Below are 72089 nucleotides of genomic sequence, written 5' to 3'. Positions count from 1 at the left end.
GCCATAATTATGATAATAATAATAATGCTAATAATGATGATGAAAATAATAATGGTAATAATCATAATAATAAAGATGACAATAATGATGATGGCGATGATAATAATAGTAATAATGATAATGGTAATAGTAATAAGAATAATATTGATGATAATAATGATTATAATAATGATTATAATGATAATAATTATATTAATGATAATAACAGCAATGATGATGATGATAATTATGATGATGATGATGATGATGATGATGACGATGACGATGGTGATGATGGTGATGATGAAGTTGATGATGATAGTGATGATGATGATTATGATGATGATGGTGATGATGATGATGATGATGATGATGGTGGTGATGATGATGATGATGACGACGATGATAACGATGTGATGATGATGATGATGATGATGATGATGACGATGATGATTATGACCATGATGATGATGATGACGGAGATGATAATGAATGATGATGAATGATAAGTGACAATAATTCAAAATGAAAATAATCCCATCTGGGAACAGTCTGGACACGTCATATAGCACCTTGTAATTTTGTATGCATACAGAAATCTTATTATGCAAACTCTTTCTCTTTCTCTTTTTTACTTCAGGAGTTGAGGTTACTCGATACATGGAGCATTAGTATATTCAAGATTGATGAAATCACAAACCACAGACCCCTCACAGCAATCATCTATAGATTATTTGAGGTAAGTTATTGGATTATTTACTTCCCATTCATCTCATAGCTTGAACCCCTTTCACATTCAAATAAATATCAATCGTGGTAACGATCTCAAATTGAGCTCAAATAGAATCCAATAAAATTATCACCAAAGTGTTTGTATGTATAGATAAAAAATATGTGCCAAATGGCTCTGGAAAAAAAAAAGTGTAATTGCTGAGAAATGAGCAAGCTAAGCACAGAATTCTGTGATATGTTGGGAATTTTGCCAAACAATATTAATACACTGTTCCACAAATGCCTTTTTATGTTAGTGATCATCAGAATAATGATTTCATGATTTCACAAATAATTTTTTTTTCAATATACCAGAATTTGATTTATGATAAAAGTAGCATTTAACCTTGACTTTAACCCTATCTTAACTGGGCTACTTCGGACCAGTATATACTGGGGGGGTCAATTTGAACCTCCCCCCTTCAGATCTCGGCCGCTGATTGCGCAATCACCGCAAAAAGTTGCAAGCGCGTAGAGCCGGATTTAAACTACAAGAGTGTATAATAAAATTTTCCAAAATTTTTTTTTTTATATTTTTTATTAATTAATCATGCAAATAAGCATATGAAATTTGCCATAAATTGGGTTTTTTTGTATGTATTTGCCTTTAACTCAATTTATATAGCTAGTAGAATGCTAATTTTTGGTGGGAGTATCAATTATTACATTTCTAACAAATATCTACAAAAAATAGCAAAAATATAATTAATTTCTTATGTATTTATTGTTTTTTTAAATTCTTATGTATTTCTTTGTTTTTTATTGTCTTTCCCGATGAACTTTGTCGAGGACCCTTTTGCTATCATAAATAGTATAAAATAAATCCATTTAAACCAACAAAACTAAAAATAATCATACATTTATGATTTTTGGTTGAAAAACACAATTTGCATTGACTTTTTACACGGAATCACGTTTTTGAGCAATTTCTGGTCTGACATGCACTTACAAAACGTTGCGTAATTTTAGAACCGCGTACCCGGGCGTCGCAAATTTGGTCTCAAAGATGCGCAAGACTTGAAAGTAAAAAGTCAGTGAGCGGCGCAGTCAAAAAAATTTGTGCGATGGCGTAGTGACAAAATTTGTTGAGGGGGGTCAAATTGGCCCGCCCCCCCCCCCCCCAGTTTAATTAGGGTTAAAGACTTTCTTGTGAACTGATTGATTGCTGCAACTTCTTTCTCTTACCTTTAAACTAATTATGTCTGGACTATTTTTCTATCATTATGACACATACATTTTACTTTAAATGTTATTTGAAACTGTTGTTGGGTGAATATCTCACGAGTCAATGGTTTCCAAAATATTCATTAGTCATGAAAACAATTCCTTTCTATTTTGAATAATTTAGATGTTTAGTTTGTGTCATATTGTAATTCCCTCTTCTCCGAATCTCTACAAGCAAAGCAGACATTTAAAGAAAAAATTTAGGAAATTTTGTTGCTGGTGAAGTCACTTTGGGATTTTCCCTCACTTACTCTTTTGCCAATTACATAACCCAATTAATGAGGTTAATTATCCAAGAAAGCTTGCTCTTTAGGTAAATTGGGTTTAAGTGATAAATACCATGTAGTATCTTTTTACACTTATGAGATATCTACATTTACTTGAAGATAAACCCTTTCCAATCAATTAATAGAACATATGCTCATTACAGAGTTTGTAATTAATTTACCTCATATTTTTCTAAAAGAAAACACATTCCTACATGTATGTACTCTCCTGCAGACCTTTTTTCTCCATGTATTCTAGCTTGGCAGGGATGTTTTTATTATACTGTATTTGATAATTTTCTATCAAGAGGGTAGATAAATATGTTTTCTATTTTTCTTCATCATTTTGCCTTTTGATGAATGCAGAATTCAGAACAAAGGAAAATATCAAGTCAGTTTTGGTGAGATTAGACCCGACCCAAATTGTATGCCTTTTTTCCTGTATTTTTCTTTTCAGGACCTTGCTTTATTGAACATACTTCAAATTTCAGAAAAGACAAGTTTGTGAGAATTGAGCTCATTTTAGTTGTATGGTTTGGACTTATTGGTATCTTTCCTTGTATTTTTTTCAAGATCGAGGTTAATTAAAGATATTCAAATTCCAGAAAGACAAGTTTGTGAGAATTGAGCTCATTGTAGTTGTATGCTTTGGACTTATTGGTATCTTTCCTTGTATTTTTTTTTCAGGATCGAGGTTTATTAAAGACATTTCAAATTCCAGAGAGGACATTCTTGATATACATGATGACGTTAGAAGACCACTATCACAGAGAAGTGATATACCACAATCAAATTCATGCAGCTGATGTCGTTCACTCAACACATTTTCTCTTATCAGCTCCGGCACTGGAGGTAAGACCTATAGATGATGGAAGTAGTGTATGATGAGATGCGGTGGTGGTGGTGGTGGTGATGACGATAATGATGATGATGATGATGATGAAAATGATATTGATGGTGGTGGTGGTGATGATGATGATGATGATGATGATGATGATGGTCATCATCATCATCACCATCACCATCATGATGGTGGTGGTGGTGGTGGTGGTGGTGGTGGTGGTGGTGATGGTGATGGTGGTGGTGGTGGTGGTGGTTAGGATGATGATCATCATCATCATCATGGTGGTGGTGGTGATGATGGTGGTGGTGGTGATGGTGGTGATGATGGTGGTGATGGTAGTGATGGTGGTGGTGGTTAGGATGATGATGATGGTGGTGGTGATGGTGGTGGTGGTGATGGTGATGGTGGTGATGGTGGTGGTGGTGGTGATGGTGGTGGTGGTGGTGGTGATGATGGAGGTGGTGGTGGTGATGATGATCATGGTATTGATTGTGATGGTGGTAGTTTAAAGGGTGATGTTGATGATGGTGGTGATGATTTTTTTTTCAGATGCCATAAATTCATGAATAATGATAATCTATATGGAACGACACATACCATTGATAATGAGTACAAAAAATGAGGATGTACATTTATAATTTTTAAATGCATTTTCTTCCTTCTCTTTTCAATTCTAGAATGTGTTTACAGATCTAGAGATAATGGCCGCTATGTTTTCAGCAGCAATACATGATGTCCATCACCCAGGTCTAAACAATCAATTCCTGTGTAATACAAGTAAGTCAACGTCTTCTGGAATCCCATTATCCCCTTTGTTTCCTGTCCTTACCAGGCTGTCACCCTGTAGGCCATCTCAGTTTGAAAAAAAAAGTGTTTGCAATGAATTTTGCAATTGCCTCATGACTAAAAGGAGCAATTTCTTGACCCTGAAGACTCAGCTATTATGTATCACAAGCATTGGCGTAAATCCGTGACTGCATGCTATTCAAGTGGGGGGGGGTGAAATAATAGATCTCCCCCCCCCCCCACCGTCCGTGCTCTCAACGAAACTTTGGGAATCTCGGTCGTTGACCATGTGACAAACCTACAACTACAAAACTATTACAACAACAAAAAACAAAACGAACAAATGGTTATTTAATTATGCTAATTCATGTATGAATTTTTTGTATGTATTTAACATTTTTTAAACGTTTTTTGCTCATTCTTATTTTTTGGGGGAAATTGTCAGAGACACTTTCGATTTTAAGCGACTTGAAAGTAATTGATCAACAAAAGTAAAAAATTTTCCATTTACAGCTCGAATATCCAATCACAAAGTCTTGAAACAATTTTATTCATGTCCAACATATCTGTTATTCTTCTACCCTAGGCGCAGAACTAGCAATACTCTACAACGATGTCTCTGTCTTAGAGAATCACTCCCTTGCCGTCGCCTTCAAACTCCTCCAGGAGGAGAACTGCAATATCTTTGAGAATCTCACAAAGAAACAGCTCCAAACCCTCAGGAAAATGTCCATCGATATGGTAAGGGCCTTCGTCATCAAAATTTGCTTGTGCATGAATAATAATTGGCAAACTGCCAATTGTTTATGTGGAGCGTTGTGGCCCAGTGGATTAGTCTTCTGACTTTGAAACAGAGGGTCGTGGGTTCGAATCCCAGCCATGGCGCGATTTCCTTCAGCAAGAAATGTATCCACATTGTGCTGCACTCAACCCAGGTGAGGTGAATGGGTACCCGGTAGGAAGAAATTCCTTGAATGCTTGAGCGCCTAGCCTAGGCAGCCCAGCTAAAACCGGGGCAATAATAATAGCAGGGCCCGCTGGGAGAACAGTTTTCAGAACTGAAGTGGCTTCCCTGGGTTAATCTACCTATATTATTATTATTATTATTGTTCGACACCTGCTTCATCTACTTTCCGTTTGGTCCCTTCCCACCTTTTTTAATTCTAGCTTTTCTTCGAACAGTTCTTGTAGTAATCATTTGGTCTAATCGCCAATGTAGGCCATTCAACATTGTGTCTAATATCCAGATAGGCTATGCCCACTTTGTTCAACATCAACTTGGTCTAATACAATTTAATCTACATTGTTAGATGAACTATAGTGTTCTCTGTTTTCACACAAGCTCACTCGTTCCAGGGATTTCATTCTCCTTCAATACCACTCCTAATGAATGCATTATTTGTTTTATTTATTTTCTTCATCTGCAGGTACTTGCAACAGACATGTCCAAGCACATGAGCTTACTGGCTGACTTGAAGACTATGGTTGAAACCAAGAAAGTGGCCGGCTCAGGGGTCTTATTATTAGACAACTACACAGATAGGATACAGGTACGTACTAGCGTGGTGGTGCTATATCGGGCAAGGGTTGCAGCTGATCCCATCGCTCACAGCTGTGGAAACCAGCAACCCCAACATCGAGAATCATTTGTCCACCAAGTGTTTTCGAAATGTGATGTATACTCATGCATCATTGTCTTGGCAATTCAGTGCACCCCTCCTTGTTTACAAAGGGACATTGTGTAAACTTCCTGCATGAAAAATGATGACACTGATCAATTTTACATAGTTGGTATCGATCGGATCTATCATCACTCTTTGCAAGTCGGGACCCAGGAGGAACCTGTTTCATAAACACAACAATTGTAGCTGTGCTGTTATTGTAACTACCATGAAAGCTTGATGGTGATTGGCTGCTGAACCCTATAACAATAGTCTTTATGAAACAGGGCCCCTGATGATTTGTTAAAGACACAAAAGTAGCTTATTTAAGTATTGTGTCATTGGTGTTGGATGATTTTGTAATGCTGCCCAACCTAGCGCCAACACCAAGTTTACATGAACTATAATGGTATTATGAATCACTGGTTAAGTCCCTTGACATTGAACCGCAGGGTCCAGGGATCAAATCCCATCACAGCACTCCCATCCTTTGGCAAAGCCCAAGAACACTAAACTTATAAATACCTGCAGAATATAATGGACAATAAGGTATATCGCTAATCAGAACCGCAATGCATTATGGGATCGCAAAAGGGGCCGTTAGATAGTTCTGCGCACGCGCACTGTCCGCTAGAGCGCGTGTGCAACGGCCCCTTTTGCGATCCCATAATGCATTGCGGTTCTGATTAGCGATATACCTTATGTGAAATGAGCTTCATCTGGGATGAGGAAGAGGAGGAACAAAAGGCAGAAATGAGTCTCCCACAGAGAGAAAGGAAATAGACGTCTGACTCTGTATTTATTTCTAGTCTTGCATTTTAAGGAAGGAAAAGGGTTGAAATGATCGACACGTTTAAAAACATGAAAATAGTTAGAATAGCTCTACATGCACTGAGAAGCATGAGGGTAAAATGATCTGCTTGAAGGCATATTTCCTGTAATCCTGCTGAGTTGAAGCATTGGAATGGAGCTTCCTCATCAATGGAAATTTATCCATAAAATTTGCAATATATTTATGATTATGATGTACATGTAAATGAAGAATATGATGATGATGATGATGATGATGGTGATGGCGATTAAGATGATGATGATGATGATGATGATGATGATGATAGTGAGGACGACGATGATGATGCTGATGATGATGATGATGATGATGATAATAATGTTGAGATGATGATGATGGTGATGATCATGGTCTTGATGATGATGATGGTGATGATGATGATGATGATGGTGATGGCGATGATGATGATGATGATGGAGATGATGATAGTGAGGACGACGATGATGACAATGATGATGCTGATGATGGTGATGATGCTGATAATAATGTTGAGATGATGATGATGGTGATGATCATGGTCTTGATGATGATGATGATGATGATGGTGATGATACCAATGATGATTATGAAGGTGGTGATGATGATGGCTGTCATGATCATGATGAACAATTGTATATGAATTAGAAGTGATATATGATATATATTTCAATTGACAATATACAGGTGCTGAAGAATCTTGTCCATTGTGCTGACGTAGCGAACCCTAGCAAACCTCTCAATATCTACACCCAGTGGACATCGATGCTGATGGAAGAATTCTTCAGACAGGGTGATCTTGAACGAGAGAAAGGAGCAGAGATCAGCCCCATGATGGATAGAGAGAACGCATCCATTGAAAAATCACAGGTTCGTAATAGTTTTTCTCCTCTATTAGAATTTTAACAATGAAGGAATGTGCATTGTTTATTTCAAGCACATTTTACTCTCCTAAGTACAATGTAAATGTTAAAAAAGAGTTGAAGGGAACGTCTTTCAGGTTCCTTTTAAATCAGATATGAATCGGTTTATTCAATATGGGAACCCCACCACACCGCAGCTGCGGAAATGCTAAAACGAGAGGTATCAGAGAAATCACTTATCCAATGCGACAGCCCCAGTCATTTCGATGGCGTGGGTTCGGATCCCACCTCTGCCACCATGTCAATACTGTAGGTGGAACTGTTGTGTCATCTTAACCCTTGTATATGTGTGCCTATGTACAAATTACAAGACTGAGTGTGGAATTCAATGCACTAGTGCATGCACTGGTATCCCTGCATTACAATAGTTGGTACATACACTTGAGCAATTTCAAATACAATGACCAAGGGAGTGTTCACACTTTGTGCTTGCCTGACATAACTCCATATCGTTGCATAACTGGTTCCTTCTCTTTTCTGTTCAGGTTGGCTTCATAGACTTCATCTTGCATCCCCTGTGGGAGACATGGGCCGACCTGGTCTACCCCGACGCCCAGGAGATCCTGGACCACCTCGAGGAGAACAGGAACTGGTACCAGAGCCAGATCCGAGAGAGTCCCTCGCCCAACCCCAGCAAGGACGGCTCCAACGAGACCAAGACCAACGGAGATGACCTCCATGATCTTACGCTGGAGGACCTCGAAGAGAAGGACGGAGACGAAGGCATGCAGGATCACACGCCCACTCACCGGTCAAACCTGTTGCAGAGGAACCCCAAGGTGGACGATGGCAGCAGTGTGGAAGCGGTCAATGCCAAGAATGCAAGGAGCAGGGGGAAGGACGGTGCAGTGTTCAAATTCTCAAAACTCACCATCAAAGACTCCAAGGAGACGGATCTATAGTACACTCTGACCCACCGAGGGGGGGATAGGACCTTCCGTTTTGTATCAACTCAGTGCGGCAGAAATGGGATCATGCAGGAAAGTGATGACGGTATCGTGCATAGCCAGCTAAGATATGGGAGTGCAAGAAGAAGCAATAAGTGCGAGGATAAGAAGCGCGCGGTGATGAAGGAAGTGTCACAGATGACCTGATTTGGGTGGAAAAGCTTCATGCATCAGCAAGAAACCAGGAGGGACGTCCTTGTGGCCTGCACTAAGTGCTAGAGGGAGATGCAAGTGATTCAAACTTGATCTTTGTCAGATGGCTATGCTAGAACATAGCCAGGTAGAAGGACTTTTCAGATGAAAAGCTCGTTCGAAATGCGTTTGAAGAGCTTCCTCTTTGAAGGTACGCTGGATGGACGCATTCTTGAGAGACTAGAGAATCTCTAAGATTAAGATATAGAGATATCTTTGTTGGTGAGGTGGATTAGTAACTTTGCATCAATCGTGTCGAATATCACCCTACCTTTACCATGTCAACATCACTTTCAAAAGTAGGTAGCTTTTGGAAAGGGCAAGATTTAACCAAAAAAATTGCTCTTTTACAAAAAACAAGGGTAAGGATATTTAAGGACAAATGTAAACATAATCGTACAAATAGTGTGTACTTTTGAGGTTTCGCATAGTTTGTGCCAAAGAAGGACTTACAGTATACAATATAAGATTATTAAAAAGCAAAAACATGAAGTTTTTAATCATATTTGTGAGCTTCTCATATGTCGACTCATATTTTGATGAGAAGGTGGTTTGGATGAAAATAAATCATCTTTCTGAATGAAAGGCCACGCCCCTCATATCTACAAGGAACATCTACAAGTTCATGAATGGATCTTTGTCCGGGGCCTGTTGTGGTACAAACCAACGGAGTGAAGACATCTTTGAATTGCTTTCTGGTTTCAATTAGTGTGTTTGTAATGTGACTTTGGTTATTTTTTTTAAAGTGTGCTGTGACTCAGATTTGAGTTGAAGAGAGATTTAATACGGAAGCTTGGAGAAATTTTTAAAAAAATCTAGAATAATTCTCTTATATTTCTAGAAAGCTGTTACACCTTGTCAGCAGTGGATAGTGCACATCTTGGACATAACAAATTTGAGATCTGGTTTGGCCCAATAGCGTTTTATTCAGATCCCTGAAAATCATTGAGAATATATCAGAAGAAAGATTCAATGAAATCCACATATTTGATATCCGATTGGTAGTTTTCATTCAATGCTAAAAGACAAATGATCATTGACATCTTGAAATTAGCAATGTGGGGAAAAGGTTAAAATGGCTGTTTTCCTCCCTCATTTGCAAATTCTAAATTACGTCTGAAGTTCTATCCATCAAAGATATCATCTACCAATCTCCATTTATTTCTGATACAAAAAAATGTAAAAGGAATAACGGTGCAAGAAAAGAAAGTAACAAATTCTGCCAATGAGGCTAACATAATTTGGAAAATTCAAACTTCTGAAGTCTATCTTGATTTCTGATACAAATAACAACTGTAAAAGAAAAAAAATGTAGCAATTGAAGAAATAAAAATGTGGCCAATTTGAGGATTAATTAATGCTACAAGAAATTAATGCCCAGAGTGTATTTGTTGCTTTGCTTCATCGTAAATGTTGATTTTTCATTTGAATGTGCCATCAAACTGTATCTATATATCCCATTTTCGTTTTGGATAAGTTTCGGGTGATATTTATCTTAATATGAGTTTATTGTGTGATGGCTGAATATCTGTGATAGTTTGTATCCAATTGCTGCTTTAAAAAAAAAATTGTCCATCTGCTGCGTCTTAAGAGATAATTATTTGTTTCTTTAGTTTTCCGAAATATTTTTTAACATGAATTACATATCATTTAAGTTATGTAAAGACTTGGTTGAATAGATATTTACTTGAAAGTCTTCAAACGGTCTAAGAAAACACCCCTTTCCCCCCAAATTGGAAGTTAGAATTAAAACTCTGATAAATATAATTTTCACAAAAAAATTTGGGGGTTTACATGCTTGTGCTTGAAGTGAAAGTCATTTTGTAATACAAAATCCTCTTTAACTGTCTTTTCTATAAACCATACATGACCATTGTCCAACATTTTTAAGTTCCTTTAGTTCTTACAGATGGTTATGCCATTGACTTCTGTATGCCATAACAGTACTAATACAGGAACCGATCTTGTGAATAATTTGGAAAATTGATTCATTGAACTTGAAATAGTTTTGAATCCAATAAGGGTAATTGATAACCATGCTGCAGCTAAAATAAAAAGTGATTTGATCAAATGGCAAAATGGTACTCCTTTGTTTTGATTCAAACTCTTCATATGGACCCTGTACACCGAACAATTTAAGCCTTCTCTTATAACCTCTTCTTTTTCATTAACCCCTGTCGCTTTCTACATTAGTTCTTCTTTTTCTCAACAGTCCTGTTCAAACTAACTTAATGCATGTGTGTTTTTTTAATAAATGTGAAGATATAACAGTTTATGGTTATAGACAATTGAATTTTGTAATAGTGCTCAGTGACTAAAATCCAATTCTGTAATTTCTAGAGTTTGCACAGGGACTGCTGTGTTCTAGGAAGCAATGGGCTGAGCAAATGAGAATGTACTTGCTGTGCAGGCCCGAATACAGTTATTTTTCAAGAGATCTTTGTTTTAGTTCATTTTTTTTGTTTCGCTTTCAGTTTTAGAAGGTGATGCTTCTTTTTACTTTGTATGATTTAAGTTTGGAAATAGATTGTGCTTTCATTACCAGTTGATTCTTCTCTCGCTTCAAAATGCCTTTTGCCTGTAGCACAAGTAGACTGTACTAGTAATTATATGAAAATGCACAAATCCATCTCTAGCAATAATCCAGTCTTTGTAATCAACTAGCACATGGGTCAGTAGAGACCATATCACCATTATAGAGCATATTGCTGTCAATTACAGCAATGCATCTTTATTGATCTACAAATTGCACAAACATGCTTGCTTGACATATAAACATGATATATTTTAGAATGAGAATCGTGTATATTAGCTTTCATTTCATGTAATGGTATTGACGTCTTGTAACTGAAGGTTGTAACGGTTCATATGGACAACTCAGAAGGTTTATCGAATGCAGTACTATTTGGTATGGGCTGGTGTTGCATGCAAATATTCCTGTGGGAGATTTCTTTATTGGAATTTTCATTCTCAAGTTGTGTGTGTGTGATTGAAGCATTGGACATCCAAATTAAGTACCTAATGAGTTAACTAGTTATGAACTAGTAATCTAGTTAAAAAGTGTTAACTACAAACTAGTTAAATGGTTGATAACTAGTGTCGAATAATGTGTTACTAAGAATTGATTGACTACTTGCTATCAGCTAATGAATTACTGAGATCGTAATGAGTTTACTGGCATATGATATTTACTAGTAATCTTGTTAACTAAAGACAAGTTATCTGGTTAACTAGTGCTGACTAATGAGTTACAGAAAATTAAAAAAATTGCTTTCTATAAACTAATATGAAATGAGTTTGCAAAATGTTTTTGTGTTATCATCTATTAAGTTACTAAGAAAATACCTTGTAGTTCGTACTGGTTATGAAGTAAAGTTACTCATGAGTACAAACTACAGTATACGTCAAGAACGGATTAATTACTGATTAACATTACATTATAATTAACTAGTTATCAGTATGTTACATATGGGTTATCCAGCGATATATTGGTTTATCGACTTAGTTTATAGTAAGGGGCTATCTACTAGCAAAGATATAATTCTGGGTTTATTTGTAGTTACTAGTTAGCTAAAGATTTAATCTTGAGTTAACTAGTTAGTATACTGGTAATTACTCCGTGATTGAGTAGGAACTCACTGCAGTATAGTATGTACTCATTTTTAAAGCATGTTCAACAAGGTAACATAATCTGCCCTGCTTTAAATAAATTTCTGCTGAAATATTATATTGTTATTTGGGTAAAAACTGTTATAAACCCTTTCAACAAGCACTGCTCTCAAATTATTTTGGAAGTAAGAAATCTCTTTGGTCAACAGCTTGTCCCCCATTTGAATGATTTTTTTTTTACATAATGGTAACAGACAATTATTCATATGATCATGAAAGTATGGAATAAGTCGAAGAAATTTTGTAACGTCTGACTAAAGTTCAAGTTTAAAAGGCTTAAAGTATTTGCTTAGATGTCTGGAGATTTATATGTTTGAGAAGAAGTTCAAACATAATTTTGTGGCAATTATGTGATATTTCATGTACTGTACATCTCTTTTGTAAATTTCTTTCTAATATTTATTACTTTTTTATTCTCTTAACCTCAGAGTAACCGACTGATATAACTAAAATAGTGTGTGTGTGATTCAGAAAACGTTTTTTTTTCGGAATTTTAAGCCATTGCTAAATTACTGATTGCTTGAATAAATATTAGTTGTCTTTTCTGCAATTTTTTTTTTCTGTAACCATGTTACTACCATGAAATTAAGAATATTCTCCCTTTCTAAGCTAGCAAATTATAAAAATTATTATTTTGAACTCTGGATAAATGTGACCATCTGCTGCTAAACTAGGCAAGGCTCCTTATCATTGGCCAAAATAGTCATTTGCTCTTCATAAATTGAACTTAAGAAAGTTAGCTTGAACTGAAACAGTATAGTCCATACTGTCAAAATGATAGAGTTAACCCAAAACCAAGATTCTTTCGGGCCGTTTTCTTTAAAGATTGCTGGAAGTTTTACCTGTACGTGCACAGTTTGCACATATCGTGCTTGAGTGAATCCCAAACTTCAAACCTTGATTTCTCCTTATTCTTTGAAGCTTTCACTAAAGTTTTTTCCACATTAACTCAAGTAATTGTGTGGGTTATTCTTGATCTATTTTTCAAACTTTTGTGTAAAATCAAAAAATTCAATTTGGCCTAAATTTAAGGTTTTGAGGAAGATGGCCACAAACTAATGTCCATTAGATAAATAGACGTACAAATACTTCAAAGGAATCACACAAGTTTGTCGGAAAGCTCTATTTAAAGTTTGCTTTTTGAAGACCCTTTGGGGTTTTCACGGTGCCAAATAGACTCATTATTTTGCTTGTAACTCGTGTGTCTTTTTCTATTAAAAAAAATATATGTGGCATATTTGGTGTATATGTAAACTGTGCTATATTATTTTATTTCATTATTTCTTGAGAACTCTAGTTTCTTTCTTGAATTGAAAATAGCAATATAAAACTTTATCATGTGACTTTAACAATTTGGTAGAAGTGCTCAAATGTTTATTGCTATATTTTGTGGCACAAATTGGATGTAATTCCATGAGAAAAAGCAAAATTTACTTCAATCCATATGATGACTTCTTATTTATATTCTCGTGGAGTTTATTTTCATTTGTAGACCTTTGATCAGACAAATATGTATTGTCATAATTATATATGAATATGAAAGGAATACATAGGAGATCTTTTTTATTTTTTTGGTACTAAATAGGTAACAGAGCTCTGTTGCATAAAAATACTATTATAGTAACTTTACCATCCAAAATACTATTATAGTAACTTTACCATCCAATGGTAACTACCATGGTAACGCTGATTAACAGCCAATCAAAATCAAGGATTCCATGCAAGCTACCATTGGATGGCAAAGTTAACATAATGGTAACTTTTCTGCAACGGGGCCCCAGATAATTTACTTGTACAGCCCACTTGATGGCACAATTTTGTTCCAAGTGGATTGACATTGTATTATTTTCTCTTATCTCTTTCTTAATCTATATTGATGTATAGAAGCATTTATATTATCATTAAACTTTTTTGAAGAAAAAAAAGTTATATAGGATGACATGAAGTTTATAAATCCTTAAATTATCTAACTTATTATTAACTGAAATGTCTATGTATTCCTTATACTTTGTGTGCATGTAAATATATATGACGTTACAGCTTCGTACTGACTTTTGTACAGTGTATAGAGAGAAAGAGACGGACGTTTGACACAATGAGAGTGATCGAGGAGAGACCGAGTACAAGAATAATTGTACAAATGACTGCAAGACGTTTAAATTAACAATAACTATTATAAATTATTGGATTATTGAATAGCATTTTTGTGCTCTGTGTGTCTCTTATACTATATTGAATATTGAGAGAAATTATATGTAAAGAACATAGCCTTTGTTGGCTTAGATGTATATAGACTTTGGGCAATATTTTGTCCCATATAAAACCATTGCAATACAAGTCCATAACCAATTTTAGAAGCTTCTCTTTTCTTTTTATTTATTTTACTGTTGAAAGTGGATGGGAGTGTGAGAAAGTGAAATGAAAGTGGTTATGGCTGTACGCATCCTTGGGGGCAGTTGCACTCCCCCCCCCCCAACAAAACAAAAAAGTGAAAACTTACATATTTTTACTAAAAGATTTAACAAAATTCACCAAGAGTATGCCCAAAGTCCTTCAATATCACAAAAGCACCACAATGACAAGCTTGGTCGCTTCCCTCCCTTTCAAGTTTTTAAAAACAATTTTACATATCCTGCCCCCCCCCCCCCCCCATGTACGGCCATGAAAATAGTTGAATTGTTAAGTTGTCAGAGGCCTGTTTACCTATTCAGTATGTATCAATAAAAACATGACATCGAATTTTTGTGAAAACTGTCAAATTTATATCTTGATAAATATGAAAGAGATTCCTGATATAGATATATGTTCTAACATCTCCTATACCAAAAATACAAGTCATTCCTTGTGAGTACTCATTCAGAATGCTGTTTTGAGCATTCTGTTTCCTTCATTGTGGTGCCAGCTGTTTTTGACTACCTAGACAAAACAGTTGGAGTTTCGGTCATGAATGAATGAAAATATTTGCATTTTTTGTCTCTTCTGATCCCGGCTGCTGATAGTGAAGATTTCAGATCAGGTATCAATACTCTTTGAATTTCACCTGGTATAACACAATTTGACTGCTTTTCCCAAAAATATAACGTTTTTATTGATATGCACCGAATTATTCCAAGTCATACATCATCATTTTAATACTGAGTTCATAATAAAGGAAATAATTTTACTGAGATCATAATAAAGGAAATAAATTTACTAAGTCCATTAATATAGTAGTATATGTCCAGTACTAGTACAATGTCTTCAAAAGGAGTACTTGAAAAATATAAAATAGAAGCGTAGCCATGGGCTCTATATCATTTGTTTAAAGGGGAATGAAACCTTTGGAACGAGTAGGCTTGTGTCGAAACAGAAAAATCAAAGAATAGGATCAAAACAAGTTTGAGCATTCGAATATTGCAATCACTAATGCCATGGAGATCCTCCTATTGGCAATGCGACAAGGATGTGTTATGTCACATGTGAACAACTTTCCCTTTGATGGACTATAAAATACCCCCCAAATGTCCCTTTTTGCTTTTCCTTATAGTGATACAAACTCTTTATCCATGATGTATTATTTAAAAATCTGTATTACATGCCCTCCTATAGAAAGAACACATGATCTACTGATAGATGTGATAAAAGAAGCAATTAAAGTGAAATATATACTAAAGTAATGGGGAGAGTTGTTCACAAGTGACATCACACATCTTTGTCACATTGCCAATGTGAGGATCTCCATAGCATTAGTGATCACAATATTCAAATGCTCATAACTTTCTCATTATTTGTCCGATTTTTCTCAAACTTTCGTTGATCTGTTTCTTTGATTTTTCTGTTTTCACACAAGCTATCTTGTTCCAAAGGTTTCATTCTCCTTTAAGTTACAATAAATATCGTATTATTTTTGTTCTGGACTATTCTTAGGCGAGGGATATTAATATAATACTTATTGGGGTCCAATCTCCAAGCACAGACAAGTACCAACGATGTTACCGACCACAAACTTGAAATATTAGATATAATTATGAAATGTGGATACTGAACATTATGTACATCTTGTACGCCATGTCCCCAATGTTTATGAATCGCAAACAGCAACATGTCTACAGTGTGTCCCAGAAAAAAATAAAACCAAGAATTATTCATGATTTATCATAACTTAATAATAAATACAGTAGACAAAATAACCTTTCATTGTAGAGCTTAGACATTGTACAATCTCTTCTTTCACTTGGTATGACTCGGAAGATCCCTCATTCGCATATGACTGAGTAAAAATAATTTGAAGAAAGGATACCAAAAAGTCATTTGTCGTCGGGAGGAGGCCCTATCTGAATTTCAAAAAGAAAGTGACATGTCTAAAAAGTTCAATATCCCCTTATTAATTTGATGTCTCAATCACAGAATATGGTCAAGAAATAATGAAGTTCGGGTTATTTTAAATGATGCTTGAATTTCAGTGATTTTATAAATGAAGACGTTGTACAGGCTAGATGTAAAATACTGACGATCAGCCATGTGTGAAGTAATTTGTTTACCGTGCGACGGCTACGGTATGGAGAGTCTGTGAAAACACATTCGTTTAAATGAAATTATGGTTGAATACAAACTTTGTTAACTATTTTCTGTGAATCAAATTAAGAACAGATATTCAACTTTTAAGACAGGTGATTCCGTCAGTGGCGTAACAGGCAGGGGAGACAAGCTGCCCCCCAGGCGGATTTCACCGGGAAAATAAAAACAACGGGGAAAAAGGGAGGGGGAAAGAAAGGGAAAGGGAAAAGTCAAAAGAAAACGAATATTTATATTTTTTAATGGAAAAGGAAGGAAAGCGGGAAAAGGAGCGAAAGAAGAACATTTGAGAAAGAACAAATCATTCCGAAATAGGCCTATGTAAAGCAATAGCATGATGGGAAATAAATCTAAAGATGACAAAATGGCAAACAATAGCGGGAAATGAAGGTAGAATGCAATTAGTCAAAAACTAAATTGGAAAACAAAGAAAAGGGACAAGAAAAAAAAATTAATAAAACGACCGGGCTGCCGAGGATTGAAAATAAAGAGCGGGAAGAGAGATTGACTGCATACAACATTGTGTTATAAGCTTGCTAAATTTTATGCAAATAAGCTACCGGGGCTTTGCCCCAGACCCCACGCAGTAGGGGCTCTTCATCTATAACCTTCAAATGGCTCTATAACGCCCCCTGTAGGGACCCTTCCTACATTTAGCTCTACGTTCAATCACTGGCGTGGGGGGGTCTTGGATCCACACCCAAGAGGAAATAAAAGAAATGCAATGAATGGAAACAATGAAATGTGTTATTTGCTGAATATAATGGAAAAATATATCACATAATTAGAATTTAATTTCAATAGGCAATTTTTTTTCCAGCTCGCTTTGCTCGCTGGCGACATTTTACAAATTTCCCCACATTGCTATGTTTTGCCCCCTCAAAATATTTGGCTCATTACACAACTGGGTTGATTAAATGTGTTGTGTAAAAGCCATATTCTGTATATACCCGCGATTTGAAAAAAATAGCGGCAATCTGCGAGATTTAGATGGCTTTGATATCAAGAAGTTCCGGGGGCTCTGTCCCGGACCCCAACCGCATAGTACTGCCGTATATGAGTATGGAAGGGTTATGCCATGGCCCCCAAAAGTTCTACAACCAAGAAAAAAAAATGAAGAAAGAAAAGCAAAGGAAAAGTGTAGGATTATGATTGTATTTACTGAATATAATATGTCAAAAAATATCTCAAAGTTAGATTCTCATGAAAAGGTGATTTTTTTCTCGCTCGCTTCGCTCGCTCGGGACTTATATTAAGCAGCTCTTAAGCACATGCGTCATACTGCGCCCCTCGTTTTTTGTTTTGTTTTTGTTTTACTCTTCACGCTATTGCCGCAAAGAATACTGTTCACAGTGGCGCACAGACCACACAAAAAAAAGGAATGGAAAGAGAAAAGATTGACATATATTCTCTGGATATCATGTCAAAATCTATCACAAAATTGAATTTTTGTATTAAAAATGTCAAAATTTTTGCTCGCTCGCTTCGCTCGCTCGCAACTTTTTTTCCTGCCCAATACGCAATATCTGGCCCTTTCAAAATCGTCGCCTCATTATACACCATTACGCCTGTTCATACCCATGATATGACCCGCTCACACTAGTACGAGGTTATTATGATATGACCGAGAAATTCTTAGCTCTTGCCCCCCCCCCCCCCCCCCCCGGCCACCGACCCCTGTTACGCCGCTGGATTTCGTTTTTATATTTCAGGTACCCCTTATTAAGTGACTGTTTGGTATCTTTTTTCATTTTTTTACTCACTCATGCGTGAATGAGGAATCTTCTAAGTTACACCAGGGGAAAGAGTTCTGAGCTTTACAATGATAGGTCACTAGTCAGTTGTATTTGTGGTTGATTTATGATAAATCATTGATAATTCTCGGTTTCGTTTTCTTTTCTGGGACGCACTGTATAATGTAGACTTTAAAAAGGGAAGGAATGAAGAAACGAGTGGAAAGAACCCCGGGGGCGCCACTTCTATTGACCAGTGGATATTATGCGTGCCCATGGGGTTTCAAGAAGCACCCTGAACAAGTATTTCCAATGATCTGGAACTCCTTTAAGTACACCGAAGTGGAATGTTGTGAATCCGTCGTTATTCTTTAGAACCCATCAATGCATTTTTGCATAAATTACAAGAGTTACAGCTCCTTCCTAACAAATCCCTGCTTTTAGGCATCTGGACAGTGTCTTGGATGCATGGTGCATTCTATAGCAATAGCCAGATGGTCAGGGTGATTGTGCTGTTGTCACTGTCACACTTGGGCACCCGATAGTGTTCGGGCAAGCCGAGCATGATGTGGGTTAGGGTGTTGCTATACTAGGGCCGGGTGCGTTCAAGTTAGCTAATAAGCAGCGCATTCTTGAACTCGAGCCGAGACTGTCTGGCCACCACTGAACCAAAAGAAGGGACCAAAAGCTTCAGTATCTGCTCTTTTGGTTGTTCCGCTGAACAACGCTGGTTACACTCACCAGTACTTTTGTCTGCAGATGATTGTAAGATTGTTAAATAAAACCCCAGAAATGACGCTTAATTATTCTTGTTTAGGCAACCGCCTGCATCAGTTCTCTTACCAGGCCTTCACCAGCAATAACCTATATATTCTATGCTATATCAAGGCAAATAAGGTTAGTGTTATACTTTGTTTAGTATTTCATTTCATACCGTTGTTGGAAATAAGCTTTCGAGCTTTCGTGGGTCATCCTGTGCAAGCCTGTTGTTTTTAATGCTACTGTATATATGTTATGGTGACTTGCCAAATAAAATCAATCAATCAATCAGTGTTTCTGCAGTCGTATGGTAAATATAGCTAGCATTTCAGTGGTCGATGCATGTCTAACATATTTTTGTTTGGCCATATTCCTTCTCACGTCACGGCTAAATTGGTTACGTTTTTAAATATTGTTTTGTTTTAGCTAAATACGCATCCCGTTCATGATTTCGAAAAAGTGCAAAATATAAAAAAAAAACAGCTCCGGCGGCTCTCATTACTTTGAGTGAGATACTACATGAATTCACACTAACAGTCATTGAAATATCCTCTATTGTGGTCATTATATCGAGTATTCTTGTTTAGTTAGATACGCATCTTGTTCATGATTACTAAAAGTGCTTTCAATGTCCCCCTTTTTGGTCTAAATCGCAAAGAAATTTCGCTTGCTTTACGCGCTCGCAGTGGCGTAACAGGCGGGGGGGCAGGGGGGGCAAGTTGCCCCCCCCCCCCCTGGCGGATTTCACCGGGAAAATAAAAGAAAAACGGGAAAAAGAAAAAAAGGAGGGAAAAAGAAAGGGAAAGGGGAAGGAAAGGGGAAAGGAAAGGGAAAGGGAAAAGTGAAAAGAAAACGAAGAAAAAACTTTTTTTTTTAATGGAAAAGGAAGGAAAGCGGAAAATGTACGAAAGAAGAACATTTGAGAAAGAACAAATCATTCCGAAATAGGCCTATGTAATGCAATAGCACGGTGGAAAATTAATTGAAAGATGACAAAATGGCAAATAATAGCGGGAAACGAAAGTAGAATGTAATTAGTCAAAAGCTTAATTGGAAAACAAAGATAAGGGACAAGAAAAACAAAATAATAACACGTCCGGGCTGCCGATGATTGAAATTAAAGAGCGGAAAGAAAGATGGACTGCAAACAACATTGTGCTATAAGCTTGCTAAAGTTTATGCAAATAAGCTACCAGGGCTTTGCCCAAGACCCCACGCAGTAGGGGTTCTCCATTTATAACCTTTAAATGGCTCTACAGTGCGTCCCCCCCCCCCCCCCAAAATATACACTTTTGAAATGGCTGCCAAATAAAAAATATAGCACTTTGGGGGAAAAGACTTATAGATATGGAAAGCCAATAAAGTCAACTTATAGATGACACCAACAAGTTGGAAAACTATTCATGCTTGAGTGAGCACTGCCCACTGAAACAAAGGGTATGAAAATTAGGGTGGGCCGGAATTAGCCTTCCAATTTCTTTCAGGTTTTTTGTTTGGTACATGCAAAGTTGAGGGTTATTTGGTGAATTAAAGATCAGATGTGATCAGTTTATTGTTTGTGAAGATTTAATGCGTTATTAAATTGAAATTTAAAGCATGAGTGATCATGAATTGCAATTTTTAGTGCAGCATTTTGTCTTTATCATGTGGATCTCAACAATGTGTTCATGACAGTCAGGAGAAGAGGGGGTAATATGACTTAGGTAGGTGAAGTACGTTGATGGGATAAAGGTCAACAGAACATTTAGCAACCCCTCTCTCCATCTCACCCCCCCCCCCCCGCTTCTCTCCTGAGTGACTAAACCTACTTCTCCCACTTAAGTCCTATCTCACCCCCTATTCTCCCGACTCCCATGAACACATTGCTGAAATCCACATGATAAAGTTGAAATGCTGCCCAAAAAGATATCCAAATAATAAAGTTGAAATGCTGCCCAAAAAGTGTAATTTGTGTTCACTCATGCATTAAAGTTCAATTTAATAATTTATAGAATTTGCTTATGCAACCAAAACTGGTCACGGTTGATCATTAATTTATCACAACGACCTTAACTTTGCAAGTTCGAAAGGATTTGCTGCCTCTCAAAAACTGACATAAATTGGAAGGCTAATTCCAGCCCACCCTAATTTTCATACCCTTTGTTTCAGTGGGCAGTGCTCGCTCAAGCCTGAATAGTTTTCCAATTTTTTGGTGTCACTTGAAAGTTGACTTTATTGGCTTTCCATATATGTAAGTCTTTTTCCCCAAAGTGCTACATTTTTTATTTGGCAGCCATTTCAAAAGTGTATAGTTTTTTTTGGGACGCACTGTATAACGCCCCCGTTCAATCACTGACATACAGGCGCCGGGGAGGGCGGTCTTGGTTCCACACCCAAGAGGAAATAAAAGAAATAATAGGAGACAACGTATAATATAATGAAATTAATGGAAACAATGAAATGTGTTATTTGCTGAATATAATGGAAAAATCTATTACATAATTAGAATTTAATTTCAATAGGCATTTTTTTTCCAGCTCGCTTTGCACGCTGGCAACTTTTTACTAATTTTTCCCACATTGCTATGTATTGTATTTGGTTCATTACGTAACTGGGTTGAATAAATGTGTTGTGTAAAAGCTATATTCTGTATATGCCCGCGATTTGATTAAAATAGCGGCAATCTGCGAGGTTTAAATGGCTTTGATATCAAGAAGTTCCGGGGGCTCCGCCCCGGACCCCAACCGCACAGCACTGCGTATGGAAGGGTTGAGTCATGGCCCCAAAAAGTTCTACAAACAAGAACAAAAATAAAAAAAGGAGGAAAGATAAGCAAAGCAAAAGTGTAGAATATGATTTTATTTACTAAATATAATGTAAAAAAATGGCTCAAAGTTAGATTCTCATGAAAAGGTGATTTTTTTCTCGCTCGCTTCGCTCGCTCAGGACTTATATAAAGCACCTTTTTAGCACATGTGCTATACAGTGCCCCTCGTTTTTCTTTTTGAACTCTTCACGCTATTGCCGCAAAGAATCCTGTTCACAGTGGCGTACAGACCACAAAAAAGTGAATCTAAAGAGAGAAGAGTGAAATATATTATCTGGATATGTCAAAATCTATCACAAAAATTGATTTTTGTATCAAAAAGGTCAAAATTTTTGCTCGCTCGCTTCGCTCGCTCGCAACTTTTTTTTTTTTAAAGTTAATTCTGCCCGATACGCAATATCTGTCCTTCTCAAGATAGTCGCCTCATTAACACCATTACGCCTGTTCATACCATGATATGACCGGGAAATTTTTGGCTCTTGCCCCCCCTGGCCACCGACCCCTGTTACGCCGCTGCGCGCTCGAATCATTTATTCTCCCTTTCGGGTCATTTAGCTCGCGTTTCGCGTTCTTATGTATGTTTTCTTATTGAGATACATAGTTGTTATTTAATAATGGGGAAAAGGGTTATTAAAATTCAGTTTTCAGGTCGAAATATCAACGGAATTTAGTTTGCGCTACGCGCTTGATCGTAATTTACCCTTTCCTTTTCATGTATTTCAAAAGGTGCATAGAATGTCTAGTTTTTATGTCTAAATCTTTAAAAATGTCAGCTCACGTTTGCGCTCGCAATAATTGTTTATTGATATATAATTTGTTCTTTGTTAAAAACGTGCTTGACTGTCCATTTTGTTTAAGGTTGGAATATAAAAACGTTCAGCTCACGCTTTCATCTTAGGTCTAAATTAGAAACTCATGATTATGTTCATGATTACAAAAAGGCTTAGATCGTTTTTTTTAGGTATAAATCTAAGAGAAGACACATTCGGCTAGAACTTCTCTCTCGTATACGTTCTTTATTTATCTTTGATTTTGGTTAATCCCCCAAAAGGGCATGTCACTATGCCATTTCATTACTAAATAACATCAATGCCCACACGGTTTTGATGTGGAGTGTTGTGGCCCAGTGGATTAGTCTTCTGACTTTGCAACAGAGGGTCGTGGGTTCGAATCCCAGCCATGGCGTAATTTCCTTCAGCAAGAAATTCATCCATATTGTGCTGCACTCAACCCAGGTGAGGTGAATGGGTACCTGGCAGGAATTTATTTCTTGAAATGCCACCGCGCTGTAAAAGGCTGCGGGGCTAAAGCCAGGGTAATAATATATCCAAGTCCTTTGGAAGCGCAGAGGGACGTTATGACATAATGTGATATGCGCTAAACTAAAAATGTGTTTTATTGGGGGAAAAAAAAAATCGAATTTAAATCGATCGGATGCCCGAACAAAAGAGCGTATAATCGTATTTTTTTTTATTTATATAAAAAAACCGTTTGAGCATTTGCTTTACTATTTAGTCATTGGATATTAGGAAGCTACTGACAAAGATCCTGAAATTTTCAGCTTATTCCTTGTTTTGAGAGGGTGTTTTAAATAAACATGACAAAAAGACAAAAAAATACGTAAATATTATATTTTGATCGGCACCCGATCGAAATAAATTTGAGTCTGGGGCGGATCCAGGATTTTTTTGAAAGGGGGGCACATTTTCACGAAAAATTTGACAAACACAAAAAAAAGGGGGGGGTAACCAAAAATTACCAAAATTAAGGGTTTTGGGTTTACGAAAAATGTTGACAAAAAGCCGAAAAGGGGGCGGCACGCTTCTGTTTTAACAACATTTTACATCACAAATTTTAATTGTGCCTCTCAAGGGGGGCACGGGCCGGCTGTGCACCCCCCCCCCCTGGATCCGCCAGTGAATTGAGTTGTCCGAAAACCACATTTATAGTTTACATCCTTCACATCACAACCGTTTTGGGGCACATACTGTACATTGATAAAGTCTAATGTGATTGGGGACAAGAATTCTCTTTTTTTTTATCTAGAGGGTTTTTAAGAAAGATTTTTTAAGAAATACAAATTTATGCCTCTTTGACATGTTTTTGCATGTAATCATTTTATAGTTGATTTTCATAGATGGATTTTAAATAGGTGGAATATTCAAAGTTCGATTATGATAACGTGATGTCAACCATTCGAATGATACGATTATGACGTCATAAATTCTCGGCGAGCTACAAAATAAGGTGCACAAACCAAAGACCTTATAATATATTACTAGACCGAAAGCTGCGTGCGCGTTCAGCACAAAACAAATGAGATTAGGCTCCGCCTACCGCGATCATTTGAAGACAAAAATAAGCCCTCATTGACATTCATGAGCATGAAGATATTCATAATCCGGCCTTTTCATTGGCTAAGAGCGTCATTAATACGCGATTTCCCCGATTCTTTGTCATCGATACTAGTGGTATCGTGTTACAGAAATAATTATTCATTTGACCTCATTACGTCATCTAATTTATTCATTCTGAAACTTTTCTTTCCACACACAAAATGGACCTACGAACACTCCGGTGAGTACGCATAAATTGATATAACCACATGAATTCAGTGGACTATTTACGCATTTCACACTGTATTTTGTGATCTTAGGTTATTTCTTTAACAAATTAGAGAGTTTGCTATAATTCTTCTGTTAAAGGAAAGCAGAATTTGGTCTTTGAAATTGAAGTTAGATTGTCATCGTCGCCCAGTGCAGCCTGTATGTTGCTTGCAGTGTATTTTGTACGGGCTCCTACTAGCCGGCTGGGAATCGAGAGATAATCGGGCTGGTTTGGTTCACCTCCAACAAGGACCAACCCACGATTGATTAAAACAAGAAGAATGAGGCTTCTTTTTGTACACTGTAACGTTAGATCTATAGAGGGAGATCTGCATCTATCTTCAGTAGATCGAGACTCAGTCAGGAATAAACAGTAAAGCGGAATGTGGATGAAGATACGCCTGTCATTGTTCAGTCCTCACTTTGTTTCAGATATCATTATCAAATTTATGTTGCATAACTTCAGGCTTCTGCATTTAGCCCCCACCCATTTTAACTCTTATTGTTATTCATAAATATATAGACTCGGTCTTAGAAATAACATGCTGCTCTGCATGTTTGTCTTATTATCAATAGATCTATGACCTAGATATTCTTAATCCTAGGCCCTACTTACTTTACTTAGATCTAGGCCTAGGCTACTTTACTTTTAATTATTCATCGATGCTATCAAGTATCAAGAGCTAGGCCTACCTAATTAAAATCTAGTCTAACTTATACTTTCCCAACCCTCGATACTTACCCCCAGGGCTTATGATCTAGGTCTGTAATTTAGGCCTAGATCTAGGTCTGGGCCTAAACGACTCCATTTAGTATTTACATGTACGAGTATGAGTATGACTGTCAGTGGACCAAGGAGTCGGACTAGATCATCTAGATCTACTCTCGGTCAATAATGGCAGTGAAGTCTTAGCCAGGAATAGAAGTCAAAGTCAGACATCAATAATTTCTAAACCGATATAGGGTTTAGAACCGAAGCTTTACATTCTACTAGGTCTAGATAGATCGAGAGTCCATTGTTAGGCTAGATCTAGACCTAATTTAGATACATGAATGCTGTCGCACAGCACTGAGTCTCGTTGGACTAGATCTATACTTTCTTACAAATAGATCTAGACCTAGTGCATGAGATTATGAAATTATGTTAAAATCTAATGAAATGAGATTTGGAAATAAAAAGATCCATTTTTTTTTTTTTTTTTTTTTTGGGGGGGGGGGGCAGACATGTGAAAAAATTTAGAGAAACCTAAAATGCAGAAAGCGAGGGCCAGAAGTGACCAATATTACCTAGGGCCGTTTTGTGCATTTTCTAACGTAAAATTGAAGGATGTCAAGTAATTCTCTTTTTGATGAAGGTTTTCACATTTCAGCTCTTACCCAAACCCCTCCCCCTATACATACGGCCATGAAAAAGATCACTTCTTATTATTGTTCTCTCTCTTCTTTCACAAACAGGTTGAGTTTGAAGAACAAGAAAAAACAGTAGAGGTCTACCTATATGGTTCAAGATGATGATCATATAAGTGCATGCATCATTTTGCAGATTCTCATCCAGGTATAAAACTTAAACTAACCCATACAAAATTACAGATACATTACATGCATTGAATGTTAACCATGTTTACATTAAATAAAAATAATCTGAGCCACAAAGAGGTAGGATCTGTAATGAATATACACTTCTTAAATATACAGCCTAAGGCTCTCGAGTCTAAAATAGAACCAATGCCAAAAGTTATGTACCTTGGGCAAATTTATAAAATAAGGTCATGTCCTTGATCTACTAGTAATTAAATGGCCTTTTTATTTCCTATTTGTTTATAAACAAAGCAATATTTATTTTTCATATTTTACAAAATTCATTTTATGCATTCTTTAGTGTGATATTCATATTTCATATTTGTAGATTTACGATTTTTAAAAATCTTGTTATTTTACATTTTGTCCAATAGGATGATGCAGTTTTACAATTTCCATGGAGGTGATTGATGATAATAAATAATCGGTGAAGTAGGCCTAATAGAACAGCGACTAGACCACAAAGAAAAATACAACCTACAGCAGTTATATGAGTGAGTTAATTAGTGAATATTTTTAATAATGGAGGTTGTTCACATTTTTTTGGCAACAAATAGACCTGCCTTTGAAAAACCCATTTCAATTTTGTTTTTAGATTATAGTTAGTGTCGTTTTTAATCATATTTCTGTGCAACAAAACATATCAACTTTAATTTTGACTATTTATATAATTTACATATGTTGATTCATCTTTTCATATTTATGAGAAATCTCTGGCATTTTTTCATACAGTACATGTCGTTATAATGGAGAGTGGTATGTAAACTGCATAGAACAGGTTTAAGTGATATGCTTTATAGAAGTACAAGTTTATAATTAGTAGAAGTAAGATTTCCTGTTATGTGTTGAAGAAACATATATATGTATAGTCTCACTTTTCTTAAAACATTTAAGTTTCATAAATCAGGACAATTTTAATTTAAATTCATTGATTTTCTTTCTCTATTTTTTCAATCTGCAGGACTGGTGTAACAGATGTTTTCATTCAAGAAATCCAACAATTCAACATTGAAGAGTCTGACTTAGGAACCACTTGATGAAGATGGAAAAGGTTTTTATTTCCAAGTCCAATTTTTCACACACAAAAAAATTATTATCACAACCCCAAATTCATGACGTATGAAATTTCTTGTTGATTTTCATTAAAACTGGTTGCAAAAGGAGAAGCTATAAACATACAAATAGGAGCGGCGGAGTGAAGTTGAAAATGGGGGGGGGCATAGGGAAAATGCTGTATTACATGAAATTTTTAAGAAGTTGCGAGCGAGCAAAATTTTGACTTTTTTTTTTTTTTTTTTTTGGGGGGGGGCAAGAGTCATTCAAGCCCCCCTCCATCTGTACGAAACTGCTTATATACCCCACCCATGAATTATTAAACTTAATGCACAAAGGATTTCCTTCATAAGTATATTATCGAAATGAGAATATTGTTTTCTTGTTTCAAAGGGCAATCGTCATGGTGACCATAAAACGGGTCCTTCTCAGGTGAAAGGGGCACAGAACAAGTTCTTTAGGAGCACTTTTCTTGGGTAAAAAGGGGGCAGTGATTCGAGAAAGGGCACTTACAAGAAGGCAAGGGTTAACACATGAAACGGGCCCTCAGATGAAAGGGCACAGAACACGTTCCAGGGGGGGGGGGGCATTTTTCGGTTAAAAAAATTGCATACAAGGAAGAGCACTTGGTAACACCTAAAACAGGTTCTCGTCAGGTGAAAGGGACACAGTACACGTTCGTGAGGGGGCATTTTTCTTGCATAAAAAGGCACTTTTCAGTGCTTCAAGAAGTAGGGGGAACTGTGCCCCCCCCCTCCTCCCCAGGATCGCTGCCCCAGCATACAAAAAAATTATTTTGGTTCAAAGTATTAACATACGCTTAAGAAAAAGGTAAAGCTTAATCCTCTGATAATGTAATATTTTTTATGGCTAATTAATAAAATTCACCACTAACCAGAGAATTCCTTTATGTCTTTCATTTTTGTTCATATAGTATTTGTACAGAGCTAAAATGAAAGGGACTTGGAATTGGCAAAATTGAAAATGAGATGAAGATCGAGAGAGGGAAAGAGTGATGAGAAGTGGGTTGAAAAGAGATGAGAAAGAAATGGAGGGGCACATATGAAGAGATAATTTAGAGGGGGTGGTAAGAGAGCTAGAAAGTGGGAAGTAGGAACAAAAGGGGTGGAAGAGAAATAAGACAAGATTTATGGTAACCAGGAGACAGATAACAAGTGGGAAAAGAAGAAGGAAATATATGAAGAGTTTAGTTGCAAAAGGGGTTAGGACCATTCCGAGAAAAACCATGTTTTTATTCTCACTTATTGCAATATTCTTATGAGAAACTAAATTGTCATGATGTACTACTCTATCATGTGAACAGTGAACATAAAATTGGGTATAAAAGAAATCTACCTGTCTTCAATTTTTTTCTATATACTTTAAAAAAAATATCATTGTGTACCTAACCCCTTTTGCAAGTAAATTGAAGTGAATCCAATCTCTTTTGATTAAAAAAGTGTTTTTTTTGCCACTTCCATTCACGTTTTCATTTGAATTTCAAATTTTCTTTGGTATCATCAGAGTGACTGAAAATTTAGAGGTTTAGAGACAGAAAATAATAAAATATATGAAAAATGGACCTAACCCCTTTTGACAAATGAGTTCTTCAGAAGAGTTTAGTTGCAAAAGGGGTTAGGTCCACTCCAAGAAAATAATTCTTTTTTAATTCTCCCATATTGCAATATTCTTATGCGAAACTGAATTTTCATGATACCCTACCATGAGAACATGAAATTGGGTATAAAAGATATTTACTTGTCTTCATATTTTTTAAGATATTATTTTCCAAAAAAAGTATGTGTGGACCTAACCCCGTTTGCAACTAAACTGAAATGGACCTAACCCCTTTTGAAAAAAGGTGATTTTTCTTTGCCATATTAGTTCACTTTTTAATAGGAATTTCAACTTTTCTATGGTATCATCTTATATAGCTACTAAAAATCTTTACATTAAGACATAAGAATCAAGTTTGATGAAAAATGGACCTAACCCCTTTTGAAAATGAGCTCTACATATGTAGGAGAAAGGCGGCACAAAAGAATTTTGAGTGGGAAAATGATTAAATGGAAAAAAAATTAGAGTAAGAAATGCTGGAGAATAAAGGGGACAGGAAACGTATTAAACATGATAAATTGGGGCCCGTTTCATCACGAGTTACAAGTATGGTAATTACGATTTAGGGATGGCAAAAGCACTAGAGTAGAGACCTCTTTACCTAATCACGACTCGATCTACCCTTTTCATCTTCCCTTTTGGAATTAGCAAAGGCCTATAAGACGCAATACAAACAATGATTTGTTTATAAGTGATATCGCTTGTGATATCGATACTTTATAGAGCGCAACGTATCGTCTCAGATTTGCGCTTGCTTGATTCGCTGAATCCTTCGCGTCACGAGCGCGTAACAAAATGAATACATTAATTAATTTGCCAAGTTGACCTTTGTCATTGCGCTGATGTGCGTATTGTCTAATACACGTACAAAACCACAGTTGACGTGGGAGCATCGTACGAAATTAATATTAATGAGGGCTTATTTTAGCTTCTAATGGATTAAACAAAATGGCGGTAGCTTCGGGGGCTTGGCACAAACGTAATCTGACGCGCAACTAAAGCATTGTTTCGTCATGAGGAAAGCGCGCACAGCAACATGCCCATTGGCAACATAAAACAGTATCAGTATCATTATTATCATTGGCGCTTTTCAATCTAGTTGAAACGTTCGTGATCTCCTAGCCTTGTTTAGGAAATTCGAAATCATTCCAGTCGGAATTGACTTGTAATTTGGAGGAAGATTACAAGGATTTTGTACACCGTTGACGAAAATGAACACCTTGGTGAGTTAACAACAAATTTTCACATCTTCGGGTGTAGGAGAAGGGTGGGGGGGGGGGGGGGTGAGGGCTCGTGGTGGAGATACGTAGGCATATATTGTTTTTAACTCAATGTAATTATATTAAGGCTGGTCAGAAGGAACATTCTCAAAATGAGATTAAATAACAAAAAAAGGAAACGGTTTAAGAATAGTATCTTGGTAACTTCCAGAAGAGAAAATAGACGATAAGAATTATTAGATGACTTAAAGTTAAGACCCCCCCAAAAAAAAACCAACCAACAAACAAGCAAACCCCAAAAAGAAAACAAGGATGGAAAATTGAGAAACAAACAAGCATGAATTTAAGAGAGTTCACAGATTATAGTAAGGCCTAATATAGAAATAATAAACATAATTGTGATAACAATGACGTACGAAATCATATTGATAATAATACAAGATGATTATTAATTTTTATCAAGAATAAGGATAAATATTATTCGTAGATTGAAGTTGCAGTGACGAAATATAACAAAAGTATTAACACGAGATAACATATAGCAGAACAAGAATGAGTTCAAACAATGCCCGATATCTTGTGTGTTATAGCTTGTTCATCGATCGCACGCTCGATCTCCGAACGGTCTGACGACAACCAGTTCAACCATCATCGACAACACGGGCCCGACTTCCACGTGTGGTCCTGCTTGGCGATGGAGGCTCCCCAAACTCCACATCGCTTCTGTCTTCCGCTCTCTATACTTCAGAATTTGTGGACGCACACCCGTGACAATCATCAAACCAAGTGGTCAAGACAGTGAGGTCAGCACTGCAGAGAGATCACAAACTCGCAGGAGCAACAGGGTAGAGCCACTGAGGCCGACTGCTTTCTCAGCCAGCGGAACGTGCCAACAGTCATCTACCGACAACAAGAGCTCACCAGTGCCACCGGGTTCCTTGATGAGTGGGATTCGTAATACCAGCATGCCCAGTCGTTTGTCCATCCCTGGTGCGGTGGGTGAGAGTGAAGTCTACAATATCGATGGATCTGTCACAAGTGAATCAGCCTGTGAAACTTTGATCTACCCAACACCAGTAGAAGGGAATCTTGACAGTGACCATGGTGATAGAACCACTGTTGATCTTGGCACAAAGGCCGAACTCATGGATTCCATGCCTGACAATGAATCGACCAGAAACTTGAACAATGAAAGAGACATTGAATGTGGCGATTCGCAGTCAGAAGACATAGTTCAACATGCAGTGGACGTCCTTGCCATTGCTCATTCGCCCCCAACGTCACCAAGTAGTGAAACCGGAAGCGATGTTAACATCAGCTGCCCAGACAATGACTCGGATATGGATGAGGGAGAGCAGCCAAGGCCCTTCTCGAGAATGGGAAGGGAATGCTGGGAAGGTCGAGAGCCAGTGACTCCTTCCCCAGTTGAAGAAGTTACAGAGGATGTTGGCTTCGGATCATCTGTGGACTTTAGCAAGCCTGATGATACCGAGGCAATAACCTCATGGGTCAAGAATGAGGAAGTGGTGGATGATTCTGGACTTGAGGAAGAGCTGGATTATTATGAGGATCACACCGAAGACGGCGATGACTACCTCGACATGGACAAGGTCTTGAGGAAATGCCCACCAACAGAGGTCCTCCAGAATCTGAGAGACATGGTCCAGCTCTCAAAGAATACCACCAGTCAACTTGAGAAGGCTCTTCGACGAGCAGCTCGTATCTCCTGTGGTCCTTTCCCTCGGCTTCCTGGTTCGGGTTTCAACAAATCTGAGGTTATCGACCTCAAGTGCGGAAGACTTCTTGGAGAAACAGAAGACTTCCTGGGAGAAATGAACAAGAACTTCCTGACCTTCTACACCGTCATGGAGCAGATGGACAAGGTTAGTGTCCAGCAAGACAGTTTCTTCTCCTCCATCATGGTACAAAGAGGACCTCGCGACTGGCGCAGAGGTCATGCCGCCATCCTTCGGAAGATGGACAAACTTTGGAGCAGAGATTATCCCAAAGTAATCACCAGGAAGCTGAAGGGTAGAATCCAGGAAACCATCTACGAGGAGGATGGAGAATGAGGACACTACAGCATTGATCCAGTGTTGAACATTATAAATGCTCACTGGTTGTGCTACAACTAAACTTGAGCTCTGATCGACTTCATCAGAGGTGGTGCTGTGTTCGGAAGGAGAGTGGACAATCCCTGCCACCACCATGATCCAAGATATCAGCCCAAGGTGATCAGCATGCAAGAAGGTCGGGGGAAGCATCCAGAATACTACGACAGCATTTCTACAGTGTTGAACATTATAAATGCTCACTGGGAATGCTTCAGACCGATGCAGCAGGTACCACGAAACAACCAGGAAGTACATAGAAAGATGGACAGTCTCTGCATGGAGTAAAGATTACCCTGAGTCCATCAGCATGAAGAAGGTTCAGGCAAAGCATCCAGGACCCTACAACAGCATCGCTACAGTGTCCCTTATGCTTCAGGCCGATGCAATTGGTCTCAGGGAATAATCAGGTAGCACAGAGGAAGATGGACTGTCTCTGGAGCCAAGATTATCCTGAGTCGATCAGCATGAAGTAGGTTCAAGGGAAGCTTCCAGGAAATATCAGCATTGCTATAATGTTGAAAATAACGAATGATCACGGCATGCTTCAGACCATTGCAACAGAACCCAAGAAACAATCCAGCTTTCAATCAGGAAGTCTCGAGAGCAGAGATTATCAGGGTGATTGATATGTAGGAAGCAAACCAGAAGTGTTCAGAAAACACTGCCAATTTTGGATAATAAAAAGTTGAACCACTGGCAAAGAAGCAACGTGTCATGAAAGACAATCTGAAGGCATTTATGACCTATGAAATAAAACATGAAAGACATTATTTTGCTGGTTTGTGATGCATTGAAAATAGATCAAAGGAATGCAACTCTTCATGACTACATCCAATGCAAACCTAAACTTCTGCGTCATCCAACGCAAATCTAAACTTCTTGCCACATCCAAAGCAAACCAAAACTTTCTGCGACATCCAATTCAATTGTCTTCTTGCCCACATTCAATGCAAACCTTAACTTAAGGAAAATAGAAGACAAGTATGCTACTTCTTCAAAATGAACTATGAACAATATCTATAGTAAATTTATGAGGGCTATTTCAAGGGTCATTATATTCATGGATATGGTGTAAGTGCATTAAATTTGTAATACAGATTACTGATTGTGTCTTTAATTTTATTATATTTGCCAAGTATTGTGAATGAAAATAGTAAGTTTTCTTTGTAACAATTTATTACCTCAATATCATGTGATTATTTTTACCGCTCGATATATCTTTTTTTTTAATAAGATAAGGGTCATTTTCACCAAATGTAATGAAACTGCTCTACTCCTCTTTTAACTAGGTTCCTAGTTAAAGAAACATCTCTCAATTTGAATCAAATATATGGGCATGGCTGTACACAGTATGGGGCAGGGGGCCAGAAATTTTTAAAATTCACATTTATTTTTTACTGAGAATTTTCATAAAAATCACCAAGTGTGCATGAAATCCTTCAATTTCACTTTAGAAAATGCAAAAGCGCCCCCGTGTCAAGCTCGGTCGCTAATTCGCTTTAGGGTGTCTTCAAAATGTTGCCCTCCCCCCTCACTGAAACAAATTTCTCAAAATCTCCGGAAAATGAATCAAATGAGAGAACATGTAATTAAAAAATTTAACCCCTTTGGAAAAAAATTAAGTGGGTGACCTTATGCCTCACAATTTGAACTAATATAATCATTTTTTAAAGCACACACACAAAAAAAAATTTGAGGAAAAATTAACTCTTTTTCGTCAAACCAGATAATCAGTTACTTGATTGCAAAACAACCAATAAAGGGTTATCAATAACAGCAGAAAAGATATAGAAAATACATCAAAGAGTAAGAGAGCTCTTCAATTTAAAAAGATATGAATTCATGACATCATATGTCAGCATTATATCATGTGAAATTACATAAATTCCCATTTCCCATTCAATATGGGCAGTAGTGTTATGAGCCAAAACTTCGATTGGGCCCAGAAGTGGCACATGGGGCAAAATTTGTAAAAGCTGCTAGCGAGTTAAGCAAGCGAGCAACATTTTGAACTTTTCAATGCAGAAAGCTAATTTTGTAATAGATTTGGACATAATACTCAGAAAAGAATGTTATTTCTTTCTGATTCTCCTTTCTTTTTTTTTTGGTCCCAAGACCCTACCCCCCTTACACATGTGAATATGTGCCATGTTTACTTACATATTCGAATTCTACGCATTTTCTCAAACAAAGGTTGTTCCTGGCAACCCAATAGCTTGTTAGAACCTTGCTTCACATAGCATCAACAAATGCAGTTTGTTTATTACTAACTGGTGGAAGAAATACCTTCTTACTCTGTTCCAAGGAATTAAATAAGCATAAAATGTAAATTACTTAGTAAACAGGTGTATTCAAGGCATGGACCTGTTTCACAAAAACTTACAATTATGATAACTTTGCAATTATGTTAAGTACCATGATTGTGATTGGTTGAGCCATGTTAACTAGTCTGCAGGCACAGACCCTGATTGAAACTTTGATCAACAAGTGGGTCTTCACACAAGACTAGCATACACAATATTAACTGGGCGTTGTGGCGTGCGCCTGTAATCCAAGCTGTGGGGAAGTTACAAATTGATGCAGAGGTTCGAGCCCTGGTCACGTCTTTCGGATGGTGACGTTAAAGGTCGGTCCCAGACGTAAATAATCATATCTGATTGATACACATCTGACAAAACTCAAATACACACACACACACACAGCTATTTGAGTGAGAGGGCCTTCGCAACACAAGCCATCGTAGGCTGCGTATTCAGACTACTAACTCGAGTGAAGGGTTTGCACAGGAGACTACTATGTAATCATGGTAGTTGCCATAGTGACAGTGTTACCGTAATTGTAAGTCATTCATGAAATGGGGCCCATGACCAAAACCTAAAATTAAGAACTTTCCAACACGTTATACAAACAAATAGGACCAATGTGTTTGTTTACGTTTCATATTTTATTTTCAATAAAATTTTATCCATACTCGTGACAAGTATCAACAGATGAATACAGGTAAATACAAACTGGTTCAGATTCTTGTACATCAACGAATCTGGACAAAATATGATTTTCTTTAAATAGAAATGAGGAGCATAAAATATATCTTGGTGGTAATACTAATATCCTGTCATGCAATCATAGAGTACAAATGGCAACTTTTATTCAACAATTTGAAGAACAAATCTTTCTTTCTTTTTTTTTCAATTCTAATTTAACTTTGCTCATAGAAAGTTTAATAATTGTCCCTCCTGGTGCTCATGTAAACGATGTTATGAGTACACAACAATTGTTTTAATACAATATCACCAGAAGGGAAAAATATGGATTATTGATGCTAATCAGTTAAACTGAATATACCTGAGCAAATTTGAATGTTCTTTTCATACATCTATGTATGACAATAAACGAATTATTTTCCCTTTATTTTTCAAAACAAGATTTAGCTTTGCAGTATGTGTTTTTAAAAAGTATTGAAATCATGGCCATATGCAGCGGGGGGGGGGGCAACTTTGAAAACTTGAAATTTTCTGATTTTTCATAAAATGTACCATAAGTAAGAATGACATCCTTCAGTTTCACTTCACTTTATGCAAAAGTGCCCAAATTACCTCGTTTTCGAAAAAAAAATTATATGTCTTGCCACCCAAGCAAACAATTTCTGCATACGGCCATGATTGACATTTCATATCCCAATTGCATAAATTATATATATGGATAACAACCAAGTTTATGGCACAAAAAAAATCATTTTTTTCATGCAACAAACAAGCTTGAATTGTTTTCATATTGCAAAGAACAAAACTTGACACTAGTAGATTTTGCATCTTCCGTTTTTCTACTAAAGACAAGATATTCGGGTTGCTTATATACTGCAGTTGCATATTATGGACAAGCCATTCTTGGTTATGTTTGATATACTCAGTTACTGGTAAATCAATTTTTTATTTCTTTTAATTTGAGTTGAATTGAACCCACTTCCATCAAAAATTTGAAATTTATTCAATCCTTGGAAGAAATATGTATGTATATCAAAGCATTCAATATTTAACAGGTTATGGGGTGGTAGTGCACGATTCATCTAAAACCCCAAATAATAATTCCATTTGCCAAAATAACCTGTTTACTATTAAGCATAAAAGTAAAGTGATACATCGACTGGATTTTAAAAAATACCTTTGGCAACATTCTCACTAAAACAAAATCATTATCTAGTAAGACCTGTGAATAATTTGGCAACATTTCTGCCAATCATATATATGCCTGACAGTTAAAAATGAGATCATCATTAAGACACCTTCAAATGGAAGCACCAAATTAATTAATTGAAAGGTTGTCTAGAAAGAGTACACGCTAAGAATGAGTTCTTTAATAAAACAACATTAAAAAAAACTGAGCTGCAAAATTCGGAAGGCACTCAATTTGGCAATTTTTAGATAAAAGGCACAAAACTAAGTCATATTTTTCGATGAGTCTGGAAACAATTCATTCATTTTTGTGATTCTGTTTTACTTCAGAAGTTGAAATGGTATATTGCTTGTGGCAAAATTGTATTTTGCTGAATAACTTTTTTCAAATACCCCCAAAATTAAAAAATCCATTTCATGATTTTGGCTCTGTTCCCTCTACATTAAAAAAAATAATAAAACAAAATACAATCGTAACTGCAGAGTGAGTTCAGTGTGGCACTTGTTGCAACATATATAGTAATATCAATCTCTTCGTCATGACATTGACATTACATAAACTTGCAATTATCAAAGGGCACGATCGTGACAAATTCCTGAAAATCTGGATACGAATTATCAATAATTCACATAAATACAAAAAAAAAGTTATATCCCAAAAACACATCGTTGAAAATTTACTTACAAAAAACAAATTAGTTATATCTTTTGAAAACTTCACCATCAATGATATTTTGAATTCGGTAATACTGAATACCCTTATGCTAATGGGTGTTGTACCAAAATCACGTAGAATTGACAGCCTAAAGTTAAGATAAAAAATAAATGTTCTCACTGAGATATCAGAAATGCATTCAAACATATCAAATAATAATTAGAGTAAAGCAAAATAACGACATAATTTCCTGAGGTTTTGGCACAAATTAAGGTGTACACTACTAGAACACATCATGTCCTCTTAGTAAATTTAAAGATAGTTGCCTCTTTTGAACATAAGCTAGGACCCATAAAATATAACATATCATTCAGAAGACATTTATACATTATCAGCATACATTCATGCAGGGTTATCTGTCACACTCCCCCACACACACACACACCCACATGCACATCTTCACACGCTCAGTCACATCTCTCTCTGTGAATGTATACATAAAAATAAACAAACATAATAATATATATATATATATACCATGCCTGAAATGATGATTTATGCTAATCCCATACATGCCACAAACATGTAAATGTACCTTTTTTTTTACAGAATTTGAGACCCCCAAGCAAAATAAAATAACGCTTTTTGGAAGAAATTTCCAAATAATGAATTAAATTTTAAAGAATGTAAGTTTGGCAGTGAACATTCTTTGAAAGAGACTCGATGGAATTCTCGACCAAAAGCAATGAAAAATCCAGCCACCCTTTCACATTCTTTTGTTTTAGTGTATGGGAAGACATTCCAGCACTTTTTGTATTTCTTTTCTGAATCAAGACCTGAGAGCTCCTTTACAGATGTATTTAGGTGGAATTCAAGTCATTTGAATGGTTGAAAAAACATGGGGATTAATAAGATCTTCCCTTGACCTTACAGTGTCCTACATTAGATTTTTTCCCCAAGAGAACGATATCCTTAAGGTCTTGCGAGAAACGATTTGCAATCAATGGAAAATGTTCCGTTACAATTTTACGATTAATAAATCAATTTAGCTATCAATCATAAATTTACAATCAATACAAGAGATATGAATGATTTAGGGACCGAAAATAGACTTCCGAATGGATCGCAGTTTCTTGCAACGCCCCGTTGGATTTCACCTCGCACGCCACCAGAAACATCCTTGACACAATCAACTTCCTAGAAAATGGTACCACCTTCTCGTTATTTTACCTTTCCGAAAGTTCACTCCGACCCAATATCTGAGTCGGTCATGGCGTTCACTTATAAGATGGAGGTCCACAGGCCAGGAGTCCCCACTTCCAGATCCAATAAAATATATATTATCTTAACTTTTATAGTGAATACGCTACCAGTGTAATGGGTGTTGCGAATTACCCAGGGAAGGAAACGTTTCAGCACAAATGATACATACTGCATTTTACAATCCACATAATGAAGTAATGAAGTAACTTTTTTCACTCCCCCCGCCCCTCCCCCGACAGTGCCTGATGCTAAGGCCGAAGAATATCTTTGATGGGATGAGTTTGCAGTTCTCCATCGATTTAACTTTATCAATATTTCCTTTTTCTATTCATAACTCTTAGATCAGCAACTAATACCCCATCCCGCATGTAACTTGACGATAGTAACCCTGAAAAAGAAATTTAACCCCATTTAATGATAATAACAATATCAAGCGCTTTTTCAAAAAGTTACAAAGCGCTAATTCCCAACCCCAGTTTAGTTGCACTTGTAAGTCATCTACTACGACATAAAAGAGCATATTTTGGCACATGAATATAACACTATACATGTATATACAAACACTCTTCTAAAAGAGAATACAATGAAAAAAAAAAGAGGTCTATAAAGGAAAAATTGGCAGTTTTGTGTTCCTGTTCATCAACAAAATATCAAGCATAATTGTACAGTTACTATACTCAAAAGCATATACATGGTAAAAAAAAAATCATCTGTTTTGTATAAATACAACATATCCTTATACATAAAATAATCACATTATATAAAATATTTAGCGAGGTACATGGTTCGTTATCGTATCAATTACTGTAAAATACTGGCACTGTATACAAAGATTGTATAATAATGACATCAAAAATATCTTCAGCATGAGGGGTATGTACAAGATTTATTCTGCATAAAACATCTTTTATACAAACATGAAATAAGACAAGAATATGATGAGTGCAACGGTGAATACAAAACCTAAATAAATCATACAACTGATTCGCATTGTTTCCGTTATCACTCCAAATACCATATATAAATAAATAATAGATAACTCTTTCAGGCCTTTGTACTATATCTTTGATTATAATACAGTTAACCCGTTGACTCCTGAAGTCAGTACTTCCCACAGGCTTTGTCCAGGGACGACTCGGTCACGGCAGGCAACGGGTCGAGTCGTGTTCCGATTTCCTTTGAATCGAAGGTTAGCACCACTAGTACATGTCTTTAGTCTGTTATTCTCCCTCACAATCGCAAAAGATAAATTTGGAGAGATAGTTTACAAATCTTTTTTTATGATAGTCAAATCCACAATCCCACCACCTTGTCGAGAAGGAGATACAAAGAGCAGGGACTCGGGCATTCAATCCACAAAGTCGAAAAAAGGAAAACAGCTGCTTGATTCGATTGCAGGTTGTCACAATGGCTTGGTAGAGTTTGGTAGCTCCCGATCTGTAAAATGGCATCAAGAAGAAAGAATTGAACGTTTGACAGGCGATACTCGACAAATAGGCAACACATCTCATTTAATCTTTATATTATTGCTATGACGTCATGCAAATGATATCCATGATCTTAAGGACACCAAAACTGTGATCTACAATATTGAGGATCAGCGTGAAACATCCTCAAACATAAATTGCTCTCACCTTAAGTACTTTCAAATCTAAGCTGAGCATGAAAAAATATATAAAGATTCAACAAGGAAAAATTGATAAATTAAAATCATTCAGTTCATGAGAGCTGTTCCTTTATCATAAAATCTATTGCGTTATTTGGATAAATGAATAAAGTAAAACTCCCAAGTAAGATCTCACGTCATACTACAAAATGTAGTTTCCATATGGGTTTAAAAAGTTTAGACATAATAATTATAATAATGATAATAATAATAATAATAATAATAATAATAGGCATTTGTATAGCGCCATCTATCTAGAAACAATCAAGACATAGTGCGAATGCAACAGGAGGGTATTGCAAAGACTCACCATGCTAAACCGTTGAGTCTTGGATCTTATCGCTACCACTATCCTCCGTCTTCTTGGCCCTCTGCTCTTCCTCTCCCGCCTCTATGCATTCCAACTTCACATCCGTCTCCTTGGACTCTGAGAAAACGGTATCCTCACCTCGCCTTCCCCTCCTGGGGTACCTCCGCTCATCGCCGACGGTGCAGGTGTTCCCGTGGACGATCGACACCCTGGCGGTTGCCGTGACCGTGGTCACGTGTCTCGCGAGATGGGGCGAGTCTTTATTTAGCGAGGAGGATGAGGAGGAGGAGGAAGAATTGTTGGTGGAGAAGGGGAACGACTGGCGGGAGTAGTGGGGGTGTTGGTGGTGGTGGTGCGGGTACTGATGGTGAGGATGGTGGTGGTGTTGGTGATGCTGTCGGTGGGGGTACTTGGACGATGTCCGCTGGGGCCGTGTCCTCTGTGAGTTGGGTGAGTTGGAGTGGCCTTTTGTGCGATGTATCATCTATACAATAAAAAGAGGAGAGAAATCGTGAGGTCACAAGGAAAGGAGATTCCTAAGAATGTCCCTGGACATAAATGCTTTCTTTCTTGAGAATGAAACGGAACTTGATGGCCAATGATGGAAATTAAATTGCATCTTTTCGTCTTAAGCCTAATCTCTCTATCATTATCCAGATTAGGATACTCTAACCCTTTTCACAGAATACTCAGTGCTGTCATTAATCATAAATTTGCAATTGAGAATATTTTCCTCTCAAAGTGACCAAAAACCCGACAAATGAGGCATCAAGATATTGATACCCCCCCAAAAAAAATCAAAAAAATTCATGGGTAACTAAGCAGAGTAAAGTCAAATGCCGCTTACCTCGGTTACGAGATGCGGATGATGAACACTGGTTTCCACAACAACCTCCGGTGGATGTATCTCTATGTGCTCTGAGTTGCTACACACGTCTTCCCTGATGACAGCGGCTGGATACGACCCAGCAGGGGGCTCACTGTCCCACCTACAGTGCCTCAACCTCGTAGCCCGCTCGGTGGGGGGAGTAGGGGGCGGGGTAGGGGAAGGAAGCCGATTGGCATTGGCCACTGGTTGAACCTGTATTGCGAATAGAAATGAAAGCAACATGGGTGAGATCATTCGTGGAATTTTTCACAGTTCAATTTGAATCATGGTTTACTTGGTGTGATTTTCGATCCCACCAGTCATATGTTACACAAGCACAGAGAGATTGTTCATAAGGTTGATTTTCACATTTGCTTGCATTGATGATTATGTACGATCACTATTAGCTCTCTAGATATTTATATCACTCATCAATTTGCCAAATTATGATATCAAAGGTGTTGTTCAGTACAAAATTACTCAATAAGTCAAATCTCAATTCAATTACTGGAAGATTGAATTTCATAATTTGAATAGAATAATTTGAATGGAATGAATGTATAATGAATAGAGCTGATATTTTTTCTTCATCTATTTATCACTTTTTTTTTCTTATTTACATCAAGGAGTTACCGGCACTCCTTGTTTACATTTACAACTTGTCTTCTTTTGTTCATTAAGTTGTACATACCAGCTTTGAGTAAAACAAAAAGCTGAGGAAAAAAACCCTTATTTCTCATGATTCCCCAAATGTATCTCCTTAACATGCCAGACATATTGAGGCTTTACATGAATAATGTAAATGACAGGGCATCAATGACCAACTTCATAATATCAGAGTTAATGAAAGCAATAATAAATAAGAAGAAAGCATACACAAAAAGCAGTATTAATCAATCTACAAGCATGAAATACATTCATGATACAATAACCAACAACGTGGTTTTAAGATTCAAAACTGAAAAGGTCTGAACTTTTGGTTTGACTTACCTCACCATGTGGTCCAAACAATGACAAAAGGACTGGTAACAAGACTAATCCATTTAATACCCCCAGGATGATGAGTGCCAGAAAAACGTAAAAGAAGTAGCTGCGAAAATGAGAGACAGAAGGACTGAAATCAGCACATTGTTTCTACCATCATATAATTCACTTACATTCCCATCTATTACATCCATTTCTAAAATTCATTCAACCTAAATATTGCATAATTTTTTCCTGAAACATATGCACGAAGTAAAGTTTAAAAGGGGGCGAATTCCCCCCCCCCCCCTCCATATTCCCCTAGTCCAGATATGCCATCTTATTGAGGTAGACAGGTACATAGATGAATTATAAGCAGAGTAAAATTACTTTGACAAGAACGACATCCCCCCCCCCCTGAAATAGACCCTCCCTAACAAAATGATGTACGGGGGTAACTCCCCGCCCCCCTTTTGAACCTCCCGGACTGTGCATGCTCTCTCCACGTAATAAAATACCAGGCAGCATCAGATTAGGTACAGGAGATCAAAAGAGTGAGAAAGGGAAAGGTCCCGCGGTAAATAGGACAAACATTTCTGACAATTACCGGCCTCTCTAGGTCTCTCTAGGAAAAGACTAGGGAAGCCTTGTGTGTCGGGCCGACCCAAATATGCCAAGACCAATTACCGTCAAAGCATCCCTGCTTTTTTCCATCCCCTTTCCGACCTTCTCCCTGTTGGTATCTTGAGCAGAGTTTCCCCGAAGCTCTAGAAGGCTCGGCTCCCGTTTCCCCCTTTCCTCTATCATGTTGTACAAAACTATGGGGATAGGTTGTTATCATCCGTGCTGGGTGCAATAGCAATTTTCACCCAAATTAAGGGGTGTCGCATTTCTAATAGAAGAAACCGAGATGTGCGGTTTGGACTTGTCTTTGCTTTAGCCCCATTTTCTCTGTCTTTCTTCACTCTCATTTTCAATACGAAGCAAAGGTTGTAGTGATTTGAAGGGTAACATGCCCAACTTTCTACTTTTTTTTTTCATTATCAATTTTGCAACAAATCACCCCAAAACCGACTGCCATATAGAACAATAGAACACACTCCCAGAGCTGCTTGTCTAATAAAAGCAAACAATGTTTTTTTCTGAGACACTGTAACTAATAGCGCCACCTTCTCAAAGGCAAGTTTGAAAGCCATGCCGCTACTCTCTTTAAAAGAAAACCTGTCTAATTAATGAAATAAATTGACAAAATTAAAGACTTGAATTCATAAAGGGTGGCCTTTTCCAACTAATTTCAAAACCCCAATTCTTTCGCTGGTTTGCCTCCGCTAGCTTTGTGGGGACCCTGGACAGCTGTCAAAACATTAGCGACCACCAGTGAGGGTCAGAGGTCAATGGATCAATCTATTACTAAAAAGAGGGGTTTATATCTTGAACAGAGATGGCAATAACACAAGGCTTACACAAGGCATATTTTATATTGAGTTTATGAAGTTAGTTTGCTGTAAACATCGCCTAGCTTTGCAAGATTTGGGAAAGGGTACTGGGAAATTTTCGGTAATTATCTGGTCAGATTTCAAATTCTGCAACAAACTAAAAATATGAGTGCTGCTTTACCATTGAGGATAAACCGTAATCAATTTTAATACATACTTATTTGATTGATTTGATCTAAATGTATTGTATCTTGTTTGTTTTTAGAGAAGTGAAATAATTTGAATTACGAAAGGTTCTTTTTAATTGTAATTGGAGCAAGGGATACTCTTATACTAAATGGTATATTTTCGACTGCTCCACATTAAATGCCCTCTTAATAACTCTTTCTTACCTCACAATGAAGTCAAACTCTGCTCCAGCCAGCATAACAACGCCAAGAAGGGTTGAAACAGCGCCATCTAGCACTGGTGCAAAAGTATGTTCCAAGGCGAATGTGACCCTCCTTTCTCGGTTACCAATGGTTGTCAAAAAGGCCTGTCACGTCAAAGAAATAAAGGAAATATTTTGTAATTATTATATAGGCCTACTCTTGTCTTGAGTAATTAGTGATTGGAGGCTTGTCTTGAGAAATAAGTGATTGGATGGCTAATCTAAACTAACGTGCATAACTGGAGTAGAGCACAGATACCAGACAATAAGTCAATTAATAATTCAGTATTTTTAAAACCTCTGCACCTTACACTTTTCAGATTGCTTGTTTCCGGTTTATCCTATTTATAAACCATACCAATAAAAGACTCCAGACAATAACAAGGGATTCCCTCTTTTCGACACAAATCGATTTATGTTGGAATATGCTGTAACTGAAAATAAACAGCTGAATGTATATAGAGCCTTTCTAGTGGATAAATATTGCAACCATCATTAGCCCTGCTTCAGTTGAAGGTACTAGTTCCAGCAAGAATTTCTACATCAAGTCTTTTACATATTCCACTATCTAAAAAATCCTGGGGCGATCGAGCCTTTGCTCATGCCGGACCAGCCCTGTGGAATTCCCTTCACAGGAGCTGAAGAACTCAAACTCTGCAACATCCTTTAAGGCAACCTAAACTTGCATTTGTTCACCAGCAGGTACTAGGTTTGAAGATGGACATTTTTCCTCATTTGTAATGTGTCTTTTCTTGTACTTGTTCTCTTTACTTTTTTGTTTTTGCTATTTTCTAAGGGCCTTGAGCATTTAATACAAATGGAAAAGACGCTACTGGTATATAAATCCTATGTATTATTTATCATTATTATAGAATGATCCAATGAAAATGCTGCACTTACATAACAAGTATGCAGGGTGAATTCGACACCGATGCCCACGGATACAATGAGAGTAGCGGCCGGTATTGCACTGAGCTTCAGACCGATCAATCCCATGAAACCAAACAGCTCCACCGTGATCATCCCAAGAACAAACACCTGTAAAAAGAACGTCATCCATTAAACATCTCAAATAATGGAATCAGCAATATATTCTTATGATCCTAGTGATAAATTGAAGGTTTTGATATAAATACATATATATGAAGAGACATTGATTCTGTAGAGTGTTGAAACAGCAGTGTATTGAGGACTGAAGGCAAGATTTCGGCAAAAAAAAATCCCTTTTGAACATGTCTTCTGTAGCAAATTATAATGCAGGAAATAGTGTTTTCAAAATTATGAAGTACAAAGTAATGTAAATAAAAGTTGTGTAAATCAGGAATTTTTCTATAAGGGACTTTACACATTTTCATTTGAAAAGCACAATGGCACCACAGAGTCAATTCACACCCACCCCCTCCATTTCCTAAGACCATTTATGCTAATAATATCATTGGAATTTCATAAAAACTACTAGTAACACCAAGAGAATAACCCTTAACTTACCAGGATCAGAGATGCCCAGGGGTTGACAAGCATCAGGGCCACGATGATGAAGGACGCCCCCAAGAGACTGACGAGGGAGAGGGCCAGGTAGAAGCGAAGGTGGATGTACTGTTCCCAGAAGGTGAACGGCACACCGAGGGGGTAGTTTGGCAGGCCCTCGCTCGTGTAGTAGTCGGAGATGTTGCGAATGGCCTTGATGACGCTGACCACCTTTTGGGTCGTGTTCAGGTTGTTGAGGTAAAACGGAAGCTGGGTGTAGTTCAGTGGGTTGGCCTTTGGGACTGGAAAGAGAAGAAATGAAGTGTATTGCTTCAATTGTCATTGATCCAAAGCTATTCATTTCAGGGTAGCATATCCTGGAACAAATTTCTAAGAGTTTATACTGAATTACATGGACCCTAACTGAAAGACATTGATCCCAACCAGAAGAACGCATAATCTTCACAAGAACAGCAGAAGATATCTCCCTAATCATTTCTCGTTGAGGAAAACCATCTATAATGGTCAATTTTAGAAACAAAAAGGTGCAATCTATGGCAAAAAAAAACATGTCTATTTTCGGGTGTATCCAATGCCCTAGATGTGGGACCTTATTGAAATGACTTGTCTCAGCTCACTAGTTTACATCAAATGTGTAAAGCTCCCAAAATAATCATGGCTTGAGCAGATTACGAAATGAAAAATGGACATGTGGGTCAGATGTACAAAAAGGTTGATCATTTCATGGAATTGGCCAATTGCCGAAACAACATTGACCCCATCTGCAACAGCGCATGATCTTCACAAGAAGAGCAGTAGAAGACATCTCCCTGACCATTTCACATCAAGGAAAATCATCTAGAGTGGGCACACTTATGGAAACAAAAAGATATCTTCTATTGCCAAAAAATATATATCTTGGATTAGTAGGAATTCTACTTTCGTGTGATGGCTGGCATGTCATATTTGAGGACTTACTTGTGACATCGAGATCAGCCTTGCCGACTGGTGTCCAGGAGGGCGGAGCAGGATGCAGATTGCCGTAGGATGCAGTGTAGGAGATGGTATCATAGTTGTACCACACCGTCAGGTAGTTGTAGAAACCATTGGCGTAGATGACACCGTTCTCATCCACCAATCTACCAGTATGATACTAGAGAGGTGAGAAGGAAGAACAAGAGCAAGGGGTTTAACTAGGTGATGTATGAATCACAAGGTATATCGATAAATCTTGATAGCTGAAATCGTGTGGTATTTCCAAGGAACAGTTAAGATGCATAATCTTCGATAAGTTTATGGGCATAATAGAGAGGAGCACAAGAAATCAAACAACTGGGTACCATATTTAGGAAGATCGTGAATACAGTATTCTTATTTCCTCCCATTTCAGAATGGTTGGGACTTCTGCTACATGTAGGAAGGAACTTACCCTGTTGATATCTGCAGGAGATTCCGGAATGCCGGTCTGAAGGATCATCTTGTAGGCTATCACACCCTTGTCCGTTGCATTGGAGTACCATCGGTCTGTCTTGATGCTGTACCTCTGCTTCTCCAGGTCAAAAGCCTCTTGCATTTCTGATGGAATTAGCAAAAAAAAAACAAGCATGAATAACCAGTCGACTACTGAAATGTGTAATTCCTATAGCATTTGGAAATGGATCACCTGGTTCGAGATGGAAATGGGCTGTCTATAGCAACGGGCTTGGAAATGGGCAATGTAGGGGGAATGAAATCAATCAATATGATTTCAGAAAGAGATAATTCTCTATAGTCTTAATATTCAACAGAAAGTTCAAGATCAGTTGGTGTTTTAAATGTGAGGGTCAAAGTTGGTTTGGTGACATAAGATCTTTTATATCATTTCACAAAGAGCACCATTGTACCAACCATCTGAAGTGAGGCTGGAGAGAAAACATCACTTTGGTGCCATCTTAAGAAGAAGAGGCATAATGCTGCCTCTCTTGTGATAACATCAAAATGTCAGTCAGTCAGTTTCCCAGGTTTTAAATCCAGTTTAGTCCCAGGCTAGGGGGGTGGCTGGATTTACCTTGCACTCACAGAGATCACCCTCACCCATCCCTCAACTTTACTATATTCGGTGCATCCTCATATTATCATATTAAACTCAAAATGAGTTATAGGAGTTCCTTGTTCCTCACCTAAGAGCCAGTCCCTGAACGTCTGGAGCCAGAAGGTTGGTAGACTACCATCGGCTTCTCTGATGATCTCCGGGATGGCAGAGAAGGCGTTGTGGAAGGCGTACAGCTGCTTCTGCCGAGAGGCGTAGTCAAAGTCCTCTTGGGTCACGGCGTACATGTTGTAGAAGCTGAAGTACTGGCTCTGGACAGTGAGGAACTCCTCCTCCCTGGTGCCGCGGGGTACGACGTCGGTGATCTCCAAGCCATCTTCCATGATCAGGACGCCGTAGATGCTGACACCGAGGAGACACGTGAAGAGGACTATAACTGTCACCTAGTAAAGATATAGTAGAGTAAAGATATAATCAGACAAGCCAAGTTCCATTACTTCTGCTCATCCACCAACTCCCTGTGTCACGATCCCACTGCAGCCTAATCCTGCATACTGCATATTTTACACAAAGCCTGGTTACCTCGTGCCAAGTCATGGTTCAAAGGCAACTCAGCAGGATGCTTGCACAAATACCAAGGAAATATAAAATACTTGACTTTGTTTCAGAACCAGTGCTCTTAGTACAAAGGTGGTCAATAAACCAAAGTTTAATCACTTGTTCTTCAAAAAAATATTCATAAGATTCGAAACAAAAAATAAAGGAAGTTTAAATTTGTTCCTTGGGGAGAAAAACCAAACAAATACAAGACAATCTTTGCAAGTCGACCAATAATTAGCTCAATGGCAGTTCTCACCTTGACAAACGTTTGCTGGAGGAAAGGAGCGTAGCAATCTCGAGCAAACTCTGAGAAATTCCACCTCCAGAACCGTAACTTCTTCAGACAGTCCCCAAACGACATCTTCTGCGCTTTGAGCAACGTTCTCATCGATGCTACCGACGCCGCCGTGCTGGGTGGGGCCGAGTCGTACGGAGGAAGGGGCGTGGTCCTATCGGTGGTGGTAGAAGCAGTGGGTATGACCTCGGTGACGCACTGACCGCTGTACCCGTCGGTGGGTGCATGCGTGATGGTCTGGACAGTGGAATGGAGGGTGACGTCTGTGGTCCTGTTAGGAGATGAGCGTCGAGGAGATTTCCTTGAGTAGCGATTCGGAAGAGGCGACTCCCTGTAGGGGTCCGAACCACCACAGAGGGGCCGAGGCTGCACCCTTATAACTCTGTGTGCTTGTTGACTGCAATCGAAGATAAGGTAGATCAAGACGAACTCAACATCAACATTTTTACAAGGATTATAAAACCTAATTATGGTTTATTAAATAAAGTCTACCTTGTCTGCCTCCTCATGTGTTCACCCAACTTTTAAAGCAAACAGATTTTTTAAAGAAATTACCATTTGTAAATTCTTGTGATATAAATTCTCATAGTAAAATAGACATCAACTTGATATACTTAAAATCAGTAGCCATATTTTCTTATTCTTCCTACGGGATCGGTATTGTTTTATATGTAATTTAGTTTATTCAATGAAACATATTCTAAAGATAAATATTGCATTAAAGCAGTTTCAGTCCATGTCAGAAATAACAATCGACCCTGTCGCAATATGATCAGGGCCACTAACAAAAAGCTCAGAAAAAGATTTTTCGCTATGATTTATCAAATTGATCCCTTTTGGCAATTATTCATAAAAAAGCTTGTAGATTCATTACTGAACTTGTGTTACCAAAACTCTGGGAAACGTTAAAGCCAAAGAAGTAGATATATAGGGAAAAAAGGTATATAAATAGTGCCCTCTTTGATACCTTTGGACACAGCAAAGGAGGTCTATCCTCTTTTCTTCTCTCCTTTCTGCATCCAGGGCAAGGATTGCTGGGAAAATTAGCAGCATGACCAGGAGGTTAAAGGTCAATACTATGACAAGCTGAAAAATAAAATTTCAAAGAAAAGAGTTATTATGACAAGCTGCAAAAAAAGAAGTCCTTGAAATTAACTGATCAATTACCTGCTGCTTCCTGCATGTAGATATTGCTTATGAAGTGAAAAATATATAAATTTAGGCCTATGAATACAATAAACCTTATAACAAACATAATACATAATAAGTGCAAAATAAAAAATGTACATTTAAAGAATTTTCTTCTTAGTTTTTGTATAGGAGAAAATTAAGAAGCTACTGCGATTGAGTACCATCTATTTAATGATTACATGTACTACAGCTGCAGTAAGCAGAGCATGAATTAAATTGAATACATATGTATCTAAGATTCAATTATCACACTATCTCTACAGAATTAATCAAATGCACAAGAGTCACCAAACTATACAGTTTCTTTCAATACCAAAATTCAAAGCTATTTTCAGACCTATACGAGGTTTCTTCAAATTGTTGCAAACTATTTTTATAAATATCATGATGAGAGCTAAAAGGACATTGACTAAAGGCTAGATGAGAGCTAGAAGGACTTACTTGGAAGGCAAGTGATCTAAGCGCTGGGATTGGAATGATGGCTGCTGCCATAAAGGCACAGATATTATTGACTGACGTCAGGATTATACTGACTCCTGCTCGTCGCAGGATCTCACCAGTTTTATGCTGAAAAGAAAGACAATGAAAAGAAAAGGAGAAAAATGGATGAATAAAATCTCAAATTAATCACAATATTGGCCAATCTCTCATTTCAAATTAAGGAGACGATGTATAGGCCTACTTAGTATAGGACCTACTTAAAATAATTTCACGAAAAAAGAAGATGGATTGAAATTACAATACGGGGATAAGAAAGGCAGAGGACAGGAAACGATGAGATAAAAAGGAGGAAAATTATAAAGAAAAAATTAAAAAGAATTTTTTTAAAGGTAGTAAAAATTGAGGAAAGAATGGGGGAAAGCAAGCAAAAAAGAGAGTAAGGAAAAAAAGAGAGGAACCAAAAAAAAAAGAATGAAAGGACAGGTGAAGCAAGAGAAATAAATATGGTTCCAAATACAAGGAGTGGAGAGGACCGTTATATATAATTACTATCATTATTTGGCATGAACTCAGAAAATTATTTCAACGACTCAGTGTCATAGCAGGCCTAACGTTCCTTAACAGCATTTCAAGACCAAACGTCAAGGGTAAACTGGCAGCGGAATAGCAAAAAAAAAGGAAGACCTAATAGAACAGGATGTGAATTGATTTGTCTGCTTTATAAACCTACAAATTTTCAAATCATTCTCGTTTAGGTATAAATTGACACGTCACTATCTCACCCGTGTGATAGTAACCCTCGAACCCTTTCTCACTTCCTTCACAATCACATCCCACGACTTAAGGCAGTGATGGGAAAGGTTCGGGGGTGAAAACTACCTAGAGTCAGGAATCCTAGCATCAGTGGTGCAAATATTTATCTTCAGACATACCGCAGATATAAACAGAACAATCTTTCAGCTTTTAGATGGGTCCACGGGCAGGAGGAGATAAACAAATCGTAAATTTGGCCTCCATGTTTGTCAAACTACCCCCTATGTCAAAAGCAGAAATTGTTGCTTAAACATTGCCAACTTGAGGTTCTTGAATACATTTTCACAAAAAACATGACCAAGAATCCGTTTTTACTATTTTCAGACAATGATTCAAAGCCTTTAATTGATAAGCTTTGTTCTCGAAATTGGCAAGTTTAATATTTTCGCATAGCAGTATTAATTTGAAGAGGATACTTAATCTTCTCTTTAACTTCTTTTATAATACCTGAATAACTCCATCAATCATTCAATCAAAACATCATCCAGCGTATTATCATCTTCACACTTTACAGAAAAAGTAACTTTAAATAATCTGCCTGCTTTAACTCAAAGACTTGACACCCTCCAGCGTATGAGCTAAAGATATTATCTTAAGAAAGTTGCAGAAGGGATTTTTAAAAATCATAAAGCTTTAGCAAAGTGAGGTATTCCAAACCAGGGCAGTGTATATAACCAATGTCTAGACTAATAGTTATAACGTCAATCAAGACATCAGAGGGGACGTTCTGAGGAAGGACTTTATTGAAGACAAGCGCTCCAACCCCTCCCCGCCCCCCCCCCTTCCATTTCACAAAGGCAAATGAACCTGTGTTTAAGTTCCATTCTGGTCTAATTCTGTTGTTCAACGGAGTGGTTACAAGTGAAATAAATGTTTAACGCAAATACTGTACTGAAACATATTCAAGAAATTAGCACGATTGACTATCAAAAATAGAAGTGAGCATAAGAATTTTATAGCTTTCTTCACCATTAAAAGAACTAAGCCGAATGAACACAAGAAACACAGTGTAAAAATAAAGTTGTGACATTTTGGGCTCGCAATTAATTTTATTAGACATATATATATGTGGCATTGTAAGAAATTTAAATTCAAGCAAAGTCCTTAAACCAAGCATAACGGAGAATTGCAAGTAAGATGAGTTGCAATTCATTGCAAATTTGCATTGAATCAAAGAACTAGTGCTTGATTTTTAGACTGGCAGTTCGGGTTGAAATTTAAAAAAAAAAGTTTCTTGCAGCTGCACCAAATAGACTGATTGGTCTAATGTCCACAATACAAGTCCCTCATATTTCTATCAAAAGGGCAATAATGATAATATTTCATAAAACTATGAGATGAACTTGAAGGATAAATAATTAATTTGAAGTTAGCAGCACTTTGTGTGAACATCTCTTCCATCAACTCTACTTTGGATCCCCATTCTCCCAATTTCCTTTCCACTGCCTACCCGGCCTCCCTCCCCTGGAAATGGGCCACATTTCATCTGCAATTTCCTCATCTCTTTCATAATCTGTCAATCTTGATTTCAGACATCATTTCCCCCATCTCTAATTTCTTCCCCCTCGTAAAAACCATGAAAACTGCAACAATGTGCTCGGAGTCGGACTCAACCATATCCTAAATATAATCAAATGAACATAAGCCATGTCCCTTGCCTGCTACTGCTTTATGGCTGAAAATGCTAGAATACTGAGTAACCCCAACATTAACTTGAAATTAAAACCAATAACGGCAGTCCCGGGGGATCTACCTCTTGCTCTCCAATCCAAAGCCACCTCTAAATCTTCTCAAGCAGTACCCATCTATTATCCCCCTTTGACCTTTCACCCCTGCATGTGACCTTCGACCTCACACTGCGTGAGAGTCCCCCTAATTCACCTGCCTCCCAAGTATCAGGCAATTAAACCCAAAGTTATTTGTAAATTCGAAACATGCAAGTATTCTAAACATCTGACACCATGTGACCTCTGAACCCTTTAGAGTGACCTCCGACCTCAGCGACACATCAATATCTCCCTGGTGTAAGTCGCTATCAAGTTTACTTGAAAGTCGACCTAATCATGTCATACCTAGATCTACCGTATGATTCCTGGTTTACTGCCAACCAACTCGATTTTGCGAAAACAGAATCCTTACCCCAGCCCCCCGCCCCCCTTCCCCCACTCTTTTCCCCTTCTCATTCTCTCCAATACCACAATCTCCGATAACATCCATATTTTTGGCTCCTTTCTCGGCGGCGAAACAAATTCAACGCTCCATTTTTCAACGGGAGCACATCGCATTCCTTCTTCCATGATCCCTCTCTTTAAACTATGCCTTACTACACTGAGGTCTACAATAGCGGCGTAATCCAATACCACTTCATGACGGCTTCATGGCATAGGCTGTAAGCCACACACGTCGATCTACAGTGCAGGAATGGGGTAAGACCCAATTCCATCCACCGGTATTGTTTCTCTCGCATTTCTTCCTCCGTGGAGTTCAAGGGGGCCATGTGTTATCATAGGTATTTCTAAATTCTACTGTTCCACAAAAGCTAAATGAGAAGAAAGTCCACGTCTCTCATTGGGATTTGATTTCACAATAATACAATACAACCCGTGATTTAAAGACACAGATCCGACATTAATGCAGAATGGAACTCGGCATGTAAATGACAAACAAGAAGTCTCACTGACCCTAATTCTCGAGTCCGGTTTAACTATAATACCATGGTCTATTCAAGCGAGTGCTAAAATCATGGGAATAAAAAAATCCTAAAATTGTATTAACTTTATAAACTTCTCTAATAATTATTGTGTTATTTTTTCCAGGCTTATATGGTGAAGAAACTAGTTATCATTCCCAAACAGTTATGAGTTAACTGAGCACCAACTGCACTGTCAAATTTAAATTTACTGTTTGAGATTTTGGACACAATCGGCCATCCATAGATTAACCACAACTTTAGACCATATTGTCTAGCTTCCATAAAAAAGCTGAAATCAAGACGTAACCATGTACTCCGGTCATGGTATGTTAAATCTACATTTTTCACCCTTCAAGCATTATTTTCTACACTTCACAATAGTACTACTTCACAAGGAAACACACAAAACACTCCACACAAAAGAGCCGACAAATCGATCACACAAACATGTTCACGACTACTTGAAACCAATTTCAGGCAAGATAAATATCAATTTCAGAGATTTGATTGCTCTATAGCACAGAGTATATGATCTTCAGCTGCTTAAAATTGATGTCTGCAGTTAGTGAAAAGGGAGTTGGGAATTTAGGGGACTGTTTTCAGACAATTTTGATTTAACACCCAAGTGACAATCTTTACATGAACGAATCACTAAAACAATTCTGGGCCCCGTCTTTGATCCAATTAATCGTGGCTCTATGGAAATCCATCAGTGTCATAAATTTTTCTACAAGAAATTTGCAAAATGTCCTTTGTAAACAAATGAGAACACACCAAATTGTCAAGAAATCAATGAATTTATGGATAATACATTCATATCAAGAAATTTTTTTGAACAAACGTGCATTTTACATGTTGACTTTGCTGGCTTTCCATAGTTGCAATTGATCGGATCAATCACAACTCTTTGTAAGACGGGCCCCAGGTCTTTTACGAAGCATTGTCAGAAACTGCAATCAGGAGAGTAGCAATACAAATTTGCAATTGATTGCAAACATTTTCTTGCAGCAAACCCCCGTAGAAGAGCAAAGAATGAATTTTTCAACTTACCCGAAGTGGAATTTCTGAGGGTATTGAGGTAGATGTGTGGGCCAGGAGAAACATATCGTCCACTCCGACTCCTAGAGCTAAAAATGGTAAAACCTGCCAAGAAAATATGAAAGAACATTCAAGGTAAAAGAAAGTAATTGCAGCAAACAATTATTTCATGAGAAAGCTCTTATTAAAATTAAGGTTAATTGCCACCATATTATCATAGATCTGCTACATTGAAATCAACTAATCTTTATGACATCATGAAATCTTAGCTGAAAACCAATAATTATAATAACTAACACAACACTAAGACATATGTGGGACATACTGCTTGGAAACATACCCAACATATGGAATTCAGTGCTAATTTTGCTCATTTCTCAGCAATTACACTTTTTTTTTCCAGAGCCCACTGGCACATATTTTATATTCATACATACAAACACTTGGTTGGTCATTTTTTTGGATTCTGTTCGAACTCAAGTCGTAACCACAAAATCCACAGATTTCAACAGAAGTTCAAAAAGGGTCATCACAAATTTAAAAGGTTTAACACAAATTTAAAAGTTTAAAGCTTTGAAAAGCTTTAAAAAGGTTTAGAGTTTGAGTTTGAACGTTTAATGATGTTAAATACATAAGTTTTATTGCTCCTATCTTGAAATTAACCAACAAAGAAGTATTCATCTCAATGTGATCTCGAAATGATTATTGCAAATTGACATTGCACATAAGTTTTTAAAAGAATAACATTTGCCAGGAGTCACACTATACATAGAAATGCATAAAAATGTTCAACTAAAAAAAATTTAATTTCTATTATTATTTATAATGATATCAGGTGAGAGAATTAAAAGAGCCATACTAGGAGGATCAAGCTATTGTTATCTCCTTCACAACTAACATGAAAAGCATATTTATGGAAGTTGAAAATGATATTTTTTCATCCTCCACACAACTACATCTAAACTTCCATCCAATTGTGATATACATTTCATCCAATAACAAACACTCCATGGAATCCAATGAACCACTGATTTTTTTCTTTTTTCCTTTTTATCTGACATTTTTTCCTGGGTACAGGCAGGAACATTCATATCTTATGAGACCACATGGGTGTCACTCCTTAATTGACACCCAGAAAATGTTGACCTCTGCCATCTCTGAACACACACTCCCAAAGACCCTCACACAATGTGGTACGTCGACCCTTGACCTCTCTCGTTAGGTACGTTGAGTGATGCAAGGCTCCCTCTACCAAACGACCTTGCACTTTACTGGCTGAATTCCTCCTCTCCATCTCCATCTCTCCCTCCCTCTCTCTCTCTCCTCTGAATTGTCCTTCAATTCTTCCAACGAAAAAAAAAAAATCCTCCAACCAGCCAAGATATCAATCTCTTTTTTTCTTCAGTAAATGTCTAGGATCACATTACCACTTTGTTAAATAAAACATATCATTTTCACTTTGGAAAAAAGAGTTCCTTGTGAACTATATACTCCTTAGCCTACATGTACCCCCCTTTTTAAAGAAATAGACAGTGCTGGTTTCCTTTAAACAAACAGAACATGATTTACTATCAATCAGTACAATAAATATTTTCCACAGACACTAATGCTGCAGTCACATTTCCCCTACGGCGGCCGTGTGGCGAGTAAAAAATAACTGTTTTATTAATTTTTATTCAAACCACCTATACATGTATCTGGTAAAAAAATATTATAATGGCGGTTTTGGGGAAATGTGACTGGGCCATAACCAAAGTTCTCATATGCAAAGGGCTAAATGGGTTTCTAATCTAGGTCTTTCACACAAGAAATGCCTCCAGTTTCCTATTCCTGAGCTATTGTGTAAGGCATTTTTTTTGTCAGGAATGACATATTTTAATTGATCGTATTTCAAACATCCCTTTTCTTCTCCATCTTGTCCCTCTCTCACTTTCTCTATTTTTACTTTCCCACTCTCTCACTCGGTCTATCTCTCTACCTATCAATCTATCTTGTTCTCTTTTCTGTCCTCTCCCCTTTTCTCTTCTCTTTCTCCCCTTCTCTTTTCCTTTTCTTATTTCTTTCCTTTCTCTTCTATTTCTCCTTCCCATAATATACTTTTCTCTTTAGCCTTTTATCTTCTTTCTCTTCTCTTTCTTTTTATATCTTATCCTTTTATTCTTTCTCCATTTTCTTCAACTTCTCCCCTCCCCTTACAATTCTCACCATCCCTCTCTCTTCCTCTCTCTGCCTCCAATCTTCCCATAGAGCAGTCCAAACATTCAGCCATTAGCAGAGGATCCTTGCCTCCATGTAATGTTATTTCACATGTCACTTCCATCACAGGTCTATTTACAATAGAACATGTCACCATGGGCCCTGACATGTGGGTGGGCTTCCGATATCACACAAGCCAAGAAGAAGCGCCCCCCCCCCCCTTGGGCCCTGACATGTAGGCGGGCTTCTGATATTCTATCCAAGCGGCAACCCCCCCCCCCCCGGCCCTGACATGTAGGGGGGCTTCTGATATCATACTAGCGAAGAAGTGCCCTCCCCCCCATGGGCCCCCCGACATGTAGGCGGCTTCTGATATACAAGCCAAGAAGCGCCCCCCCCCCCCCAATGGCCCTTACATGTAGGCGGGCTTCTGATATCACACAAGCCAAGAAACCTCCCCCCCCCCCGGGCCCTTGACATGTAGGTGGGCTTAAAAAATGAGTTGAGAAGACAGGGAAATATACAGAGAGAGATAGAAGATATCTCTAAGAAAAAAGTAAATTTGGTTTCTGGACAGCTGGTATTTACACATATCTATTCGCTCTTCTCCAAAAACATTTTTGACACACACAAATATTTTTACCAGATGTCATCAAATACAGGTACATCAATTATGTCAAAATGCACTTAAACACACATCCACATGCACACATGATGTTGTTGCAGTGGGTAACAAAACAAATTAAAAAAAACATTATTCATAACAATGAACACATCACTATCAACATCAAAAATCACTAAAACCAGTTTTTAAACACAACAGGATCATTAAATGAAGCAACTCATATGCGCCCAAACTTTTTAGAGTTTATCAAGTTCACTCCTCAATGATTAATGCTATTAATCTAACAAAATAACGAAAGAAAAGGTCATATCATTGGACACAATGTAACACATATGCATTTGACTAAACTCTGTTGCTGTTGTTTTGGATCAATGGCATTTATCGTTCAGGAAAAAACGTAATAAAATATTAATCATATCTCAGCTTCAAAAGAAAAAAAGAAATTGAGGAACTTTGCTAACCTGAGTTGTAGATGCATTGAATACAATGCCAATAAGGGCGCAGAACCCTAGTCCTGCCGCGACCGAGCCTGCCACCAGCAGAACCCCGAAAAGACCAAGTCCTCCTTGGGACCGAACACCATCGTAAAGCTTCATCATCGTAAGGGTAGCATACATGGTCTAGAAAATGAATAAAGAAAAGGATGGAAAATTTAGTAAATTGTTTCAATTGATGTTATCTGAGGATGTTTCAAAGGAGAATCTTATTCTGAAGATTAAATTTCATTTTCATACAGTAACCTGTATTCTGAAGTCAGGTTTAATTTAGGCCGTACCTGGTCCTAAATATGTGCTTGAATTATGGGTAGTCAAACATCATAAAATATTGTTCACATTTAATATTTATATTTCTTGTGTTTCTGGGGGTGATATGCTTCCGAGCAACAGCTATTTATTATGCTTTTATCACCCCTGACCAGCATGTAGCACTGCTCCATTCTGTATTGTTTGTTTTTACCATGTATAATGTCATCTATGTTTGTATCATGATTTGGTCATATAAATAATAATAATAATAATTCCTTATGCCTATTAAAATGGCAAATAAAACTACCCTAGTTATTATTCCCAGGTAGTCATGAACAGTTCGAGCACAAAATGTGCTGATAAATTGAATCTCTACTGTTGAGAATTGTGCTACATTTGGATGTCCATAGTTTAACCACAATTTAGAGTTTGAATTGCACTGTTAATCAAGCTTAATTCGGAATATTGGCCACTTCATCGTGCTTATACTGCTCAATAGGAAATAAAATTCTTAGTTTCTATGGAAGTGACCATATTTCAAACGTTTTATGCTAAGAGCCTTGGGTTTAACGTCATTTGCTATAATCATAATCATATTCTTAATCCCTTGTAGATTGCACAAAGTAAATACATGTACAAGTAAAGGTAAATCATTATACACCTGATTACTTTTACCAGTGCCTTCATAATTCAACTGATTTTTTAGTCATTAATAAGATCAAAAGTAAAATTACCAATTACTGAGAAATGACACTCACCATGATGGCGTAACCCATAGCAACCCGAACAACACTGGTCCTTGAGAAGTCTTGGAGAAGATCCTCTAACGAGGCGGACGAGAGAGCATTAACGTTTTGAGTTGTGTTGGTTATTGTGCTATTCCTCACAATCTATTCAAGAAAAAAGAGTAGGAAAGGATATACGGAAACTGACTGGAATGGTTTATTATTAATGCCACAGTCACATTTCCCCGACAGCAGCCGTACGGCGAGTCGAAAACAGCTGTTTTCACCTTTTTGAACCAGCTACATTTAGGTGGTTTGAATAAAATGAATAAAACGGCTGTTTTCGTCTCGCCGTACGGCCGCCATAGGGTTTAATGTGACTGCAGCATAACTGAGTAGGTCTCTTACTCTCTATATTTCTTTTAATCAATGCTGGTCGGACAGAAACGTTGTTAGCCTAATAGTAAGCCCATGCAGTCACATGTTTCGGATTGTGGAAGTCAAACATTTCAATGTGTGATACATTGTTATAACATGAGGAGTCGCTGCCCCATTACCAGTTGTAACAGGGCCTCTATTAGCGCGCTGTTACGCTAAAAACATTTCTGTGCGGTCAGTACAGGTGTTTATTCCAGTTGAATATTCATAATTCGACCTCACATACACCAAAACATTCACATGAACCTAAATTTAATATTTCCTTTTCTAGGCATTATTGTGACTTAGAATTAGTTAGGCTCGATTGTTTCATCTCTCAGGATTGGAGTTGAAATTGACTCCAAACCAATTGACAGTATGTTATTGCACCCATGTGTCAATGTGCCAGTGTGATTGTCCCATAATGCAAGTTTAAAACATTCTAAATTTATGCATTTGGAGACTTATTCTTACACTTGCCTATGCATTTCTATGTAACCATTTATTACTCCCTCAAGTAGTCTGCTCCATCTGAAACTTATAGTTTTCCAACATTTACTTTTGATCATTATTTTTGTATCCCAACAATTGTTTGGGAACTAATTGTGGATATAAATAAATCAATGAAGAAAAATCGACTGAATACTTACATCTGTAAATTTTCTCTGCCACTCGTTGAGGATAGCTTTCGCTTTTTCGTCCGTCCATGTGACCTCACTGACCTTAATGTTATTTTTCCATGCTTCGTACATGTCTTTTTCCCCTCTCAGCTGAATAATGGTTTGTAACGCCTCAGCACTGAGAAACCAAAAGGAAAATTTGTTAAAGGGCTTTTTGCAATTTTAACATATTCTAATGAATAGTAAATGTGAATTATCTTAAGTTTTCGGCTTGCAACCTCGATTTCCAAAAAGATGAGAAATTTGTTGAGATATTATGAGTTCCTTTCCACCAGTCAGATACAGGGGATGATTTCCCAAAACATCATGTCTGCTGGATTTTAGATGAAATAAATAAAGAATATAATCATGGGAAGACCTTGAGGTCAGTCATCAAATTCTTGTGCAGGATTAGCAAAACATGAAAAACAAAGGATTTACATTAGAGATTACAAATCAACTCCAAATGAAGCAGTTCCTGATTCTAACCCTTTTGCCATGCAATAGAAGATATTCACAGGAAACAGTGGATTGAATGGGGAAGGGGACAGGAGGGGAGGGGGAAGGGGGGAGGGCTTATCTTATCCTTGAACTGCTGCCATGCATTGCGAAACAATACATACATAATTCATTATTTCACTTCGGGCAGTATGCATCATCAATTTCCTCCTTACAAGTCCCTCCATTTTGACAGGGTAGACGGCAAGTTGTTCTCATTTAAAATCAAATCCTCAGCCAGCCTTCATCAATCAAGGAAATAATGTTACCCGCCAGCCCTTAACCGTCAACAATTAATGCTTCTAATTATAAAAAGGAAACTACTCAAGACTCAATGTATGATCACGCCAATAAAATGTTTGAAAGGAATTAGTATGGGTTGTCTATTATGTAACAATTCTCCATTCCTGTTTTTGACTAATTTCCAAGGAATAAGAAGCTGGCTTTCACCCATTAGACATATGTGTCATTGCAAATTTGCTTTATCATTCCATTACAATAAATAACATTTTGATTTCCTAGATCATAAAGTAATAATGACAATTTTAGAAAGTATAATACATTTGTTTACCATGTAGATCTAACCACATAAAGTGATTCTTCAAGACTATCAAATCAGGTCTATTAATATATAGGTTTTGCATCATAGGAGTTAAAAAATAATAATAAAGACAATTTTAGAAAGTATAATACACTTGTTTACCATGTAGATCTAACCACATAAAGTGATTCTTCAAGACTATCAAATCAGGTCTATTAATATATAGGTTTTGCATCATAGGAGTTAAAAAAAAACCTGAATATTTCATAATTTATAGTGAGTGTGTGACATAATGCAGTCCCTACATAAATATCTGTAAAACTAGTAAATGTCATATCTTTCTTAATGTTTAACATCCAAGTTTGATTAAATTTTCAGCATTACGCTTGTTTGATTGTTCTCAAGCTCAACATGTCCGATAAACTTGGACCAACTTGGCCTTTGGCAGGGCTCCACACTAACACTTTTTACTCCTGGTCCAACCTATTCATGTCGACCAGTAGATACCCAGATTTTCAACTTTTTACTGGTCTGAACCTAAAATTTACTGGTCCCACAAAATAAATAAAAACATTAGAAATTATTATGCTGTCGTTTATTGATTTTATCCCCCCCCCCCCCCCAATTCAAATAAACAGTACATACTCACAACATAATTTATTAGAGCAATTTCCCAATTTTGGAGAGCCATTTTTATAATTTACAAAAGAGGAGAAAAGATCATTTGTATCAGTTTGATATATTTTTACTGGTCATGTCGGACCAGTATATCTGGGTATTTCTGAAAAGGTACTGGCCCAACAGCAATTTTTACTGGTCTGGGACCGTCGGACCAGTGCCAGTGTCGCGCTGCCTTTGGTAAATTCCAAACTTGACTGAGAATATGATGGGTCCAACTCACCTCTGTACTGAGCCATTCTGATTCTTGGAGACTCCCCCGATCAAGAGTTCTTCCGGCCACTGCATGTAGCGGCTGGCAAACCCTGCACAGCCACCTGTTAAATGAGCTGCAATATTTGGGATCTGCAAAAACCACAAATGAAATGATTTTGGAGTCAAGTATTCCTATTCTGCCAGTCCTTATCTAAACTTTATTTCAAGTACAAATTCATGCAATTTTTATCTGTATTTATTTGAACTCTAAACTTTATTTCAAGTACAAATTCATGCAATTTTTATCTGTATTTATTTGAACTACATCAATCAATTTACACAATGTTCATCTCAAATTAATTGTATGCCAGATGAAGTATAATGGTCTCAAAAGTCAAAACTTCCATGAAATATTTTTTTTATTTCTTAAAAGGCCTTTATTTAAAGGGAGATGTTATCATCATGTATCTAGAAAAGACTGAATATGAATATTAAACAATTGAAAAGAGAGAGACCAAGAGAAGAACTTTCTGGACAGTTTTTAGAAACGGATAAGACTAAGAAATATCTTGCTTACCTCTCCCGATAATTTGTTGGGTGCCATGTCAGGACATTCCTGATCTAAAGGATTTAGACAAGGTTTCACTTGATAGGCATGCCCAATACCCGTCTGAAAAACAAAGGGAAAAGAGAATGATTTAGAACATATAATCTGAAAAGTTCCAAGAAAAAAAGGAACAAGCAATTCATAGATGGTCATCTAGCAAAGAATAGAACACTTCTAAATTAATCGATACTGAATATGGTATGATCAATGAACAGGCACTCATGCCTACAGCAACGTGGACATAAACTTAACTCATTAAACTAAATGATACATATCACTGCTTGAAAAACAATTTTTTTTTGTAGTAAGTTATTGATTTGATTGGAACATAGTATTGACTGAATTCTTCATAACAACTTTAAAAATGTGTATGTAAAAAAAAATTGTACCTTTAAAAATATGCATAACTTAAGATATTTTCACGCTTAATATTCTATTCTATTTAATACCCACTCCAATTAGAATACTCACTCTATTTATAATATCTCTGAAGGCTTCCGGCGAGAAGTACTCCTCGTAACCCTCAAAAATTTGAAGAAGCCCAAGAGGGTCCAAAGTGGTCCATCTTAGGGTTTTGTTATAATTTCTGAAATGATAAGAATCATTATAAAAATTGGTAATTAGACTTTAGAATCAGATTGCTAATCTTATTTGAATTGTATCTTCTTGTACATGGGGCGGGTGATCATCTACAAATAGTTAGAGTTTCATATTTGTCAATAAAAAGTTGATAAATTTCTCTTGAACAATAACATGGCAGGATTTTGATAGATTATAGTAGCCTATACTAGCATCGGTTTGCAATTGATAACAAATTCCATCCATCATACCTTTTATAAACTTCTCAATGACAGAAGCTAACTTCTTATGACAAATCACAGGCAAAGAGGAAAGTCACTTCCGACAATTGTTTTTTTCCTTATTATATTCAAACAAATATATGAAACAAGGTACAGGACCAGGTTTCACATAACTTATCATTGATTAAGAAACCTGGCAGTCTATCACAGATTTGCTCTTGACCAATTAGAAGACACCTGTCGGTCAGTTTGCAATGTGCCATTGACAACATTGATAACATTTTTTCAACGAGACAGGATCTATTATAGGCGATGAACATTCATCCTTGTTAAAGATTCAACGCCGACAAGTCTGTCATAGCCTTATCGATATCATCCAGTACATATGTAACCACTTTGATCACATGGGGCATGTTGCCAATTTGCTGGGAGAAATGCAAGACAGTGATTTGACAATTGACATACGTGTCCTAGAGGAAGGTTCATAAAGCCGTTTGTAAAGTAAGGCACAACGTAATGAACAATCGTAATAAATGACTGTAGTTCCGATTTACCTCAATCGAAATGTGGCAAAAATCCAGCAAAAATTTAAAAGGCAGGTGGAGAATAAAGAGACAGTTTCAAATATAGGCCTAGTTACTCAATGTGATTGAAACTTTCGAAATTAACTGCTTGCCATGTTGGAGCCATTTAAAAGTAGTTATTTGTAAATTCACGAACAGCTTGCGGAAGAGCCCCAAGATTCATTTCTTACCATGCCATTTAATAATCTAATTTGCAAAATATGATTCAACAAAGAAAACAGCAATTTAAAAATATTGAAAATTAAAAGTAAAAATTACAAAGTCAAAACAAACAGTGTCTCTGGAGCCTTTCTCCCAAGGCATTCATCTTATAAATCTATAAAAAAAAGTCCAATCAATGGAACCTCTTGGTTGACCAGTTTTGACCTGGAATGCCCTTAACACCTCAAGCGAATGGCAGGGTTGAGTTCAGTGACTTGGCACCCCATTTGCATATTCCTACCACCCACAGTAGGAGGTTAAGGGGAATATCCTATAAAATAAGACTGCGTTTATGCAACCTCAAGCCAGAATCATGATTTGAATCATGATTCAAAACACAAACATGAATCACAATACCACAGAATCAACGTTTCTCCTCGGATTCGGGCCGATCCAGTGCGCAGTTTGACAGCGAAAGTATAGGTCAACTTTTATAGCACGCGCCTTGAGCTTGGAAAGAGTCAAACCGAGAGAAGCCCGACACAGTGACGTCATAATATCATGATTCAAATCACGATTGCGTTTATACAACCTTTTTCGTTCTTGATTCGACAGAAACGTCTTTCCAAACGCCCCATTTTCCGTGTTTCATGTTTGTAATTTGAAAGACGTTTATTTGCAATTTTGACTAAACGCAATCGTGATTCTGCAGAATCATGATTCTAGGGTAAAAATGTGGCACATAAATGCACCCTTAAATGCCAAGGCGGTTGAAGAGCCGTAGTGTAGTGGTTCTGACTCTCGCCTTGAAAACAGAGGGCTGTGAGTTCGAATCCCATCGCTGTCTAGCGACCTTTGGCAAGGCGTTAATCCACACTTTGCCACTCGCGAACCCAGGTTCTAAATTCGAACCCGATAGGATGCGAAAGCCTATGTAGTATGCCCAGCAATTGAGTCTTGGAACTCTTGTTGGAATGCTCCCCAGGAAGTGGAGAAAGTGCATACATTGCATGTGGGCATGCAAGGATCCGATAACACGGGTAATAATATGCTGCAAAGCACTTTGGGCCATTATGGGAAAAGTGCTACAAAAAATAGCTATTATTATTATTACTTTGGATAAGATTTTTCTGAGCTTGATTTTAACAGAACATTAAAATGAGTGATAATTTAGATAGAGGCCTATAGAGTTAACTCATATTTTTCAGAATCCCAAGGAATAACAAATCATTAGCTTATTTTCACAATGAATGTATATTAATGTTTTTGACAATATTTTAGCTAACATTCATAATCCATATTACATTGCTTCAGCCCAACTAGTAAGGAGAGTTTTATAATACAATTCACTCAGTTTCACTCATTCATTGCAGCATAATTATGTATAAAAAAAACAGTTACATTATTCAAAAACAAAAACTGTTATCATCAATAGATGAATTTTAATAGATTTGAGATTAAATGTTACTCAAACAAGATAAATATAACTCAGATAAGAATAATTTATGACTCAAATATGATAAAATGTAACTAACATACAACAAATCATATACGAGATGAAATGAATCAAAATTAGGAATTAAAATCCCCATCAAACAAGGTGAAACACTAATGAACTTCTGCCAAAATTGAAACTTTGTTTACTATTTAGGAATCACGATGTCAGTATAAACTACAATGCAAGTATAAACTTCAATGTGAAATGAACTGAACACGATCTAAACAGCGAGAACACCATCGAACAATGCGCATCCGTGTGGAATTTCTCTGTTTATTATCTGAAAAACGGGTCGAATTCCAGGAACATGTGACAATGTGACAGGGTGAATGACCACCAATTGGATCCACATGATTTCTCCTTTTTTTTGCCTACTTAACAAGAACCTGAGCTATAAAGAACTCAACAGGTGCACAAAGTCCTTTCATTCTATGAAAAATCGAAGAAGTAAATTGACTTTGGCAACTCCCAAACTCTGCAAAGAAAAGAAATTTAAAAAAGGGCAATCTGTTTTTTTAATTCTCAGTACATATGAAAAGCGAATAATTGCGTGCCAACGATTTTATCTTTCAAGACAGTCGAGCTTAATGTGTTTTTTTTTTGTTAATGTTTTTTTACCTTGTATTGATAACATTACATAGGCCCTATGTATTCTGGTAAGCACATTTACAAACACAGTACAATCTAGACCAAGTCTAAGAAATTAAAATTTAGCTTTTCCAGGGGGACTTTTCCAGGTTGGCTTTACCTCACCCCTTACATCTCATAGGTTCTGTATATATGTATGACCTTATAAATACTTTCTTATTTTGCTAAGCCTCTCCATAAACTATACATTGCATTGCCAATTTAATGACCACAAGTAACATCCCAAAATTTCTTTAAAAAATACTTTTCATTCATTTTGAATATCTCAACCACACCCAACAAAAAATTTAATAAGAAAACAAAAATAGGAAAGAGGGAAAAACCCAAATTTCCAACAAGCTATTGCTTCTTTTAGCTAATATGCAGTATGCTCTCTCTATTAAGGGCATAGGGGATTTGGAAAGGACTCTCTTGCACAAGCTGCATTTCTTTGGCCATGTTTAGTGGAAAAACTGGCAGCTCTCAGGGGGTCCTGAATAACCTCTGGCCTTTAACCTGTTGTTACCCACAAAATCAAAATATTGTCTTAACTATACCAGGGGCCTGTCTTACGAAGAGTTGCGATTGATCTGATCAATCGCAACTATGGGAAGCCAGCAAGGTCAACATTTAAAATGCATGTTTGTTCAAAAAAAATTCTAGATATGAATGTATATCCATAAATTCATTGATTTCTTGACAATTTGGTGTGTTCTCCTTTGTTTACAAGGGACATTTTACAAATTTTCTGTAGAAGAAATTATGACACTGATGGATTTCCATAGAGTTACGATTGATTGTAAGACGGGGCCCTGGAACATTTCCAATGCAATAATAAACCCTTCACACAAAAATTTAACGTGGATAAGGGCACTAAGGCAAATGACAGTTTTATCACAAACTTTGCTTACTGTATCATCCAAGTTCACAAAACAAATAGGGAAACGTATCGAGACATATATGCAGTGGTGCTCAAAAGTTAGTGAACCCCACCTCGGCCATGTTTTAGATATTTAATCGTGGGTTTTGAAGTCAGGTGATAAAATATTACATCTAATGAAGTTTGTTTCTCTTGGCTCGCTGAACATTGTAGTGTTGTTGTCGGCATTCAACACTCGGCATGAAGGAGTGCATTTTGTGGTGGGGTTCACTAACTTTGGAGCACAACTGTACATGATGATAATAGGCCAAACAACAAAATCAGTCAAATAAAGGGGAAACATCAGAGTGGGAAATTTTGAAACACACCTTGTCAAATGATGCAAGGGCTAAAATGGGATTTGAACCCTGAACAATGCGATTCATAGTCCGGCTGCGTATCCACTGAGCCATACCACCTCTGCATATTACATGACTTTAAAAAGTTATTTATATGATCATACATTTATTCATTTTCTTGTAATAATAATAATAAAAATAGCTGGATTTATAAAGCGCTTTTAGCCTGAGGATACAAAGCGCTGCTATTATTACCCCGGCTTTAGCTCGAGCTACCATCACCGGCGCTCAGTGCATGCAAGGAATTAGTCCTGCCGGGTACCCATTCATCTCACCTGGGTCGAGTGCAGCACAGTGTGGATAAATTTCTGGCTGAAAGAAAACATGCCATGGCTAGGATTCGAACCCACGCGACCCTCTGTTTCAAAGGGGAGAGTCAGAACCATTAGACCATGATGCACCAACGAGTATAATGTAATATAGGAGGCACCCACAAAAATAATATAGGAGGTACTTACGGTATTTGAATAGGCCTTTCAGGCCCAAGTAGCTTGGCTCCTTCCCAGAAGCAGTCCAATGGCGTGATTATTGTACAAGGAATAATGTTCTCTATAATCTGTAGATACCAAAAAAAGAACATTTGAAATACATAAAATAAGAGGCGGAACATTAAAGGATCGTACAATGTTGTGGTTGTACGTAGGCTATAAAGAATATTATAAAAATATAGTTAATTTTTGATAATTGATAATGAAGATATGATTGATAATGTGAATTTACAAAATGGCGTCACGATGACCTTTTGACCTTGAACTGGTTTCATACAGATGACAGGATAAGTCCCCATATCTGATGATATTTTGAAGATAATTGATGATGTAGATTTTGAGATTTTATGGCAACAAGAAAAGGGCGGAAAAATAAAAATAAATAATAAATAAATAAAGAAAGAAATAAAAAAGAAAATTCGTACGAAATTAATAGTTGATCTGTCGATTGACAGATCACCTAGTAAGGTTAAATTTCAAAGTTCGCTGACATAGGGTGTGCAGGATGTGGTCAAACAGTAAATACATAAATCAATGCTTAGTTTTGTGATATGGATCCAGCCCTGCTATCAATAGTTTTTGTTTTTTTATTTCAATGCAACAGAATCCAGAGATATCAATTCAACAATATAATGCAGTCTTGTCTCCATGTAAACCCTAATTGCCTGAGATAAAAACTTTTGTAATCACTGCAAATGAAGAGTGACCAAAGCAAATTTAATGAAGCAAGATTGATATTTCTTTAAATAAATTTGAGAACAATTCTTCGAAATTCATGATAAAAAAAAATTATATCATATTTCTAGAATATTGTAATCAAATACTCACACTATCTATTAAATGGTCTTCAAAGCTAGGATACTCTGTTATGAAACATACATCTTTAAAACTCCATGTACTGCAAATAAAACAAAAGAAAGAAGAGAAACATTGCAATTAAATGAAAATGCACAATACTTTTTTTTTGGCAATAGTGCTCGAATGTGAACAGGGTGTTGTATTGGTGGTCTTCAGATAATATTTCAGAGCTACCCAATCAATTTAAATAAATTCAATCCCAAACTTGAGAGCATGAGAAAGTGAAAGCTAGAGAAAGAGAAAGAAAATAGAGAGTAAGAGCAGGAGAGTAGGGGCTTTCACAATTGCTCTTGCGATCATTTGGTCATGATATATGATGCAAACAATAGCACCGGTTGTAAGCAGTTGCACCACCTATTGTAAGAGGGGCTTCAGAGAGAGAGAGAGAGAGAAAGAAATGGCAATAGTAATTAGAAAGATCTTTATAGGGAGTTAGAAAAAGACACCGTTCCCATTCCGCTTTCTAAATCTAGTTTACTGGAAACCGGTTTGGGAAACCAGTTTGGAAGATCGCTTTGCTAGCGTTCCCATTTGATCACCCAAAAGCGGTTTTCAAAATCACTTCACATAAAGCGATCTTGTTGATATGGAAACGCTCTCAGTGGGGTGACATGTTTCGCGCGAAATTCGAAACCGCAGCATAGGCATTCTACACCTGTCATGAGTAGCGCGCTCAAAATGTGCAAAGATCGCTACCAGAAGAACGCTTGCATCCTCACTTACGCTAAAACCAGCTTAACGAGGCAAAGCAATCTTGAAATCTACATCGCGAGATGGTTTTATGAACCGGTTTGGAAGATCGCTTCGACCGTTCTCATTACACGTTAAACTAGTTTCCAGTAAACTAGTTGTAGTAAGGTAGTGAGAACAGTGTCATAGAGAGAGAGCAAGAGAAAGGAAAAGAGATAACTGATGGCATCAGTGATGGAACACGAGTAGCATTCTGGGTGTTCTCTGTTTTGAAACGTGATACTGGACGTCACCGACTCCTTCAATATGACACCCATCTGGAACATCACATTAGCATTATCATCTATCATGATCTATGCTTGCCCCCAAACAATTCCAAGCAGTTCTTCCCTTGGAAGGTGTTGATTGGATTGACCACAACTCCAGCAGCCTGACATCAAGAGCCAAGAGTCTGAGGGGCACTAAGCACGAGTGACAAATTTCTTAGATGCATGATTGATGTATTTTCGTTGCATGGTTTTATTATTATGTTAATATTATCTTCTACTGCATTCAATGTAACTTTTTGCAAAGGCTATGATACAAATGTGACTGGCGTCTCTTAAATACAAGTATTTTTGTTATTATCATTACTTCATTTCACTTTCATGACTTCACATCAAAATAAAGTTTGCAGTTGAATTATATTACTTGGTACTATTAGGTTTATGTTAACTTAAAACAGTAAACATTATAAAACTGTGAGTACTTTTCATGATTGATTTAAACAGTTACATGTATTTCACTCTTTTTAATTCAAGAAATTTACCATCAGCTAATGTACTCAAAAGTTTCAAAAACTTATTCTACATTGTTGATTTCATCACATCCAAATAACTTATCTTCAATCTTTAATGGGTTTCTAACTACATGGATAACATCATTTTTTGTATCATGGGTGAGGGAGCACCTACTAAACATGTAGGCCTATACATTGCATAAATATGGAGCACAATTGCACAAACCAACATCAAAATGACCTCTGTAAATACAGGCATGTGATATCATAACCACTCCGCAAAAGTATTTGACTAGTCTTGGTTCTATTAGTGGGGTACAATCCTAGAGAATTTCATCCACCGTAATTGAGTTAGTGCCTGCCTGTTGGTTGGGCCACCACAAGGATCAAAGTGCCCGTCTAACCCAGCCAGCTATTTACCATGGGGCGACTCTATTACCCCTGTCTTGCTCCGGTATGGTGAGGATGTGGGTAGGAAGTAGGTGGGTGTGCTGAAGGAGGGGGCGATGGGGGGGGGGGGGCCTTGGGGGTCAAACATCAAAACTTAGTCCATTAGGCATTATCACAGACTTTTTTCTTATTACAATTCATGCGATTGTCAGTTACATGGCATGTAAAATTATCTAATGATTCTTCACACAAAATTGTAAAATTTCAGAATTTCAGAACATAGCCTATAGGCTTTGATGCTGCAAGTGTCACCAAAACACACAGGAACATCTACACGTAGGCTATACAATTTTCAGGAATGGATGAATGGGATGGATAGATAAATGAATAGATGGATGAATGGATGAATGAATCAAATAATAAATGAAAGAATGAAAATGAAAGTGAATATCACAAATCAAAATAATAACTTGAATGCATTTTCCATAAGCTAGGCCTACAGAATATAGGTCCTATCGATTTAAACCTTAACTTTCGTTCTAAGGACCAACAAATAACAAAATGTGCTACTTACACTCCGTACATGTCGACTTCAACTTGCGTCGCAAGAACGGCCGACCTGACATGTTGCAGTAAGGCCGATTGTGTAAGGATGTTTTCCCCATCTTTCTTTGGCGTTTGCACGATTATTTGGCTTGTTGCACCCCAGCCCGCTCCCAACGTTGCTTCTGTGTACTCCAATTCCTGCTCTAACCTCCCTCCAACTGCACAAATGAAAAAAGAGAGAAAAATTTAATGAAAAACAATGCACATGATCCAAAGTTACAATACAATATATTTTCTACCATAACATTCATACCCTATAATCATTTGGAATTGATCGGTCTATAAAACATAGGAAAAAGGTGAGACTCCAAAGTAATTTATACAACACTTCATGAACACTATGTCAACCATCCCCCCCCCCATTTATTAATAAATATACCCAGAAGATAGGAATTAAATTTTGCTGGTGATTGAAAAAATTGAAACTACCCCCTCCCCCCAAAAAAAATGAATAAATAAATAACAATAAACAAAATCTATATATAATAAAACTTAATGAATAAACAAAACATAAATGATAAGACAGGCTTAAATAAACAAATTTGAATAGATAATTAAATAATATGAATCGAGAAAAACAGAAACCTCTGAAGTCAGTTTCAAAGACCAAACTCCACTAACATCCATCAAATCAAAATGGACATTCTAATAATGATAATAACACAACCATTCGGCATAAATAATAATCCTGAGCGATAAAAGTCATTACACCTAAACAACAACTAGTATAACAACTGGTATTTTCAAGCACTGCAAGCCATCAAGTTCATCAAAACTGAGAGTGAGGATAGGGGAGTTGACATCCAAGGTCCCGGACCTCCCCGGTGAAGCCCACAAATCAACCCTCCAATGAATGAACCAAGTGACCCACAGGGGCCAAGGTCCTGGACTATCTAATGTAATCCTTAGTCCAGGAATGGGTCAAGGGCACCCACACTCCTTGTGGAGTCTGCAGTCGTAGGACTACATCAAAATGGAATAGAATTATACACCAAGCAATTATGCAC

At 37.2% G+C, this 72089-nt stretch overlaps 2 protein-coding genes and 1 long non-coding RNA gene across 6 annotated transcripts in view; 2 read left to right on the top strand and 1 right to left on the bottom strand.

Moving 5' to 3' along the window:
* Window positions 1–11988, top strand: part of LOC129270752 (3',5'-cyclic-AMP phosphodiesterase 4C-like) — a 214652-nt gene extending 202664 nt beyond the window's left edge. For all 4 annotated transcript variants that reach the window (XM_064106517.1, XM_064106516.1, XM_064106515.1 and 1 more), the window contains 7 exons: window positions 620–718; window positions 2928–3092; window positions 3762–3861; window positions 4457–4611; window positions 5298–5420; window positions 7045–7227; window positions 7766–11988. In XM_064106517.1, the coding sequence (XP_063962587.1) occupies window positions 620–718; window positions 2928–3092; window positions 3762–3861; window positions 4457–4611; window positions 5298–5420; window positions 7045–7227; window positions 7766–8182 (1242 nt within the window). In that variant the 3' untranslated portion in view covers window positions 8183–11988. The remainder of the gene's footprint in view (window positions 1–619; window positions 719–2927; window positions 3093–3761; window positions 3862–4456; window positions 4612–5297; window positions 5421–7044; window positions 7228–7765) is intronic.
* A 12247-nt stretch (window positions 11989–24235) lies between these two features.
* On the top strand, window positions 24236–27328 carry LOC129278966 (uncharacterized). Its single transcript, XR_010295140.1, has 4 exons — window positions 24236–24517; window positions 26002–26101; window positions 26499–26618; window positions 27086–27328. It is a non-coding gene; the product is annotated as an uncharacterized LOC129278966 (long non-coding RNA).
* A 10451-nt stretch (window positions 27329–37779) lies between these two features.
* Window positions 37780–71240, bottom strand: LOC129271340 (protein patched homolog 1-like). Its single transcript, XM_064106512.1, has 23 exons — window positions 71051–71240; window positions 68589–68658; window positions 67731–67828; window positions 62816–62930; window positions 62315–62407; window positions 61766–61887; window positions 59817–59964; window positions 58783–58914; window positions 57740–57898; window positions 54470–54562; window positions 49915–50040; window positions 49250–49368; window positions 48244–48679; window positions 47518–47830; window positions 46788–46933; window positions 46337–46511; window positions 45380–45660; window positions 44792–44929; window positions 43854–43996; window positions 42053–42152; window positions 41042–41275; window positions 40195–40678; window positions 37780–39655 (listed from the first exon to the last, which is right to left on the bottom strand). The coding sequence occupies exons 1-22, from the start codon at window positions 71059–71061 to the stop codon at window positions 40199–40201; spliced, it is 3732 nt and encodes a 1243-aa protein (XP_063962582.1). The 5' UTR covers window positions 71062–71240; the 3' UTR covers window positions 37780–39655; window positions 40195–40198.
* Between the last annotated feature and the right edge of the window lie 849 nt (window positions 71241–72089).

Source organism: Lytechinus pictus, chromosome 11 (assembly GCF_037042905.1).
Source record: "Lytechinus pictus isolate F3 Inbred chromosome 11, Lp3.0, whole genome shotgun sequence".
Classification (NCBI taxonomy): Eukaryota; Metazoa; Echinodermata; class Echinoidea; order Temnopleuroida; family Toxopneustidae; genus Lytechinus; species Lytechinus pictus.
This window is presented reverse-complemented; position numbering and strand designations above follow the sequence as displayed.

Excerpts from the sequence above, each read along its gene's own strand:
- LOC129271340 (XM_064106512.1), bottom strand. Across the intron at positions 62,931-67,730 it reads GAAAGGCCTATTCAAATACC|AAATTATAACAAAACCCTAA; the intron begins GTAAGTACCTCC and ends TTATCATTTCAG. Across the intron at positions 42,153-43,853 it reads GAGTTTGACTTCATTGTGAG|CTACTTCTTTTACGTTTTTC; the intron begins GTAAGAAAGAGT and ends TCATTTTCGCAG.